We start from the raw sequence: 71,386 nt of genomic DNA on the forward strand, positions 1-71,386 counted from the left end.
ATTGCTTTGGATGAATTTTTTTTTTAAGGCGATCGTTGATCGAATCTGCGATGGAATTAGTTCTAAGGTGATATGTATTTGTATTAGAATTTTAAATTTCTTAGAAATTGTTTGTAAGTGCCGTTTGGCTATCTTTTATTAATGAAATCCTTTTTTTTTCCTGTCAAAAAAAAATAGAAAAATAAATTACAACATAAATAATGTGTTAGCACTTGTTATTTTTATTGTAAATTTGTAATACAATTTAATCCATTTGGGCTAATTATTTAAACTTTATAATAAGTTTTTTTTTTTGAAACAAAAACTTTATAATAAGTTAATGAAGTATTATTTGGAAATTTTTATGGAAAATGGCGTCTCTTCACTACTAGAAAACAGCTCATTTTCGACGGAAAAATTCCATCGGAAACACCCTGTTTTCCGTCGGAGCTGGTTGTCGGAAGAAGTTTTGTCGGAAAAACGACCTTTTCCGACGGAAATTCCGTCGGAATAGTTTTTCCGACGGAAATTCCGTCGGAATAGTTTTTCCGACGGAATTTTTTCGTCGGAAGAGGTTTTCCGGCACCTGAAAAGTCCGTCGGAAATTTCCGTGTATCCGTCGGAAAATGCTGGAAAAAAAAAAACCCACCACACCCTAACCCACAACCTTAACCCACCAGACCCACCACCTTAACCCACCTAACCCTAACCCTAACCCTAACCCACCAGACCCACCACCGTAACCCACCAAACCTAACCCACCAGACCCACCACCGTAACCCACCACCTAACCCTTAACCCACCTAACTCTAACCCACAAGAAACCACCAACCGTAACCCTAATCGAAAATTAAACCAAATCCACTAACCACCACCGACACCACCCACACCAACCCATATTCCACCCTCATACACCACCATAGACACCACTACACCAAAATTTTACCTCAAAAAATCGAAAATTAACCCCCAAAAAAATACGAAAATTAACACAACAAAATTGAAAAGTACCACACATTCATATCAAAATCAGTAGATCTACATATTTAATTAGAATTTCATAAAAAAATTAAAAAAAAAACGATAATTAAACAACAAAAATTAAAGGACATACAATTATCTAATCAAATTTATATTTAGCATTTACAATTACATAAAAAATTAACTAGATTACAATATAACCTAAACTAAAACTAGATCTAAAAAACATAAACCTTGAGAGTGGGTGACGGTGGTTGTTACGCCGTTATTGTTGGTGTTGATGTTGGTTGTCGGTCGTTGTGGTTGTCAACGGTGGTTGTGGCTGTTGTTGTTGATGGTGGTTGTGGTTGTTGTTGTTGACAGTAGCCATTGTTGTTGTTGACGGAAAGAGAAATGAAGGACGGAGAAACAAATGAGGCGAGAGAGAGAACAGAAAGAAGAAAACAGAAGAGGAAAAGGGAAAGAAGATAGAATGGGAAAGAAGATAGAAGAAAACAAAAGAGGAATAAGAAGAGGAGAGAAAAAGAGAAGAAGAGAGGACAGAGAAACGAGAGAAAGAGAGGGGAAAGAGAGGCGCAGAGAGAGAAGAGGAGAGGAGAGAGAAATGAGAAATGAAAGGGGGGAAGGGGGGTAGTTCCGTTTTTTAGGGTTTGAATTTTTTTTTTTTATTTTTTTTTAAAATATCAAAATTCTGTCGGAAATGGTTCAAATCCGTCGGAAATCTCCTACGGATTTAAATTTCGTCGGAAATTTCCGACGGAAACCCAAAATCCGTCGGAAATTTTTGACGAAATTTAAATCCATCGAAAATTTCGTTTTTTCCAACGGATTTTTGTGTCCGTCGGAAATGGACTTTTTTCTAGTAGTGCATTATAAACAGCAAACCAAACCGTATTATTACAATTTAGTTTGGTCCGGTTTGGATACTAATACGATTTGGTTTGGTTTGAAAAATTGACCAAATCGTATTTTGCGGTTTAGTTTAGTACTCAAACCACACCAACCTGGACCGTGTTCACCCCTAAAAAAAAGGGATATTCTATTTGGTGGCCTCGTGGTTTCAAAAATTCCACATGGAAGAGAAACTTTTTTTTTTGTCTCTATAGTGACCTCGTGGTTTTGCATATTTGATTATAGTGACCTTATTTAGGTTTATGGCTAACCTTTTTAGTTAAAATGGTTAACCTTTGATTTTTTTTATTAAAAAATTATTTAAATTATATTTTAAAGTAATAAAATTAAAAGAAATATATAATTTTAATTTTTGTTTTTTAAATTTAATTTTTTTTTAAATATAATTTTTTTAAAATATAATTTTTTTTAAATATAATTTTTTTTAATTTATTATTTTTAAATATAATTTAAATAATTTTTTAATAAAAAAAAAATCAAAGGTTAACCATTTTAACTAAAAAAGTTAGCCATAAACCTAAAAAAGGTCACTATAATCAAATATGCAAAACCACGAGGTCACTACAGAGACTAAAAAAAAAGTTTGTCTTCCATGTGGAATTTTTGAAACCACGAGACCGCCAAATAGAATATCCCAAAAAAAAATGACTAAATGTAAATGACACACTTAAAATAGGGCTGTCAAATTGGGGTTTTTGTGAGAATGAGGGACAGCTCAAGTGGTTAGAGCTTCCCTCCCAATCCCAACGTGGGATCGATTCTCATCACCTGCCCCTTGTGCCTCTCTAAACACCCAAAAAAATTGGGGTTTATGTTTCGGGTCGAAATTGATAATGTCAGGTTAGTGTGTGAGCTGGTGAGTGTGTTTACTTGGGTCGTATCGAATTGGTTCAAGTTACGTTGAGTTGGGTGAAGTTGAATTATTTACAAGCTTACAGCTATGGATTCGAATTGGTTTCAATTTGGATAATTTTGGTTTTAGATTTAAATGGTTTTAGATTCTGGTTATGTTTGGATCGAGTGAGTATAAGATTCGAGTCGACTTTTAACTAGTATATTGCTCTAAAAGAGAATAAAAGAAATATAATAAAAGTGTAAAACTAAGAGGGAGATTAATGACATGCATAATACTCGCTCTCTGTAACATATAGAGTTGTTAGGCTCAATAGCGTGGCTGGTTAGGTTCGGGTCAAATCATATTAATGGTTCAAGTTGGATTCAGGTAATGTTAAGTCCGTGTGTCTACTTGGACATGGGTGAAGTCGGATCATTATTTACTTCGGGTTCTAGTCGATTACAATTCGGGTCGTTTTGGTTTCAGTTAAATCAGTTTAAGGGCGGGCTTGTACTAGTTTACTTCGGGTCCGAGTTAAGTTTGGATGGGGTGAGTTTAGGGTTTGGATTGACTCTCAGCTAGTTTACTACGCGTCCGAGTCAAGTTCGACACGGATTGAGCCTTAAATACGGGTTAATTTTACGAATAATAAAAAAATTGAAAGATCATCTAAAGCTCAACCCGCTAGCATGACCCGACCCGTCCCGAAAAAAGAACAAGTTTGGACAAGCCAAAAAACACTTGTTTAGTTAAAAACCCAAATCGGGTTAAAAAAATCTCGAAAGGCCTGCTAAAGCCAACAAGTTCACCAGTTTTTGCTGGTTTGGGTACGACATTTGATGTTAAGGCTCGCCCCGGATTTTTTTTTATCATATCTAATTTGAAGTTGAATTCAGAGTTTGAGTTGATGAGGGAGAAAAAGTTAGAGGTTGTTAACTGTTAAAGAAAAGGAGAAGAAAAAAGAAAAGAAAGAAAGGAATCATGCGAATTTACGAAAAGACCTCAAATGCACCTAGCCACCTACAGAAAGGTACACCCGAAATATTGGTAATTTATCGAAAATAAAATTCGAAATCAACAATTTTATCCTAAAATTCTATCCAAATTTATTTGAAAATAAAATTCTAAACTAACTTTTTTATCCTACAAACTCTATCTAAACCTATCCAACTTTTTTTTATTAAATAAATACAATATATATTCAAATAAAACCTATGTTTAAAAATAATCTCGTCAACATGGCGCGACACTTGGCGAAAAGTTGGAACTTATATAAACCCTTTTGATAATGCAGGATATTTATACATGTATACGATATCGTATCGTTTATTTATATAATAGTGTACTTTTAGTAAAGAGATATATATGTTATTATGACTTGAAATTATTTTAACTTAAGGTAAATTATTTTAACTGAACTAAAAGTATTTTTACCAAATTAAAATTATTTTTACCGGTTAAAACTTATTTTTACTAATTCTCTATTATTTTTTTAAATAAATTAAATATATATTATAAATGGATCTTTTTTTTTTTTTGAAGAAAATTATAAATGATCTTATTTTAAAGAACTTTTTAAATCGAATTTTATGATGGAAAAGTTATAAGATATTTATTAAAAGTTATGGTTAGTTTTGTATATATGAATTATTAAAAGTATATCGATAATAAAATTATATACAACATTATTATCTTAAAAAAGCTATCCAAAATTCGCTTACCTAGCATCATATGTGTCACAATAATACGTATATGTGGTGCGACACTTGGCAAAAAATTGGAATGCCAAGTGTCGCTATCTCGTGGCTTGACTGGGAGACCGGCTATATTTATTAGTGACTAATTTGTGCCCGAGCGATGCCCAGATGGTTGATAAAATTTTAAGATAACATTTTTACTTGAATTTTAAATACCAAATTATTTGTTATGATAATGTAGGATATTTAGACATACGATATCATATGGAGTGTACTTTGTGTAAATTTGTTTGTAAATAATAAATATCTATGTTATTATTGACTTGAAATTATTCTTATTGAACTTAAGGGTTTGTTTGGTTCAATATTAGTAAAGGAAAAGAAGAGAAAGGAAGGGAAGGGAAAAGAAAGGAAAGGAAGGGAAAGGAAGGTATTTTTATTTTCCAATATTTGGTTAATAAAAAGGAAATGAAGGGAAGAGAAAGAAAATTTATAAAGGATAACTTTTATTTTTTTCTTTCCATTTGAATTCCTTCGATTTTGGGAGAAAATGAAAGCTAATAATTTGTGAAGGAACTTTCCTCCCACTTTCCTTCCTTTCCTTTGAATTCTTATGGTATTAATTTAACCAAACATGGGAACATGATTAAAACCCTTTTTTTTTTTTTTTCTTTTCCATCCAAATCCTTTCAACCAAAAAGGGCTTAAAATATTTTCACTGAACTGAAAGTATTTTACCAAACTAAAAATATTTTTGATTAAAACTTATTTTACTGATTCTCTAATATTTTTTTTTAAAAATAAATTAAATAACAATGCATTTTGTATGCGGCTAACCACACCATCTGGCATGACAAAGTAACCCCTATAAAACAGATCGAGTAACCCCTGTAATACTAACTGAGTAACCTCTAACACTGACTAAATAACCCATATCTATAACATTGATTGAGTAACCACTATAACACTGACCAAGTAACCTCTATAGCACTAACGAAGTAACTCTAATCTTGTAATAGTGGTGATACGGTTTGGCCAGCTACGTATAAAAGTTTGTGATTGAATATATTATAAATGGATCTTTTTTTAAAGAACTTTTTAATACGAACTTGATGATGAAATTAGAATTGAGTTATAGGATATTTATTAAAAGTGATGATTAGTTTTGTATAAATGAAATATTAGAATTTTATCGATAATAAAACTATATGCAACAATTTTATCTTAAAAAATCTACCAAAAATCACTTACTTAGCATCATATGTGTCACAATAATATCTATTTGTCGCCTATGTGGCTCGACACTTGGCGAAAAACTGGAATGCCAAATGTCGATATCTCATGGCCTGACTGTGAGACCGGCTTTATTTATTAGTGATATGATATGATATGATACAGTACGTGCCCCGGGTACCCATTTTAAAAAGTGAACTTATTTGTGGGCATGTTTTGTATAATTATTATAATTATAATTATCATAATAACAATAATGAAAATTATTATTATTAGTATTAATATATATATTTTTTAAAATGTTAAATAAAAAAAGAAAGTAGAAATACTACCTATTATTCTTTTTTCACATTTGTTATTATTTTCAGTTTTTGTAAGTTGCACTATATTCACTTGGTCTACTACGACCAATGTTTGTGAATTATACATAAAAAAAATATATATATATATAATTAAGATATTGTTTATCAAAGTTCTATGTTGACATAGGGCTAAATTTCAATGGGACACTAAAATAATAGTGGGAGTATAATTTTGTGAAAAGAAGAGTGCATCGGTAAAAAAATAATAAAATAAATAAAAAGTTAAAAGTAATTATTTTTTTAACATGTAAAATCAATGGATTATATTATTGGTTTAATTGGACCATTTGTAATATATGGTTGGTAAATGGGCTATGAAGGCTTTGTAAAACTCATAAAGTTCTAAGACCTTACTACCATTGATATGAATTCACTTCAAAGATTCTCTTGTATAGTACAGTTTCTGTTGTGTCCAAATTTTAGTAGCTTTTACTTCTTTAATTTCATTAACAAAATCACAAACATACACAAAAATATTACAACCGAATATGTAGAATACCTGATTCAAAAGCTTTAATGGTAAATCAGTGGTAGACTAAAAAAATTAATGATACATGGCCATATTTATGATTATAATTATGTGGTTATTCGTATAGAAGTAAAATTATATTGCTAATTGGATATTCATATTAATTATAATATGTGGTGTGTTACTATAAGTAAAATTCTATTGTCAATAAAACGACAAATTTTTTTCAAAAGAATTGCTAATTATTTTATGTATATATATATTTTTTTTAATCCTAAACAAATCCATTTAATCTAATTTGGCATCTAATCTAATGTGGTGTGTTGCTATAAGTAAAATTTTATTGTCAATAAAAAGATAATTTTTTTTCAAAAGAATTATAAATTATTTTATGTATATTGTTTTTATCCTAAACAAATCTATCAATCTAATCTAATGCGACTTCGACACCTGGCGTTTTAATCACAATAAAAACCGGAATGCCAAGTGTCGCTGTCTCGTGACCTGACTGTGAGACCGACTTTATTTATTAGTGATATATATGATATGATATGATATGATATGATAGTGTACTTTTTTTTAAAATATATTTAATTTATCAAAAAGGATTATTCAAATAGTTTTTTTTTTTGAACGGGTTATTCAAATACTATAAAATAATATATCTATGTTATTATTGACTTGAAATTATTTTTACTAACCATAACTTAATTTTATAAATTCTCTATTAATTTTTTAAATAAATTAAATATATTATAAATGGATCTTATTTTAAAGAACTTTTTAAAACGAATTTTTTGATGGAAATAGAATTGAATTATAGGATATTTATTAAATGTTATGATTAATTTTGTATATATGAAATATTAGAAGTATATCGATAATAAAACTCTATCCAATAATTTTATCTTAAAAAAGTTATCCAAAATTCGCTTAGTTAGCATCACATGTTTCACAATAAAATCTATTTAACGCTTACTTAGCGCGACACTTGGCAAAAAACTGAAATGTCAAGTGTCACTGTCTCGTGACCTGACTGCGAAATTGGCTTTATTTATTAGTGATATTTATAATATGATATGATATAACACGTCTGTACACTAAACCGTCAGTCATAACGAAAGTGTCAAATACTCACCAAATCGGAAGTCTTAACAAGTCAATATCAAATCATATCCGTTATGATATGTTTACACTTGATATATGTACAATCAAAACATAGATTTTAATCAACCCAGAAAAAACCATGGAAATGATGAACAACAAATGGGTATCAACAGTAGCAAGTATTTGGATTCAATCAACTAGTGGCACACCATCCACCTTTGGAATTTATTCTCCTGCCCTCAAATCTTCCCAAGGTTATTCCCAAACTACCCTTGACACTGTTGCCCTTTTCAAAGACTTGGGTGCCAACGTCGGCATCCTCGCCGGCGTACTTTACGCCGGCACCGCTTATCGCCGGTCGTTCTTCGGTGGTCCTAAGGTGGCTATCTTAGCCGGGGCGATCCAATGCTTTACTGGCTATTTCTTGATTTGGTTAACGGTGACCGGAATCATTTCCCGGCCACCGGTTCCCGTGGTTTGTTTTTTCTTGTTCTTGGCTGGACATGCTATGCCCTTCTTTAATACCGCGGATGTCGTTACGGCTGTTCATAATTTCCGGGATTATAGTGGCACTGCTGTTGGTATCATGAAGGTTTACATTTACTCTCTAGATTACTTTTTTTATTTTTTATTTTTTATTATACATCCAAATTTTATGTTTTGGATTGATCATATGTTTTGTTTAGTGATTTGTGGTTGATTATGTAATTGGATGTATTGTTGTATTATGATAAGTTATGGGGTTTGGCCAATTTCGGGCTATGATTGACCACTTAAAGTAAGTAATTGAAGTGTGCTTGCTACTTCAATGATGCCCTTACTTGAATCGTGCTCGTTAAAGTTTCAATCCTTCATCTTTTTATTGTTTTATAGGAATATTTAGTGTCAACTTTCTATTTTTTTGCCATGTTTGTTATATAAACTATTGAATTGTTCATGAGATTATTGAGTCGAGTTATTGCTTGCTCAAGTTTATAGTTTCTAGTCGAGTTCAAGTTGTTTGCCAGCAGTACAATTAGTACCCCTAACTTTAACTTTTCCAGTTTTCCATATTACCCTTAATGGAGAATTCCAACTTTCCAAGTGGTTTTATAATTCCTTTGCTTTGGCAAGTCATAAGGGTAGACAAAACATTCTGCTAGAAAATGTACTCTAGAGTAGTAGAGTGTGGATTTGCACGGTATTAGTGGACTTACGGCTTTAAGGCTCTATTGGATGCATGAAAAAACAGTTTCAACTGAAAATGTTAACAACAGAAGATGCAATTGAAGATTATCTTTCATTTGTTTGTTAGAGTGAAAAGGAAAACTGGAAATAAAGGAGACGGGGTGGAATGGAGGAGAGTAACTGGAAAGTAAGAAAATGAGAGATTGAGAGGGAATAAGGCATTGTGAGATTTGTGACCAAAAAAAGTCTGGTTATTGTGTTTAGCAATTCGTTAATTACAACCCTTGTGTTATGATCATCGTGAATAAACAAGCATGATAGTTAGCTCAACAGGTTTTTTTTTTTTTTTTTTTTTTTCCAAATTCCATGGTGTGCTTTAAACTTTCTATGCTTGAGAAACAAGAAGAACGTTTGCTAATTGTCTGTTTATGTAGATGCTAACTCACTGTCATCAGTTGCTTTGGGCTCTTCTTGGACTGAACATGAAAGTAAAGATATTTGTTGAGGCTTTGGGCAGGCTCTAGATGTTTATGCATTTTTCCTTTTAGCTTTGCTGGGCATTTTATCTCAAAGCAATTATCACATGGCTTAATGGTAAATTCTTTCTTTTAAAATGCTTTGAAGAGACTAATGTGAAAAAAAACTTATACTTTCGTAAACTTATATAAGACAATGATTGCAGGTTCCTCATGTAGTTAGTTAGGGGTGTGGGTGTGGGTGTGTGTGTGTGTGTGGGGGGGGGGGTGTGTGTGTGTGTGTGGGTGCGTGGGTGTGTGTGTGTGTGACAGCTGTACAAAAAAGAGGCTATCTCCTTCTAGAGCTCTTAACTAAATGCAGCAGCCTGTTCTTGTTTTTTGAGGCAACACTGATCTTGACGCAACGAAACATCACAATTTGGTCCTTTATTTTTTGAATGATGCCTGTTGGTCCTGCATGATCACCTTGCATCCATGACAAAATCCTTCGGTCCTGCACATCAATATTAACGTGGAGTAAATTTACCTTCCTAGCTTCTTTATGGCGTGATGCAGAGCTGTAAGCCCAGACTGTTCATTGCTTGTAGCCTGCAAATTGATGATTCCCTTCCAGCTTGTGCCATCTTTTCCTTCGATGTACCGATTCCTCACTCCCACTCCCTTGCAGCTTCTTCTAAGAGCTCCTGAAGTGTAAATGTTTACCACGGAGCAATCTGTGTACCCACTGATAATATCATGGACTTCTTTGTCCTGGCCATCCATATCATATCTGATCTAACCCTGAACATAAACCATGCACCTCCGTCTGATCTCCATTAGCAGCCTTTCTTCGAATTCAGCGGTTACATAATTTACTCTGTGCTGAACTTTACTCAGCGTGCCATAGGGGCTTTGGTATTGATCTTTGAAGATTCATTTGTTTCTTGCAGCCCATATGCCCTGTAAAGTGCGATGAATAGGGTATATAACTTTTGAAACTCTTTTGTCTTCACTCTCAGCATTCTGAGCCAGTTATTAATCCACTCAGACTCAGCAACTATGTAGTGTTGTAATTCAAAGGGAAGACTTCATAATAATTTGATCAGCAGTTACCTCCCAATATTTCCTAATGCAGAGTACAAAAAATTAGTCTTTCTCCAACATTCAAGTTTGTTTCTTGATCCCATGGATTTTTTTTGAAGGAAAGCACAATCTAAGTAAAGTTGTGTCATCCCATTGTATAATGCTTTTGTTAAGTTCTTCAGTAAACTAGAACTCTTGTCTGAATGATATAATATTTTATGCATGTTTTAATCTTGGTTTATTTTCTTATTTTTGGTGGACTGTGCTTTTGATTATCTTCATAAATCCAATCCATCATCAGCTTATCACTGTTTTAGTGTTATCAATCTTTATCTTTAAATAATAAAAATAAAAATGCTTTGCATTGCTGAATCTAATTAATCTAATTCATGATCCAACAGGTTTTGCTTGATGTTTTCTGGTAACCATGTTAGCAAAATGGACTACTGCCTTTGCAGTTTGCATGTAGTCTTGTAACACATGGTTTGATTTCTAAGACGGGTAGAATTTTCCATTTCAGGGATTTCTGGGTCTGAGTGCAGCGATGTTGATTCAGCTTTATCGAACCATATTCCCTGGAAATCCTGCTTCATTTCTTTTAATGGTCTCCTTGTTGTCTACAGTAAATCCATTACTGCTCATGTGGTTTGTGAAAATCTATGATGCCAATGCTGGAGATGAGAGACGACATCTTAACAACTTTTCATGGGTGGTGGTGGTAGTTTCTGCATATCTAGTGGTTGTTATTGTTTTGGAGAATGTGGTTACTGTTCAATTATTAGCTCATATCCTCATAGTTATTGTATTGCTATTCTTGCTCGCCTCACCCCTGTGGATTGCTCTCAGAGCTCAGCAGAGCTTATCCTCTGAAGGAGTCACTTACCAGGTAGACCCTGAAAAGATACATGGGAGAGAAGATGATACCTCTTATCAGAGACTGTCAGAACATGCGGAAGAAGATGCAGAAGCTAGTAATAGGCCGTCAGAGTTGGAAGGACACTTCAATTTGTTCCAAGCCATGAGGACTATGAATTTTTGGCTTCTATTTTTAGCCACAGCCTGTGCACTTGGGTCTGGGCTAGCAACATTAAACAATCTCACCCAAATTGGAGAGGCTCTTAGTTACACACCTTTAGAAACCACAACTCTTGTCTCATTGTGGAGTATTTGGAATTCTATTGGGCGGTTTGGGGGTGGATATGTATCAGATTTCATCCTTCATATGAAAAGCTGGGCAAGGCCTCTTTTCATGGCTGGTAGTTTGGGAATCATGAGTATTGGGCATTTGGTGATTGCTTCTGGTATGCCCGGGTGTCTTTATGCTGGTTCAATTTTGGTGGGCATTTGTTATGGGTCACAGCTCTCTTTGATGCCAACAATTGCTTCCGAGTTATTTGGGGTTGTAAATATGGGAACCATATTCAATACTATTACTATAGCAGGCCCTCTTGGGTCATACATTCTCTCAGTTAGGGTGGTTGGTTATATCTATGATAAAGAAACATCCAGCGAAACCAATATTTGTGTTGGTGTACATTGCTTTATGCTGTCTTTTTTCATCATGGCAGCTGTTACTTTCCTGGGATCTCTCTTTGCCGTAGTATTATCTTTGAGGACTAGAAGCTATTATGAGCACGTTATATGTAGGAGGTTTCTAAAGCCCTGAAGGCAGTAAGGAAGCTAGATGTGACCAAGAAATTGGTCTCCCTGAATGTGTGGAAAAGTTTGGTACCTGTTATTTCTCTTATAATTTTCCCGCATTTTGCACTCCATAGAAATGTATGATCCTCGGTCTCTTCTAATGGCTGATGGAAATTCTGTATTTCACCTGACACTACAGGGTTCTCAGTTCATGTAAATATGAATTACATATTTGGCACATTTTTGTACCATTTGCTTTAGACTATGAGGTAAACCATAGTCTACTGTATATTTTGTAATATGAAGCAGTAACTCACTCTATTATTATTGAAAGTTGTGACCAGAATAATGGATTTTTCATATGCTTCAGAAATTGATGGAACTTTTCGAAATCAATTCTATTCAATGGCACAGTATGGAAAAAAAATTCATGATATGGCATTGGATCGTTATTTTTCTATTTGTGTAAACTGGTGAGTAAAATTTTGGCGTCCACAATGGTTCTTCTCACTCTCTATCAAGTTTAACCACTTTCTCGACGAAGGTTGATATAATTATAATCGCCGCAAAGCTGAAATGATGTCTCAAAAAACTTACTCAAAGAGGGGAGCGAGAAGGAGAAGTCAGGTAAGTGGGTTAATTTTACTACCATATCAATTAGAGTTAAATAGGACAATTTGTTGCTTGTTACTTGGTCTCTGCAAGGTTCATACTTTGTGTAACCTCAGCAGAATTCAAAATCACCAAAAAATCACAAAAATACCAAAATGATGTCATTTCATAGACAAGAAGCAGACACCCAAGATTTCGTCCCATTTGCAGCCACCTTTCCCGGATTTTCTTTTTCTCTCCTTTGACTTTCTGCTGGTATACAATTCTTTTGACTATTTTGCTCTTTCTGTGTTAGGTGATTCTCTATTCAATAGTTTAGCATTTTTTGAGTATTTTGATACAATTGTGATCTTGTGATGCATTATTAGCCTCGTGCAATTTACCTATTTTGCATTTTAAATTCCTTCTTTTTGCTGCTGTTTCTGTCCTTTTTCAACTCTTAACTGAAGCATACGTAATATGATGATTAACCGAGATTTGTACTTTGGAGATTGGCTAAATCAAATAGAAGCAAGGTATTATTATATCTCGGTTGTATTATTGCATTGTAAAGGATTTTGAGCTTATTGTGACCAATATATTAGGCCAAAACAGCTGCCTTCCACCCCCATTGCTTGCGAAAGTGGTTATGTGACTGTTGACTGCATCCAAGATTTAAAACCATGAATGGAAGTCACATAAGACACTCATGTCTTAAATTTTTGTTATGCAAGAGACAATAGTGGATCCAAGAGTTTATTCCGATATTTTTCTCCTCAACATTATTTTTTAAGACGTGCCCAAAACACCCTTATATATTTGAATGTGGTAGTGTATAATATGTGACTAGGTGAGCTATTGTCTCACTCTACTTGTTTAATTTCTAAATTTTGTTTATGCCTAATGGAATACTAATGTCTGCCTTTAACTAATTCTGCTGTAATATGCAAGTGGGCTTCTCTTCACATGGGTCTTTTGAATTCAGATCATGTATTACCAATCTTCCTTAAATAAACTAGTAGGAATATAATATGTTACCATAAAATCAGCATTTAAATGCCTGCATTTGGTTTCCTAGATAAACAATTACATTTAATAATTTTTTTGACTCTGAAAACCGGATGAATTCAACTAGTAAGATTTTATATGGGCTGGGTTGTTTGGTTGGAATAGCTGGTATTAAATATGAATTTCTTGTAGGAGCTGAATTGAATTGTAGACGAGAGTGAAATTTAATATATTTATATTAATCATATACACCAATCATAGAAGATGATGACTTAAGATTAGAGGTTGTATGATCTGAGCAAATTAAAATTATTGAAAACCTATACAATTTTATTCTGTATAAATCATCTTAAATTAACTGTATCTTTTTAGTTTCTTCACCAATCATGAATCATGGGGGTTTCATTTTCTAGTAGAATCTTCAAGAGTTGATAGAAAGAAGGCAGTGTCTGTTAGTATCTTAGATTGTAGAGAATTGACGTTATTTGCGTGTTCTTTCTAAAAATGGGTGTTCCATTTACTACTATCAGCTTCTATCTTTTTAGTGTGCTATTTCTTGCTGATAATTTGTCATCTCATCCTCTTTGCATTGACTCGAGTGAGTCCTTTCATCCATCTTTCTTTGCTTTTCAATTGTTTCTGCATTGTGGTATCTTAATTTGATCTCATGTAGTGTGGATTTGTTTTTTTTTTTATTTTTTTTCTTCTTCTTGTTTTTAGGCTATCCTATAACTTTGAAGAACCCTTTAAAATTTTGCCCTTACAATGGGAGTTCATGCTGTGATTCCACACAGGATGTGCAACTGCAGAAGCAATTTCAGTCCATGAATGTATCTGATCCTGCCTGTGCCTTTATTGTGAAATCTATCCTTTGTGCTGTAAGGCTGTCTTCCCTTTTATTAGAAATAGTTTTTTGCCGCTTCATGCGAAGTTGAAAACGATGTAATATCTAAAATTTCTCCAAGTGATTCCTGAAGTCATGTACTTGCATAATCTGTTTAACTGTTTTGCTGCTTAATTATTTAGTGTAATTGCTCTTCCTCTTTACGGGTCTCTTGGGAAGAGTAATTCTACTTGTCTCTACTTGTTAAAATTGCATACATCTTCCACATCTTCACTGGGGTTGGTAAAAATTAAGTGTTGTATAGTACATAACTGTTATTTGTCTACTATTTAGTGGGTAGCTGAAAAAGGTTACCTGACTGAGGCTAATCGTCGAAGTAGTTATATCATGTAAGTGTTCGGCACAACTAGTTATTGAAGTAGTAAAACAAAATGAAAAATATATTCTCCTAGAAGTAACTGTTTATAGATTTTTGCAATATATTACACAAAAGCAGTTTTGGAAGCTTTTTCAGAACACTACTCCAAGTTAGTAGTTGTTTGATTTGGTTGAAACACTAAAAGCTACTGCCAAACTCACACTCCCAGAACCTGTACTTGATGGGATTTGTTTTAGGTGGTCAGGTGATTGTTGTTGTTCTTATCCAGTAAGTGTTACTTATGCATATATCTTTCTGAGGATTTCTTGGGTTTTTGGTACAGAGATGTGATCAATTTTCAGCGGAGTTGTTCAGAGTTAATAGTGTGCCTCGTTCAGTTCCTATTCTGTGCAACTCTACTTTGTCACCAACATCACCACAGTCCAGTCAAGCAGTGAGCAACTTTTGCTCAAAAGTATGGGATACATGTATGAATGTGTCAGTATTGAATTCACCATTTGCACACTCGTTACTACGTCAGGGCGGATCATCAGTAAATTCCAGTATTACCAAGATCACAGAAATGTGGCGGTCAAAAACTGATTTCTGCAATGCCATGGGTGAAGCTTCAAGTGATGGATCATTATGCTTTGGTGGAGAACCTGTTTCTTTTAATAATACTGCAGAGCCCCCAAGTAGCCCATCTGGTTTGTGCCTTGAGAAAATTGGAAATGAATCTTACCTTAGTATGGTGCCTCATCCTGATGGCTCCAACCGAGCTTTCTTCTCCAACCAAAAAGGAAAAATTTGGCTGGCAACGCTTCCACGAGAAGGTTCAGCTGGAGTAATCGAGTTTGATGAATCAAGCCCCTTTCTGGATTTAAGTGATATATTACATTTTGATGCTGAGTTTGGATTGATGAGCATAGCTACTCATCCAAGGTTCACTGAGAATAGTCGTTTCTTTGCTTCATTCAATTGTGATAAGACATTGGGGCCTGGATGTGAAGGGCGTTGTGCATGTAATTCTGATGTAAACTGCGATCCCTCAAAGCTACCACCTGATAATGGTGCGCAACCTTGCCAATATCAAAGTGTCATCGCTGAGTTTTCTGTCGGTGGTACCAATATCCAGCCATCAATGGTAAATTATGTGACCCAAACTAAGCTTTTTTGACTAATTTCGGACTTATAGTTAACCTCTTCTGTTAATTATCCAGGCAAGCTCTGTTAGCCCGGCAGAAGTCAGAAGAATATTCACCATGGGCTTGCCATTTACATCTCATCATGGTGGACAAATTCTTTTTGGTCCAGATGGGCATTTGTACTTCATGATGGGAGATGGAGGAGAAAGTGGTGATCCCTATAATTTTTCTCAGAACAAGAAATCGTTGCTTGGTAAAATCATGAGGTTTGATGTCAACAACTCCCCAAGTTAGTATTCTTTTCTTGTATTCCTATGTGATTATTCTATAAAACACATTTATTTGGTGTAATGCTATGATGTTACCATGTTTGATTCTTTAGTTTTCTAAGCAGGTTGTTTCTTGCGTAATGTTTACTCTTTGCTTGAAGTAGTGGAAAGCAAAAATAAATAAATCAAGTTTTTCCACTGTCACAGTCATTTTGTATCATGTTACTCCATATTAAGCAGTGAAGTATACAAGATTCTTCATAATTCCTGCTTTATGCCATTCTTGCTCCTCGGGTCTGGAGTGATTTTCTCTTCTAAACTTCTCTTATCTAATGCTGATTTTAAAATCTTTTCTCCTTATGTTCAATAAGCTATCAGAATTATCACTGAAGTTACTACATGATCCTTAAATTAATAGAACATATGCTAAAGCCAGTTGCTTAGTGTCAGAGGCGTATTATTACAGTTTAGTAGTTCACTTGCTCTTGTTGTCCACATTGGTATCTTAGGAGTAACACAGATATAATTAGCCCTCCATCTTTGATGCTGAAATTTCCTTCCATTTGTGTACCCCAAAGATAGTATGCTTATTTCAACTGTTCAAGTCATCATGTGTTCATATATGAAATGTCGTGTGAAATTTGTGATGCGGTTGATATGATGCTTCAAATACAAAAATAAAATGAAAAAAAAAATCAAAATATATAAAACCCAATAAGAAACACTGAAGTTAGCAAGCTTGTATTTTGGGTTATTATGGATATTAGGGGTGCAGTACCAGGGTAGACTGTTTTACGGATGTATTAATGTCTATTTCATAGGTTATATTTTGTGCAGCATCGATTTTCAGTGTACAAATTATAGGGTGCTTGATGTAATTAAAACTAAGGCTTTAGCCTGTTAATATAAGTCTTTTATTTTGTGTTAAAAAAGAAGTTAGCAAGCTTGTATGGTTACTACTCTGCAATGAGGTTATTTCACTTTCTCATATTCAATTCCTTTTGCCTACTTATGTAACTTATCTTGTTTATCCAGGTGCTGCAGAAATGAGTATAGAGGGTTTATGGGGAAACTACACTATTCCGAAAGACAACCCATATGTCAACGATAGTCAGTCGCAACCTGAAATATGGGCGTCTGGATTAAGGAATCCTTGGCGATGCAGCTTTGATGCTGAAAGGCCTTCATACTTTATGTGCGCTGATGTTGGACAGGTTTTGATCTTTCTCTTTGTTAATCACTATTTACTGGCTTTCTGAACACCTGTGTAGCGCATTTCTGTCTGTATTGTCTTATTTGACCCCTACATAAAAGTATAAAATTTGGCTGAAGTCTTATGCTTGCTCCTCAATTCTCATGAAAAATTTATACGATACACCACCTAATGCTTTTATTCACCATCAGAATATTTTTGCTACAGGACAAGTTTGAAGAAGTGAACATAATCACAAAGGGTGGAAACTATGGTTGGCGAGTTTATGAAGGCCCCTACAGTTATACTCCTCTAACATCACCCGGAGGAAATACGTCTTTGAACTCTATAAACCCTATTTTCCCTGTGATGGGTTACAACCATTCCACTGTGAGTTCAAAAGAGGGATCAGCATCAATTACTGGAGGTTATTTTTATAGGTCTAAAACTGATCCTTGTATGTCTGGCAGGTGAGTGTTCTTCAGCTAGCTTTTTCTAGGTAATAATGCTTTACAAATGAAAGTTGAGTCTACATTACATCTGTATTGTAAAAACACTGTCTATTTTGCCTTCCAAGTTCACCAGTGGTAAATGAATCGTTCAGATTTGGTACTGCGTAAGACATAAACAAACTATCTGGTGAATTTTAGGTACTTATATGCTGATTTATATGGAGATGCTATGTGGGAAGGCTCTGAATATCCCAAAAACAGTGGGAACTTCACCTCTAGATTACTTTCCTATAGCTGTGCTGCAGACTCTCCTATAAAGTGTAGCTCTGTCCCAGGAAGTTCAACACCGGCCCTGGGTTACATTTTCTCATTCGGGGAAGACCTGAATAAAGATGTTTATGTCCTGACTAGCAGTGGTGTTTACCGAGTTGTTCGTCCAAGTCGTTGTAAGTATGCCTGCTCCGAAGAAAACACCACAGATGTTGCTGCCCTTTCACCTGCTCCATCGCCGTCTCCTTCACACTCACAAGCCACCCAGTTGAGCAAACACCTATGCATGAGTTTAATGATTTATTTGTCCTCCTTGGTCCTTTTTATGATGAATTGCCTAGATATGTGAACAGTTTGTACATAAATTTTATTTTTCCAAATTGGAAAGATTATTATAATTAGTAGAAGAAATTAAGTCCTTTTATTTTTTATTTTATTTTTTATTTTTATTTTTTATGGAAGAAATTAAGTTGATTTTATCAATCCAATTGCATTTTTTTTTTGTTTATTTTACCAATCTAGCATAGCACTCTTCCTCATTTGTTTCTCATTTCATGTCATCATCAACTTATAATAATAATAAAAAAAAAAGTATCCATACAAGATTCGAACATGTAACCTTCAATAAAAACACGACTACGGAAGTAGTGAACCAACGCATAGCTCAAGCCCAAATACTAGTTTTCATCGTCAAAACTTAGAAATCTTCCCTTATATTCACGTATTTTACCCTTAGAGCATCTCCAATGGTAAGCTAATTGTTAAATTAATTTTGTCATGCAACATATGATCTCAAACTAACCCTCTTTGTAGCTATTTAGTGCCCCAATGGTTAGCTACTAGCTTGCTAATTATATAAGCTTGACTTTCTCAATTAGTTTTATAAATTTAATTAATTTAATATATTAATCCCTAAAAATTTAATTAATTTAATATATTAATCTCTAAAAAAATTGAAAATTAGCTTAATTAGCTTAGGCAACAAGCTAATTTGCTTGGGCAAGCTAATTGTATTATTTAGCTTTAATGGTCAATAGTAGCTAGAAACTTTTGAAAATTGCAAGCAAATCTCTGGCTACAACCATTGGATTTACTCTTAGTGTTCAAGTTTAAATTGACAAAGGAGTAGTCACTAATTGACATATATCCTCATCTTACTTCTTCTTTAAAGCTCCTACCTCCCTTTACATTTGTAATCTTAACAACAATCCTATAGGATTTTTTTAAGGAAAATGTGAGATAATAGCCAATTTTTGGATTGGATATCCGTAATCCGATATCTGAAATCTTGATATATGGATCGGATACTTGTTATCTGATATTCGAAATCCGAAATATTTCAGACATTTTTCGGATATCACATATTCGAAAATCCGAATTTGATATTCGAAATTATTTGACCGGATATCCGATTCGATACTATCCTACATTATCAGATCGGATCTTTGGATAAATTTACTCATCCTTACCGACCCCTATCCACCACCCACTTAAATATCCATCCTCGCCTAATACTCAATCTACTCGTCTCACCACTTACTTTGCCCGTCCTTAAATCCACCTCACATATCAAACTAAATTTTAATTTCAACACATATAATTCAATAAAAATAATTACATAATACATTAATATAGTCGGATTATATTGGCTTCTATTCCTCGATTTTATTTCATTATGTATTTCAAGAATAATTTTGCAATATAAAATAACTAGTAAACTTTAAATATGGTAGATTCATAGTGCGGTGGATATGGAGATGAGGTTCGATTTTTATCTTCCTCTCCATTTCATCATCCACCGTCACTTAATTGGGTGGATGTAACATGCAAGACTAGTTTCAACTAAAACTCGTTCCATTAACATCTCTATAATTAACATCATGATAACTTTATGATTCAATATTCTAATACGATGTATGAGTATTTCATATATGCATAACCAATTTTAACCATGAATGAAGAAAAAGTGTGAGAAAAAGAAAGAAAAGGAAAATCGAAGAAACAAGAAAGAAAAGAGACCGTGGAAATAAGGCAAAACCTCTCCCTCTATTTCCATGCTCCTTGTCATATGCTCCTTTGAAGACTACCTTTTTTTACCCAGTTGCCCTAATTACCCAAACCCTTCTATTTTTCCCCTTTTTTCCATAAACAAAAACTCTAGCACAAAAAATCCATAAAAATTCAGTGAACACAACAAAAAAAACCCAAAAAAACTCCAACTAAACCCCCCATTTTTAAAACTACCCAGAAAAACTGGGGTTAAGCTTAACATCAAAATTGCCAAATACCCACAAAAATTAATCCAATTTATTATTTGGGTTTCTAAATTTCTTCCATTTTTCTCCCTGTTTTCTTGATTTTTCTGGGGTTGAAGAGATTTACAGAGAAGAGTGGTATGATGTAATGAATGTTGGATTATTCATATTTTCTGGGGTTATTTTACCTTCTCTTGTATTTTTCTAAGTACCCAAAAACTTGGGCTTAATTTCATTGTATTTCTTCAATGCAAAGCTATGATCTTTTGCCAAATCCCACCTTAATTAGCCCTAACCCTCACCTTCTTGATCCTCCTGCTATGGAGGACGCCGTATCGTCCCCGATCCACCGATCTTTGGGTGAACCGGAGACTAATGGGGATATCCCAAAGCCTGAAACCAACAATCACCCCGAAGCCAAAGCCGAAACCGAAACCGAAACCGAAACCGAAACTGAAGCCGGAACTGTAACGCAAGAGGGTAGTAACCCAATTGAGGATGAAAGCAAGAAAGAGCTGGGTGGTAATGATGCTGTTAATAAGAGCAATAGCAAAAATGGAAAGAAGGATAGCAATAATAATAGTAATAATAATGTAATAGTTAGGAGAGAAAGGCCAACTCGAGCTTGCACGGCTCGGCCGGCCAAGTATGTGGACCCTCCGGTGATTGAGCGGCGGGCGAGGCCGCCGAAGAGGGAGAGAGTTGAGAAGGTGGTGGTGGAGGAGGAGGTACTGGAAGAGGAAGATGATGATTTGCCAAAGGAGCATTGTAGTAAGGTTGTAACTTCATTGGTGAATCCACCTACCCCGGAGCAAATGCCGCGGTGGCAATTGAGGTCCATGTGGGAATTGGCTTCAATACTCAATTTTCTCCATGTCAGTTAAGATATAAAAGAAATGGAATCTTGTTATTTAATTTTGGTTTCTTTGTTGTTTTTTTGAGCTTAATTGAGGTGTTTTTGTCTTGTGGATTGTAGTTGTTTAGGGCAGTTTTGAACATTAATGCTGAATTTAGTGCTGAGGAGTTGGAGTCTGCATTGCTTACTCCCAATAGTACATTGAGTGATATACATATCCCACTGTTGAAGGTTGGTCCATTGCTTTCTCATCTATTTTGAGTGTGGAAATTATTTTAGCTTTTGCTATGTTTGTTTGATGGTGGAAGTATTAGTTGTTTGCTTGTTTGATTGAAAATTTGAAACTGGTTAGTGTTTACTGACAATGCATGTGTACTTACTATGATATTTCTTACATAGAAAGGAAATTTGTGTCTATCTGAAGAGGATTGCTATACCGCAAATGTGTAATTTTGATATCGGAGGGCTGGTTATTGCCTGTATGCACTAGCTTGAATTGATATTTTAAGTCCTAGGATTCCAATGATTTAAAGTTGCGTTTGAAATTGTCATTAGTTGTATTAAATCTCTTTACCGTAGTTTGAAGGCTTTTGATGTTCAGGTCTGAGACTTCGTTGGTAATATTGTGAAAGAGATTGCTGTATGATCAGGTTGTTAATTGTGCTTTGAGACCTGAGATATACACATATTATAGCTTGTATCTATGTTCTAGTCTGTCTTTATGAGGGTAGTGTAGCAGAACTCTAGAAGCTTGTGCTAGTTATACTTTTGGTGAATGAGACCGCTAGCTGATTAGATTTTTTAATCTTGCTTTGAAACCTTAGATATACAGGAAGTGTTAGTTTGTATCTTTGTTCTAGTATGTCTTTATGAGGTAGCATAGTAGAACTCTAGAAGCTTGTATTTAGTTATATTTTGCTGCAAGGAAAAGGGTTAAGCTCATTTGCTTCACGATTGAATTAGGATGAATCCATTTTCCACCCTGGTTTGAGCCCCAACTCTCCAAGATTGTGCCGCAGATGATCATGATTCTGAAATGTCTTTGCAAAGAAATGGTGTTTAATGTGATTTATTTACTACATATTTATCTTGGTGTAGAGAGTCACAAGGGAAAATGATGTAGGCGGGATTTGATCCTAGGTCTTGGTTATCCCCCAAACTTGACCAAATAAGCTAGTTGACATCTACATGGTACTTTATGTTTGCATATGCAATTTTACTCTATGTTACTGATATCTACCATCCATTCATTCTTGTAAGTTTCTTTCAATGTATGCCATATCGCCTAGGAACCTGAAGTGGTGGGGTGGATTGGCATTTTTCTACCTTGCTCGCTCATTGACTTTGGTCAATATGATCCTTCTAATGAGCATGTGAGTGTAACAGAGCCTCCATTGTGGATTCGTAGGCACGTAGTAAGAGTATGCCTCATATTTTTAGGGTATGTAGAATCATGTGAGAGTGTAGTTGTGGTATCTTTGTTCAATTAATGTCTGAAATATTAAGCCTGTGTCGTGGACATTGGGATAGTTAGCCTACTGCCACCTTTTCTTTCTTGTTAACTTCTGTCAATTATGAGCTTATTGTAGAGTATGAGAGTAAATAGGTAATATCAGTTATATGGTGGGATGAGAACTTTGGGGGGGGGGGGGGGAGCTTTGATTTAATATATACATTGCAAAATTGAACTGTAAATTGTATTTTTTTTTTTTTTTGTATTAGGTTTCTGATTAATGAAATGATGCTGTATGTATACATTGTTTGGGCTTGCTGATGAATGTGACTGAACTCGCTAAGCTCAAAAAAGAAGAGAGGAGGATTTTGTTTATTATGACTACGTGATTATTAATTTTTTATTTAGGCTGGCAAGGTATGGTGCTCAATTTGGTGGAATTTTGTAATTGGTGAAAAGCTAAAGCTTTCGGGTATCTGTTTTTGTGCTCATGGATAAAATGTAGGGTTGTTCAAAGAAATTGAGAAATTATTCCTTTTAAGGTATTTCGGCAACACAGTACCCTTTACTAGGTTTGTAAACAAGTGTATTAATTTAAAGCTGAATATTTTTATCCTTTAGACTCTGCTTGAATATAGGAATGATCTATTGATATAGCTGAATTTTTCAACGAGTAAAGATAGGACTGAGCCATGACCTATTGGTTGGTAAGTAAGGTTGCTTGTGGGTAAAGTAGTGAACAAGAATTATACTTGGCTGGATGCCTAGTAGTTGACTTAATTTCCATGTAGAGAAACTCCATTTTTCTAAAGTAAATGTTTGAGATATAATAGGGAGAGCAGTTGGTCAGTAATTGCGTTGGATTGTGAGATAGTATATAATTAAGTGTGGGTGGTGGTTGTTTTTGTGATCTCATGGAATGATCTGTTGAAATGGTCTTTTATATGTTTATGTACCTTTTGTATTAGCATAGTAGCCCTATTCAAAAGCAGTAGCTCTTTCTGAAGTAGTTGTTTGGTTAGATGTTTCAGATTATAATCATTTGTAGCTGTTGATCTAATACATGATGTAATTATAGGAGTTGTCTTTGTGCATGGGATTTTAGTGAGAAATTCCTTTTCCGTTGGGGGCATCATAGGTTATCATCTTTTATTTTGATAATTCTATTGTTGCACAGATAAAAAAAAAAAAGGATAATTTTTTTTGTCCTTGAATACTTTGAATGTGCTGAGACGGTTGTCTAGTGAGCTTACTTAGCTTAATACATCTTGGGTCTTGAGGAAATTCTTTCTGTTTTGCTTATGTTTTTTGCATTTTGCCCTCTCATATATTGTTATTGTACTTTAGACTTTACTGGTGATGGTAAACCTTCACCTCACCTACTCGACATTGTAACCCTTTTTTTCTTGGTCTTAGCAAACCTCTTGTCTATTCTCCTAGAGTATTAGATTTAGGATTATGACCATAGTTGATTCCCGAATTGATTATTGGTTTAATGTGGTCTTATTGTGTACTGTTGTTCATTGAATTACTCTGCCTTTTCTCTAAGTGATCTAAAAATATTTCTTGATGCTGATAGGCGATTCCTCCAGTTACTCGAATGGCTTGTGGACGTGAAACTTGGGTGACCGTGCTATGCAGAAAGTTGCGAGACTGGTGGCATTGGGTAATTGTCATGCTTAGTTATTTTTTATGGACAGATATGCTGCCACATTGCCCCTTCTGATGGATTGCCTTAATCTTATTTGAATTTGTATTTGTTTGAAGGTTGCTGAAGGAGAGTTACCTATAGTTGCTAATCATGGGTGAGTGTCTGATTGCCTTTTGAGCTCTCTAGTTTTTGGTTATTATGTCTTTAATGTGCTTGCTGTGTCAATCTGTAGGGCTGAGATTGAAATGTACAAGACCCTTGATCCAGCAGTGCGTGTGATGATCCTGAAAGCCCTGTGTGACATTCGAGTAGAGGTATCACTATCATCTAATCACAAGCCTTCTTTATGCTTATATATGGAATCGACTTGCACAAACTTCATCTGATATCTATTAAAATTCATGCCCATCGTCTGGAGGATTTTGTGTTTAGCAATATTTCTCATTGTACCAAGAGGCATGTTATGACCGCTAATGTCACAATTAATTTTTGGTCAGTTTAATATTTCTCATTGTACCAAGAGGCATGTTATGACCGCTAATATCACAATTAATATTTGCTCAGTTTAGAGACAATAATCAAGAGAAGCTCACCATGGTATCTTTGGTGTGACTAAAAAATATTGTGATCTATTTGTTTGTGTTGAATTTGTGTCCGTCCAGTCCATGACCCCTATATACTTACATTTATTTGTTTTGCTTGTAATCTGCAGCAAGATGATATCAGGAGTTATATTGATAATTCGCTCAAACATGGAGCTCAGCTTTCTGCGTTTCGGAAAGAGCGAATTGGCGGTGATTCACATGGAACTTCGTTTTGGTATTACATCTGATCACTTATCCAAGTTTCTGAATGTCTTTCATGCTGCAAACTAATAAGATGATTTTGTTTATTGTCATTTGTATACGAGTACTTGTGATTTTGCACTGTTTTTAAGAAATCAAGGTTTGTGTCACTTTGCAGGTATGAAGATGATGAATTTGTTGGCCATAGGCTATATCGGGAGATCAGGAAAGTTGAAAGGAAGGTTGAGATGAAGAAGGGAAAGACTAAGGGCTCTAATGTCCTTCCTTGCACAACTTACGAGTGGGAAACAGTGGCAACTAATCTGGATGAATTCCTTGATGTTTCTGTAAGCTGTTGAAATGACTGTTTTTTGCTATATTTTCATCATTCCTTTTCTCATGAAGGATACATCCACGTTGTTTTGTTTAATACTCCTGTCACAACCAATATAGACATTGATAAATGCACCATTTTTTCTGGAAACGGTTATAGTTAATGTGCAACCCAAATAAACAATTATTTCCCACTTCACTGCAATCTTCAGAATCGCAGTTTGGTCACATCAGTACTAGTCTTTTAATGCTACGTATGAGTAAATGAGAGATAATATTATGGCCTGCATATGCTCATGTTTACCATTCCTGTGTGAATAATCTTTTGAAAGATGAACCCCCTTTTTTCATTTTCTTGTTCTTCATTTCTCCTTTTTGTTAGAACTGTGCCTTTGCTGCCCGTCTATTGGAAGAACTTTGTTTTTATTGCTTCCAGAGCTGTAGGATTTCCCACATTGCTTTCATACCTTTAAAAATATATCTTTTCATCGGTTCATTCTGCGATGAAATATAACAACTGATATAGCTAGTTGTTTCTAATTAATAGTGCTAGTTGACAGCATTAATTTCATGTTAGTATAAACTTGCTATCTTTCCTTGTACATTCTTCCTTAATCTATTGGTGTTGGAGTTTTGAGAGATGCTTAATTGTCAACGCATAGAAGGTTCAATTAGTCTAAGAAGGAAGTAGCTTCCTTTTTTTAAAAATAAAATAAAATTATATCATCATTATATTTGACCAAAATAGGGGTTGATGTGATGAAGGGAGTTAAGCAAATAGTTCAATGCTATGTGCATTGTGCAACAAATGAGTTTGCACGGACTCCTAGGCAAAATTTCCTTGTGAGTGTTGAATGGAGAGAGAAAGATGGAGTTGCATGTGATGAGGAGAGAAAGAAATAACAACTTTAAAAGGCAAGAAAAAACATTTGTTGCACATAGTGTGTACTGTGTAGCAATGGTTTTTAGTAAATTTTGCACATAATATAAAACGGAGGTAGTATTTGAAATCGGATTTATGGGTTAACTCAAAAAGGACACATGTAAAGAATCTTTAAGGAATGGAGTGAGTATGTTCAGATTGGTATGTGATGTTGCATGGATATGGTTAGTGTTAGTTTGAATTGAGATTGGGCTATACACTGTAATAATTTTCTTTATTTATAGTGTTGGGTTAATGATATTAGTCCTCATATGTCTTAAGAAAAAGAAAAAAAATCCAAAATTGTTGAAGCATACTCGTTTATTGCACCCTCCTACTGGTGGGGAGAAATGAGAGAAATATTAGAAAAAGACTCGCAGAAAAGAAATGGGTTGACGAAAGAAGTTTAGAATCTAAAGAGAGAAAGTATCTTAAAAGTGTGCCTACTTAGTGTGTGAAGTGATTTGGGTTTGATGTGAAGCTGAGCATTTCATTCTGTAGGAACCTTTGAAATACTTCAGTGTTTGTAAAATGCATCACATGTCTAAATTGTTTTAAATTCTCATCTGTTTGTTTTTGTTAGTCATGTTATGCCTTTTGTACAGTGTCAGTGCACACATTTAAGCTTATATATTCAGATACATATTGTTAATTATTTTTAAAAGCTTATGTTAATACATCGAGCTAAATCTAAAAAGATCCCAGCATGCGGATGTTTTTTCTTATGTATTTATCTAGAGGGTATCAAATTTCATTGGCATTGGAATTTATGACGATTGCAATCATGAGTACTGTTAATCTTGTTTGATTCAAGCCTTTCAATGTAGAAGATGATGTGTCTTAATAGAGTCAAATGATTTATGTGTAGGAAATTTTCTTGTTTGAAGATCCCATTGAACGACTATAGTAAATAAATAATGTTTGAAGTAAATTATTCCTGTAATCCTTTTTACTTTCTGTCCCATACAACCATACCACACTTAATCTTTTATAATTCAAAATGTCCCAAAATATATACTTCCTCCGTTCTTTTTCAATTGCAACGTTGGGGTTTTCATGTTATATAAGCTTTTTTGATTGCAACGTTAAGGAAGTATCTATGTATATATATAAGCTTGACAACATTCTTAATCCCTGGATCTGACCCAAATGCAAAGTTCATATATCGGAGGGAGTATTTGAACTTTTTGAAGATGTAACTGTTTAAATGAGCAAAGTTTCCAACGAAGAAGAAAATATGTAATTACTTTTAGCAACTAAATTACTAAAGGAAAGCGAACAAGGTATGGGAGATGAAGGAAGTAATAAGAATAAGGGAAATAAAGAAGTAGAAAGGTTTGAGCAGTAGGGCTAAGTAATGCACAGTTCTACAACTAGGTAATAAAGGTGCATTGGGTTCTAGAAACACACACCTGACTTGTACTAATAATTCTATATGTGAAGGGTTAGTGATTAAAAACAGTGGTATTAAGCTACAACCATGAGCAAACTATGCTGCTGGATTTTCCTTGTATGAGAAGATGCATATGTTAGTTAAGATGTATATTTTTGTTTAGTATGAGAGGGAAAGCAGAGAAATGTTGAATGAGAAGAAAAATAAAAACAAGAGAGAATGAAGTGTTGGGTGAGAGGACAAAATAAGGTGAAACAAATACGTCAAGCTGTAGTTTCTGATGAATATTAAGATTTCTTTCTCAATTACAAGTCATTAACTCTAACTGGTAACCTTTGATCTTCTGTAGAATGACACCTTAAGGCGTGCGCACCTACTTGATGGCATTAAATTCTTTATGGCTTCAAAGGGAGGACCCATGTGCCACGTCCTCTTAGAATTGGAGCCCTTGTATAGGATCAGCCTTCATAAGATATAATAACTACTATCTGACTATCTGTAGATTAATAATTGTTTTTTTTTTTATTACTCTGTATTTCATTGAGGAGAGATGACCTTTCAAGTTATAAACTTCTGTGAGATTGGTCTGATACAGCTGATCCTTGAGTTGTATGCTGCCTTCTTTCTGTTGGAATTTTTTTTTTTTTTTTTTTTTTGCTAGAAATTGAATTTTCATTTGATTGTAAAGTGTCACTGGATTTTGGCTGGGATTTGTCATCAAATTTTATGAAAAAGCTAATGTTCATGTGTTTGTCTGCAGGAGAAGCTCTTCTCAAGCACGAACAGAACAGAAGCTTCACTTGGAAAGAAATTAAAAAATGATATGCTTCCTGAGATTGAGAAGATTTACAGGGTAAAGCTGTTTTGAACTGTTTCTTCTTTACTAATACTTAGTTCCACAGTTGCCTCCAGCTTTGGAGATTAATTTTCACTTTCATGAGTGGAAAATTTGTACTAATTTCTTCAGAATAGCCTGATATGCTTATGTTCTCTTGCCTTGTTTGCTGCTCTCTCTCTCTCTCTCTCTCTCTCTCAACAGAGAAAAGAAAAATTGCTGAAAAAGCAGCAACGCCAAGCTCTTCTTCTGGATAATTTTGTCATGGATGGGCTTGCTGGTGGCCGCTCCCTTCGTGACAGGAAACCTGTCACTTATACATTTGGTAAGAACTTTTAAATTCTCCTGGATGCATTTGCACCTTGACGCTTTCACCTACTGTACAATAATTTATTTATAAGCCTTTTACCATTGTAATTGGTAAGGTGTACAAGAGTGCCAGGGACTTACATTACTAGTGGCTGTAAACATACAATTATTAGGATTGCCTTAATGTTATAAGAAATTGAGAAGTACAGTTATTTTCTTCATGCCCAGACACCAAATTAGTTGTTTGTTGGGACTTGGGAAGGGGAGGAGGGTGGGTGGGTTGAGAATGAGAAATATTGAAATATATACTTCGTCCGTTTCAAAAAAATAAAATAAAATTGCCATACTTAGACTAAATATGTGAGAGCTTTTTGGGCAGAGAGTTGCAATTTTTATGAAACGGGGGAAGTAACAATCTATGGAAGGTTTAAAGTTCCAGCATTTGGTTGTAGGACATGATATTGAAATCACCCTATTTTTCCCAAAGATATTGTCGTAATTTGACTGAGGATCAACTTTATATTTTTGACTATATATTTTCTTATAGTGATTTGATTAACTATTAAATTGAAATGGCCTTTGCAACCTAAGCTAAGAAAGTACAGGTTTTATACGCTCTACTATTTGTGTATGCAAACAATTTAGTTGCCCATTTTGCAAATAATGGTGTGAACAGATTTATGTTATCGAGGAGTGGTGAGGCGATTATAGTTGGCTCTAGATAGCTTGCCATTATTTCTAATAGACTCCACCTTGTTACCACTTTGTAGTAATAGAGCTTGTTATCTGATCGTGGATCTTTGATTTTATAGTTTACCTAACCTTGGTGCTTGCTATTGAGTGGTTTTATTATACTCTTATGCAGATGATTTCGATCGTTCAATTAATGAAGCTATCAAGACTACCAAGTATGGAAATTTATTTGGACATAGTCTATACATATATACTTCGTATTATATATTTATGTGCTGTCTTATCCTCACTAATTCAATCTCCTTTTGCTTCTTTGAATATAGGCGCAAACAGCCATCTCCAGAACCTGGTGTTAAAAGGGAGGTTATCAAACCTGAACCTTCCGCCAACGGTAGATGGAATGGTTCTTCACACTCCTCTCTGCATGTGTCATTTAGTCCCCCATCTCCAGCTGATTATGATGAAATGGATGTAGACCACAATTCTGAACCATTGGATCGAGGGTTAGATTCTTTACACTCTAGTTTTTCTTTTTTTATTCACTGCAATGGTAGGGTTTTCTGACAACTGTAATTTGTTGTGATATTTAGTAATCGGAGGAGACAAAGACCTCAGAGATATTCAGAGAAAGATTATGTTGAAGGAATTTCAGACAATGAGGAGGGATACTTAGATAGTGATGACGATATAGTTGGGGAAGCTGTTTATGATGAGGCATATATGCAACAGCGTAAACATAAGAAGAGAATAACTAGCAGCTCTGAAGGTGAGGGAGATGAGGAATACCAATGGAGTGAGGAAAATGGAGAAGATGAGGTGGAAGAAGAGGAAGAAGACTTGCTGAGCAATAGTGATGATAGTGACCGACCAAGAGATAGGTTTAAGAAACCTGAGGGTCGGACTCGAAGAGGAACTAAAATAAGGTCAGTTGATGACCTAGACTCGGGTTTGAGGCGTAGTAAACGGGCTACGAGGAACCGTATTGATTACCGGAAGTACGAGCTATCTGATTCTGAAACTGAGACATCCACAAAAAACAGGAAGGTAAATCATGATAGAGCTGGTTATCCGAATTACTCGACGGAAAGTCAGGACTCTGATGAGGATGATCATGAGGAAGAGCAGCTGGAAAGAGGAGTTAGTGAGTCCACTCCCATGGTTGTTGAGAAAAGTGAGAACGAGCCCTTGCCTAAGCCTGAAAGTCCAAAGCAAGTTGATCCTGACAGGATTGAAGCAAGGGGGTTTCTTGACCTTAATGAACTGGCGCCTGGTCCCGGTTTTGATGATGGACCCAGTGCATTAGTGAAGGATGATGATCAGAAAGGTGAGTGATTTCTTTTTTAAAGAGAGGGATGTCTCAGTTTTTCCTTGTCTTTATTTCCCATCTTGGGTGGTTAGTTGTATCATATACGGAAATTACGAGTTTACAGTCTAGCCCACAAAGGTCCACGAAGGATATTCAGTTCTACGTTCACTGTTGGCGGATTTTGTTCTGTGGGATACTCGAGGGATTCCTGTTGTGCAATATTACTCTGGATTTTCCACAAGGGAGCAACACAATGCGGAGGAATGGTAGATTTATTAGTCATTTATCGGAGTTGGTACATCTACAGGGTTTGAGAGAGATGGGCAAAATTGTCGAGAGTTTGTTCAGTGTACAATGGCTTAACCCAACCGGTAACCAAGTTTCCTAGATTAAGAGCCCTGTTCTTAAATTTTTGTTGACTGGGACGACGAAAGTATCTATTATGTAGTAGTATGTAGTTGGGTTGACTGGGTTGGTTGATAAATTGTCTTAAAAGGGAGCTGGGAATACCTTGTTGTAATTCGATTCTCCTCCCACTTAAGGGCTTATTCTGCTGCTTCTTTGTAACTTTATTACGATACTTGTAATTCTTTGCCCTGTTGCTCCCTTTATAACATGCACATATGCTGGAATTCCCTCACTTGCTTCGAGCTTGTTATCCTCGTCTTAACACAGGTTTTTTGGTAAACGAAATGAAGCGAGCAAGCCAGCTAATAACCTGTTGAAGACGCACTTTGTGTAATTTATTCTTTATTTGAGAGGATTAATTTTCAAGTCGGAAAATTTGAAGTTAATTTAGAACTCCAATTTTGTATGTTAGTCCCATTGTCTATGATTGAACAAGGCTTTTAAAACCATAAGGCAGAAAAAGTCTGATACGAGTAATTACCAATAACTGATATTTGCCATCTTCTACTACATATCGATTTCACTAAAATACCTTCAAAATGAAAACAACAAATCCCTAACTGTAGGGAATAGGGATGACACAAGATGACATGACCTAACGTAATAACTTGATATGAGATTGATATAAAATAATCATGTTTGGCTCATGAATTCTTGACCCCTTAATGAAATTGATACGAACTCTTTACAAAATTAGACAAGTTAGGTTTGAGTTGAATACTTCAACCCAAAACTACCCCTAAATAGGTAAAAACTGATCTCGACGAGCATAACATGTACTATATCAATATACCAAATATTAAGTGTTATAGAGTGTATTTTCAACCTATTTACATGGACATGAGTCTGTCACATAACGACTTATTTGACAACCCTAAATATGTGGCATATAAAAGTTTAAACTGCCTACACCAACATATGAGCGAGTAAAGTTTGTATCTCGAGCTTGAAAAAGTTTGAATCTTGTTGAAAACCCTATGATCCAAAACAATGGCAAAGCATGAACAAACCCCTTGCAAAGTGGGTAAACACGAGTTCAGCAATTGCATCCCTCATGTTTTTTACGTCAATTCTACGAAACTACGCACCCTATCAACTTCGCCTATATTGTCTCGCTATGCACGCCAACTGTTCGACGTATTGTCCCCTTACATTCATCTTTACATTGATGAGTTTTCCAACAAAGTTAACCTTTACAAGAATGATGATTTTACTTCTATACAAGCTTATTTAGCCGAAAACGGGTCTAAAAATGCTAAAAGACTCCGGCTACCATATCTTTTCGGCGAAAAACGTATCCTCTGCATGGATGTTGATAAAGAAATGACTGATAATTTTGATGGTATCACAGTTTGGTGGAAGTTCCGATCACGAAAAAAGACGTCGAAGAAGGGGAAATACTATGAGCTTATTTTTCATAAGAAGCATAGAGAGTTAATAACTGGGAAGTATTTGGATCATGTGATTAAGGAAGGAAAAAATATTATAGAAAAAAATAGGACAAGAAAACTTTATTTGAACAAAGTTGGACAGTCTTATAACCCTGAATCTTTATGGAATGCTGTTGAGTTTAACCATCCTGCAACTTTTGATACATTGGCTTTGGACCCTGAAAAGAAAAGGGAGATTATTGCTGATCGAAGTTTAGGGATAGTGAGTCTTTTTACTCGAGGATTGGGAAGGCGTGGAAGCGGGGTTACTTGCTTTACGGTCCTCCAGGGACCGGAAAGTCTACAATGATAGCTGCAATGGCCAACTTGTTAGAGTATGATGTGTATGATCTTGAGCTAACCGCAGTTGAGGAAGCTTTTGATTAACACGACGAGTAGGTCTATAATTGCTATTGAGGACATTGATTGCTCGGTTGATCTAACTGGTAAGAGGGAGGAGAGTTCTAAGACCGGCAGTGTTAAGAGTGCAGGAACGTTGAGTCAGGGTAGGAACAGAGGTTCCTCTGTTACTCTTTCAGGGCTGCTCAATTTTGTTGATGTGATATGTTCATCTCTTGGTGGGGAGAGGATAATAGTGTTTACTACGAATTCTGTGGCGAAGTTGGATTCAGCCTTGATAAGGGAAGGAAGGATGGACAAGCATATAAAGCTATCTTATTGTGGATTTGAAGGATTCAAAGTACTTGCCAAGAACTATTTGTTGATTGAGGAACACTCTAAGTTTGACGCGATTAAAGATCTGTTGGAAGTAACTAAAATTACACCTGCTGATGTTGGTGAGAGTTTATTGCCTAAGTTCCCTGATGATGTTGATACATGTTTGGATAATCTCATTCGGTCGAAAAGGCGAAGGTAGATCAGGATGCTAAGAAGGCAGCCTTGGAGAAAAGGAGAATGGAGAAAAAGGCTAAGGAGGAAGCAGAGGCTGCTGCTGCACAACTACAGGAAGTGAAGGAGACAACTAACACAAAGATTGAAGAAGCTTGTTAAGTTAATGGGATTTGATAGGAAAATTAGGAAGCTAGATATCACTCCACTAAGTTAAAAGTCTAAGTTAAGAGAAGATTGAAAGCAGCTAGCCACGAATTTTTTTTTTTTTTTTTTTTTTAAGTCTTTATGCTAAATAATGAGTTATCTATTTACTTTATTTATTAAATTAAAGCTAATATGGGGCACTCTTGAGCTTAGAAAAATCCCTCGTCAATTTATGTGATATATTATGATCAAAGTTTATCCATCATATTTGACTTTAAAAAGTCAAACGGCTAATAATTTGGGATGAAAAGATTATCAAGACAAAAATAATGTGAGTATCAAATATCTTTACTTAGTATCAAATATTGTTTAAAATTCTTAAATCAAATTATTCATATATAGATAATCCTAAACCTAATGAAATACGATGTGAAGTAAAAAAACCTATAAATATATAGGATTACTCTCACGCAATTTCTCCAAACAATAGTTGATTTCCATCAGTTATATTACTCTTCCATTGCTTTGCTTCACCTTAAACAACATTAAAAAAAAAAAAAAAAAAACAATTGCTTTTTTCTCAAAAAATAGTAGTAACTGAGTTTGAAGATCGATCTTGAACCAAAACATATTCTTCCCTATAATATGAACATGATGGAGTCATGTTTTCTCAATGGTAACATTATTACGTATGATAGTCATTATCAAGATCATGAACTCGTCTATCCCTACAACCTAACCATGGCGGAATGTTTAGGTAGTTTATACTTTTATGCTTCTCGTGTTGATGAGTATGATGGTGGTCACTGTAATGATGATGGTCATTATTATCAAGATCATGAACTCGTTTATCCTTACAACCTACATGTTGGTTATGATGACTATTATCAAGATCATGAACTCGTCTATCCTTACAACCAAACCATGGCGGAATGTTTAGGTAGTTTATATTTCGATGTTTCTGGTGCTGATGAATATAATGACGATGGTCATTATTATCAAGATCATGAACTCGTCTATCCTTACAACCTACATGTTGGTTATGATGACTATTATCAAGATCATGAACTCGTCTATCCTTACAATCAAACCATGGCAGGTAGTTTATATTTTGATGTTTCTCGTGTTGATGATGATTACTACAATGATCAACATAAAGAAGTCGTAAAGAAAGAGGAAGAACAAAAGGGTAAGGTGGTTAATAAAAGTGGTGGCCTAGAAATTCAAGAAATATCGTGTAATGACGTCGACGGAGATGAAGATGAAGATGATGAAGAGTTTTGGTATGGATGCAAGATTCACAAGTTTAAAAGAGGAAAAACCAGATCATCAATGATGGAAAAAAAGATAAAGAAATGGTGCTCTAAACTCTAGAGGAAAACCTAATAATTAACTAGAGAAATTAGAAACCCTTGCAATTAAACGCATAGTACGTACATACTATTACAAGATTTACAAATAGCAATGTCATAAGAACTCGCATAAAAGTACTAGATTTTTAACACATATACTTAAAGTGATGTTAGAAAAATTGTGTTCAATGATGCTTCAATCAAAAGTTACATTTAAGTATTTGAATTAGATCCGTTGAGTTTTACGAAGTAGACTTTAATTCCGTTATAAAAGTATGAATTTTTTTCAACTTTTAAACCACAATGGACTCAAATTCTGGCAAAAAAGTACCAGTATAAAAAGTTATGATTGAAATAAAAAAATAATAATAAAAAAAAAAGAAATATAACCGTAAAAAGTTATTATTACTAGTAAGCACAAAAATATTACTTTTTTTTTTTTTTTTTTTTTTGGCGGCAATAGTACCAATTCTTAAATGAATCTGTTTCACTAATTTATTGTGAACCACTAACATTAGAGACACAATGGTTGTTTTCTTAATTAAAAAAAAAAGTTACTACATTTAAATAAAGGTTGTTTTGTTGAAATAAAAGTCATTGTGGTATTATAAATTAAAGGCTATAAGAGAGGGTTTTTTTTTTTTTTTTAATGAAATTTTTTATATACGGGCCAATATGAATGATGAAGGTCGCTATATTAAAATTAGGGTCACTATGTTCAATATAACGCCAGTTACGTGCGAATTAACGTCAGGTCCACGCAAATTTTTTTCATGGCAGTAGTGTTTTGTACTTTGTATTATTATTACTTGTACTTCATTATTATTATTATTATTATTATTATTATTATTATATCTCAAAAACAGACAAACTTATATTTTTCGCTCTCTCGAAATAACGAGCCTTTTCTCTCTACCATCGTAGGGTTTTGTTGTCGTGCTCCGACGGCCGCTTGGGGGTGTTTGTTCTCTGTTTGTACTCTGTTTTGACTGCCATGGCTGACGAAATAGCTGCGAGATATGCGAATTTACGAATTGAAGAGGATGAAGGTGGCATTATTAACCTTGGTGCAATCAATTCGTCGATTGAGACAGATAAATTTCACCTAATGCTGATCGGAAGGATTGTTACTGATAGACCATATAACGTTGATGCGTAAAGGACCACAATGACCAAAGTCTGGGCGTTAACAGACAAAGTCGTGATTAGGGTTTTGGCCCCAAACCTCTATGCTTTTCAGTTCTTTTACTGGAGGGATAAGGAGAAGGTTTTGCGGGGCCGTCCGTGGTGTTTTGACAACATGTTAATTGTAATGAAGGAGGTGGAGGGTAATGAGCAACCTTAACAAGTGTCTCTTTATCACTCCCCTTTTTGGGTTCGTGTGAAGCATCTCCCATTTAATTGTAGGTCTGATGAGGATGTGAAGGAATTGGTGGCAAATTAGGGGGAAGTGCTTGAGTTTGAAGAAGATATTTTGGGGCTTGATCGATTCCGGCAAGTTCGAGTAATGATCGATGTGACCAAGCCTCTTCGCAGGTTCCAGCGTATTCTTGATAAGAGTGGGAATGAAGTTATTGTTGAATTTAATTTGCCTATAAAAGGCTCCCTTTCTTTTGTTTTGTGTGCGGTATTATTGGGCACTCGGAACGTGACTGCTGTGTGGTGTCCGAGGATTCTAAGAAGAACAGGCTTGGTTAGGGGAGGTGGCTCAGAGCGTCACCGAGAAAGGGAAAACTTAAAAAAGTGGAGGAAGTGGAGGTTGTCCTGTCTTCATGCAAACAGCTCTTCGTGACAAAGGAGGCGCAATCTAGCTCTGACTTAGAAAAGGAGAGTGATGATATTTTGAAGGAGTTGGAGGGTGCGCCCCAGTTGGGAATTATGATGGATCGTGTGGGAGAGAAGGGGGCTGAGGATGAGGGTTCGAATGTGCTATGTACTAATGAGAGTCAAAAGGGTGAGAATAAAGAGGTGGAGAAGCAGGGGAAAAAAGTGTAGGTTTGATGCTTTTGAAGGAGAGAGGTGCGTGTGGGGTAAGAGATAATGGGGTAAATAATACTTCTGTTATTTGGAGTGAGGTGGGGGGACAAGTGGAATAATGGGATGTAGGGACTTATTGGGGGATTTGTTATTGGGTGTGGGGTTAATGAGGGTAAAGACGGGGGCAAGAAGAAAGTGAGGAAAAGGGTGGGGAAAGAAAAAGACTCCACTATTAGTAGTATGGAAACTGATATTGATGGTGATCTTGGTAAGAGGGTGGCTGGTAGGGTTGATGGTGTGGAACTTGGGGGTAATGAAAAGAAGAAAATGATTTGCATGACCGATAGTGATGGATTGCGGGTGGTGGAGGCTGTTATTGAGCAGCCCCGCCGAGCTCAATGAGTATCCTAAGCCTTAACTGTAGAGGTCTGGGCAACTCTTCTGCAGTTAATAATCTTCAGAATTTGGTCCGGAGAGAGGCCCCGTCTCCTTTGTTTCTGATGGAGATGAAATTGAGTAGTGGTGAGATGTTGAAAATTCGGTCTAAGTTAGTAGGGTATGAAGGGATTGCAGTGGATAGTAGTGGTAGGTCTGGGGGTTGGCTTTATTCTGGCTCAAGGAGTTGGAGATTGACTTATGTTCCATGCCGATTCACCATATTGATGTTGTTGTGAGGAAAGGGTTGGGCTCTAGGGCGTGGCGTCTTACGGGTTTTTATAGATGGCCAGAGGTTCATAATAGGCATCTTTCATGGAAGTTGCTCTCTGAATTGGCGAATGGTGATGTGGGTGAGTAGGTTTGCATTGGGGATTTTAATGAAATTCTATTAGAGGGGGGAAGAAAGGTGGAAGGGATAGAGCGGTTTGGCAAATGGAAAACTTTAAAGGGTGGTCGATCTTTGCAATTTGTGTGAGGTCCCTTTCTCGGGATATGAATTTACTTATGACAATGGGCAAAGTGATAATGATAATATTCAGTGTCGTCTTGATAGGGCACTTGCAATGCAGAGTTGGCTAGACTTGTTTCCGAAGGCTAAGTTAGTGCATTTGGAACGTGAATGGTCGGATCATGCCCCTATTAAACTTATGCTTGATGAAGGTGTAGATTTAGAGAGTAAGAGGAAGGACAAAATTTTTAGATTCGAGCAAATATGGACGAAAGATGAAGGTTGTGAGGGGGTTGTTCAAGATGCTTGGTTGGTGGGGAGAGCGACTTTAGAGGGTAAGCTTACGGTGTGTGCTGAGCTGCTACAATCGTGGAGTGATAAAACCTTAGGGAAGATTTTCAAGGAGATTAGAAAAATGAGAAGAAGGCTGGGAAGTTTGAACAAGGAAGGAAGGTCAGCAGCCCGTGTCAAAGAAAGGAGGAGAGTAGTCAAGGAAATTTCGGACCTAATTCATTATGAAGAGCTATGTTGGAGACAAAGGTCAAGAAATTTATGGCTACAGGCTGGGGACCACAATTCTTCTTATTTTCATAGAAAAGCTTTGTAGAGAAGAACAAAAAATCACATTTCGCACCTTATAGATGAAGATGGGGTACGTTATGCTGATCGGGAGGGCATGAATAAGGTTGCGGTGAGCTACTTTGAGAAGTTGTTTACCACGTCAAGTCCTTCGAATTATGATGCAGCGTTGGTTGGCATTAAAAGGAGGGTTACGGAGGATATGAACGCAAATCTTTGTGCTCTGTAATCGGCGGAGGAGGTGTTTGTAGCCTTGAAGCAAATGCACCCTCTCAAGGCCCCTAGTCCCGATGGTATGTGTCCCTTATTTTTCCAAACTTATTGGCATATTGTTGGTTTAGCTGTGACTTCCCTAGTGCTTAGTGTGCTTAATGGTGAGATGATCCCGGAGAATATTAATAAGACTTTCATTGTGTTAATCCCGAAAAAGAAAGAACCGGATAAAATTACAGAGTTTAGACTGATTAGTTAATGCAATGTTGTGTACAAACTTATTACAAAAGTGCTAGCTAATCGGTTAAAGTTGTTCCTTTCTGATATTACTTCAGTAAACCAGAGTGCGCTTATTCCTGGGAGATTGATTACTGAACATCCTGGTTGCTTTTGAGCTTTTTCGTTATATGAAAAATTCGTCCAGTGAGTGTGGTTCGTTGGCTCTGAAGCTCGATATGGAGAAAGCTTATGACAAGGTGGAGTGGGGTTTCCTGGAAGCTGTTATGATAAGATGGGGTTTGCAGAATAGTGGGTTAACAAAGTGATGCATTGTGTGTCATCAGTTTCTTTCTCTGTCCTTATAAATAGGGCACCTTCAAGGGAGTTTACTCGATCCGTCTCGGGGTTTACGGCAAGGTGATCCTCTATCTCCGTATTTGTTTATTTTGTGTGCTGAGGCTTTGTCAGGGTTGATTAATAAAGTAGTGGAGAGTAATCGGTTGCATGGTATAAGAGTAGCTTCGTCAGCTCCTTCCGTGTCTCATTTATTTTTTACCGATGATAGTAATATCTTTTCAAGGGCGAATGTGGATGAAGTTAATACGATTAAAGATGTCCTTAGGGTGTATGAGGAGGCCTCGAGTCAGATGGTGAACCTTGGAAAGACTACAATGTCGTTTAGTAGAGGTGTAGAGGAGGGTAGGCAGAGAGAGCTATCAGATTTAGTGGGAGTGTCTATGGTAGATATACATGATAAATATTTGGGGTTGCCGACTGTTGTGGGAAGGTCAAAGAGGGTTCTGACGAAGGGTGTAAGGGAGAAGTTGTGGAAGAGACTTCAAGGTTGGAAAGGGGGAATTCTTTCTAAGGCGGGTCGGGAGGTATTGATTAAGGCAGTGGCCCAATCTATCCCTACTTATGCGATGAGTGTGTTCAAATTTCCCTCCTCCTTTTGTGATGAGTTGTGTTCGATGGTGGCTAATTTTTAGTGGGGACAGAAAAAGGGTGAGCGAAAGATTCATTGGATAGCTTGGAATAAGCTATATAAGCCAAAGGCAAAGGGAGGGTTGGGGTTTCGGGATTTCAAATATTTTAATGCAGCCCTTCTAGGTAAGCAGGCTTGGTGCCTTTTGCAAGTTCCAGACAGCTTGGTTGCGAGAATTTTTAAAGCTCGATATTACCCTAATGGCGATTTCCTTAATTCGGAGTTAGGGATCGGAGTGTGCCGAGCTATACTTGGAGGGGGATTTGGGGGTGAAATGGGTGGTGAAGTGTGGTTTGCGTTGGCGAGTTGGGGATGGGCTGAACATTTCCGTATGGAAGAGTCCCTGGATTCCAGGAACTCAAACTAGAATGGTAATATCACCGAGAGGAAATTGGCCAGAGGACTTGCGGGTTTGTGGTTTAATTCACCTCACTTCGGCTTCCTGGAATGTGCCCCTAATTAATGCTATATTTCTTCCCTTTGAGAAAGATCGTATTTTAAGTATTTCGATCAGCTTTCGACTTCCAGATGATTTGGCGTGTTGGAATTTACATAAGAGCGGTGATTATACGGTAAAGTCGGCTTATCATGCTATTTTTTGGGATTCGATGGACGAAGGAGCTGCTACCTCTTCTTCTCAGTCGACCATATGGAGCAAGATTTGACATGTCAATATTTTGCCTCAAATTAAATTGTTTTTTTGGAGAGCTTGTTACGGAGCTCTTCCTACGTCGACGGGTTTGAGTAAAAAACTACCGGGGAGGAATCATATCTGCACACTATGCGAAGTTGATGAAGAATTGGAGCTACATTGTTTGCGTGATTGTGTTATTGCTAGGCTCATTTGGGAAGAGAGCGGTTTTGATTGTGATATGAGGGGAATGTTCTATAGCTTTGGTGATTTTGCACTTACTTGCTTAGAGAGGCTGCCCAGTAAAGATCATGGTCTTTTTATGGCGATGTGTTGGTCAATTTGGACTGCCTAAAACAAGTGGTTGTTCGCAGGTAAGGCTTGTGATGCAAAGGATTCAGTGGAGTATGTGATGAAACTAATGGCTGAGCTGAAAACGGAGGAGCAGAGTACTAAGTAAGGGGTAGAACACGCCATAGATGAAGGCCGCCACGCGAGAATTGGGTGAAACTAAATGTTAAAGGTGGAGCTGCTGAGGATAGAGGTGCTTCGGTAGGGGCTGTTGTTCGTGACTACAATGGGGAGGCTAAACTGGCGATGGCTTGGAGGTTGGAGGATCGTTGGCCACCTGATGTGGCTGAGGCTATGGCGGTACTGTTGGGACTCAAGGCTGCAACTGAGTTCGGGTATCGTCGTGTTTTGGTGGAGAGTGATTGCCTGAGCTTAATCAACGCAATCTCATCACGTGAAAGAGGGAATAGCTCCCTGTACATTGTCTTAGATGATATTTTTTATGTTGCTAGTTCTTTTGTTGATGTTTCTTGGAATTTTGTTCATAGAGATGGGAATAAAGTGGCTCATGAGCTTGCTCATTGTATGCCGTGGGGTGCGGGTAGGTATGTTTGGTTGTCGGACTTTCCGATTAGCATTGTACCTTTGTTGGAGTTTGACATTTCTATGAATGAAAGCTAGTTCCCCTCTAGGGTTTTGTTTTAAAAAAAAAAAAAAAAAAGTCATACAACCAACACAAAATTAGTAGGAAGCCGAGATACAATCTGGGCCCCCACTCCTCTAGCTATAGCAAAACCTATCTTAGTAAAAATATGAGTCAGCAGCATGCGCCCCAATGTCCTGAGTCGTCGAGAACTTTTGAATCCGCTTCAACAACGCAACAACCTCTTTCTCTAATTCCCCAAGTGAAGAAAAAGAGAAGGGGAGGAAACCATATCCAATTGACTGACAACTAGATTCGTACTTAACCTGCTTGCGATGTGCTGCATCAGACACAACCCGTCTAGGAACGAAGTCAAATAGCCCAGACCGTGTCAAAGGAGAAGACTCTGTCAAGTCAACACATACATCGCGACCACAATCCCAGGAATAAAGTAACACATCTGCAGGTCTGAGGGCCACGTCGTTCCCTCTAGACAACCCAATGTCAACCTCCTTCCTTGCTAAAATCCTAGATCGATAACAAACATCAACAAGAGGGTATCTCGAACAATATTATGCCAATGTTTAATGCCCACGATACCAGCACACGACACGCGTGATCACCGAAAATATCCCCAGTAAAAACCCTTGATCAAGTAGAGCACAACGCCGTGATAGAGAACAATGGAACACCCAACCGATAGCTAGCACAATACACATTGGTAATTCTTAGCGTTCATCGTCGGATTATTATTATTGTTGTTGTTGTTGTTAATTTCACAAATTCTCCAAAAAAGGTGGGTGTACATTAATTTATTGTAAGACGGGTTAAAGTTATCTTTAATATTTAAAGTTACTCTTTATACTACGGAGTATTAAAGTTATTATCGCCGGAGTGCAGAGGTTGTTCCCATCATTGAAGTCCGAGTGTGGGACTGAGCCTTCCGAATGAGAAAGACAATAAAGTGCTTTGTTTATTTCTAATAATAAATTTTATCTTACAAAAAACTTATAATGTATTAGATTAATCATATTAGTCTTTATACTACGTAGTATGTAATAATGAATCTATAAGAAAGTTATCCTTTAAGGGTTAAAGATACCATAAAAATAGTTAAAGTTATCTTCAAATTAACCGTCTGAAATTATCGTACACTCGCCTTAGGCCCTATTCACTTCACCTTAAAAAAATAATATTCAGTAAAAATCGGTAAACTTAGGCCCTGTTCACTTCACCTTAAAAAAATAATATTAATTAAAAATAATTTCAATTCAGTAAAAATAAGTTCAGTTCAGTAAAAATAATTTCAGTTCGGTAAAATTCAGTAACTTTAAATAAGAACTATAATAGAAAATTAGTAAATATAATTTCAGTTCAGCAAAATAATTTTTGCTCAGTAAAATTAATTTCATTTCAGTAAAAATAATTTAAGTTCAACAAAAATAATTTAAATTCAGCAAAAATAATTTCAGTTCAGTATAAATATAAGTTCAATTCAGTAAAAATAAGGTGAAGCGAACAAGGCCTTACAGAAGAAATATAATAGAAAATCAGTAAAAATAATTTAAGTTCAACAAAAATAATTTCAGTTCAGCAAAAATAAGGTGAAGTGAACGAGGCCTTACATAAGACCTATTATATTAATGTTTAATTACAATAAAGTGATATTATTGTAAGGCCTCGTTCACTTCACCTTATTTTTGCTGAACTGAAATTATTTTTATTGAACTGAAATTATATTTGCTGAACTTAAATTATTATTACTGAACTGAAATTATTTTTAATGAACTGAAATTATTTTTACTGATTCTCTGTTATATTTCTTCTTTAATGTTACTGATTTTTACTGAACTCAAATTATTTTTACTGAACTGAACTTATTTTTGTGAAACTGAAATTATTTTTACAAAATATTTTTTTTTTTAAGGTGAATTGAATAGGGCCTAAGACATAAAAAAATTATTTCCTACAACTAGAGGTGTCCACCGTGCGAGTCGTGCGAGCTGGGTTAGGGTTAGGTGGGTCGCGGGTTGGGGTTTCATGACACACGACACGACACATGCATGTAGGGTAGGGTGGGTCGGGTCGTGGGTTGGGTCAGAGAAGTTGGACACACCAGGGTTAGGTTCGTGGGTTAGACGGGTCGTGGGTGGGTCGAGTTGGGTTCGTGGGTTAGGGTAGGTCGAGGTGGGTTAGTGGGTTAGGGTGGGTCGAAGGGTGGGTTAGGGTGGGTTGAAGGGTAGGTTAGTGGGTTTGGGTTGAGCTGGGTTCGTGTGTTAGGGTCGGGTGGGTTCGTGGGTTAGGGTCGTGTGGGCCAAATGGTTAAATGGGTTGTGTGGTGTTTTAATTTTTACAAAATTAACAATTTGATGGCTTGCTCAGTTGCTCTTAATTAAGATGCCTATGTATCCTTATATCATAAAATAAGGAATCAAAGCCAACGTAGTTCTTATATTGTACTTCTTTTGGAATTTGAGGGGAGGGGGGGCTTGGACCTATCTTTAGAAAACTAAAATTTAATTTTGCAATTAAATTGTAATTTTCAAAACATAAGTTTCCTACGTATCCCGAAAGAATCAAAGCCCACGTAGTTCTTAGTGTACTTGATTTAGACTTTTCTAGCCACCCATGTTTGTTGCATCATCATCCCCGGAAGCTGCATCATCCGTTGACGACTCCAATATCATCACAGGATCATCTTCATCGTCTTCGTCTTCCTTTAAACCTTAAGTTCTTCTTTCAGCTTGATCCCAATCTTTCTTACAAACACAAGTTTGAATGCTTTCCGGAGTTAAGTGAGATCTTTTTTAATCTAACACTCTTCTACCTGCACTAAAAGCAAACTTGGAAGCAACGGATGAAGCGGGAACTGCAAGTATATCTTTTGCAATTCTCGCCAATATAAGAAAACTTTTTTGATGTTCTTGTCACCATTTTATAATTTGAAAGTTGTTGTTGGTCTCATGTTGATATGACAAATAATCATTAATACAAATAATCATTAATAGCAAGTGTTGAAGAAGATGATGATGAGAATGATGTAGATGCTTTGTGTTTTTTTTTTTTCATAACTTTATCAAGAAAACCAAATCTAGAATCGGAAGTGCTAGTAGTAGTTGGTGTTGCTAAATCAAAACCATAAATAGATGCATAATGATCATAACGGTCTCCCAAAACAGATTTGCATTTGTTAATATATTCACTAACATCATAATCGATACTTAAACTTGTATAACAAAATTCTAAAAGATTTTCCAAACCTTCAGCTTTGACACTGGGGTCAAGTATAGCAGCAATTCCATAAATAATTGGAAATTCACTAAAATAAGTATGCCACTTATGTTTCATGCTATCAAGAACGGGACGAAGTCCATCAATCTTCATATGCTCTTCGATGGTGTGAATAACTTTAACACACTCAATTTAACACACTCAATTATGACTAAATGAATGTTAGGCTCATAAATATAAGAGAAAATATGAGTTGCATTATTAAAAGCATTTAAAACATCACGAACAAAAGAAGCATTAGTCCAATGACTTTCAGTTATTAACTCAGTAAGATCAACACGAATCTCATTGTAAAGTTGGGTCAAAATGTCACGATACTTTATAGCATCATTTAACAAATTGAAAGTAGAATTCCAACGGGTAGGGGTATTGATAGACCATTGTCTTTTCTTAAGACCTCTCGCTTTACACATAGCTATGTACTTTCTTCTAACTGACTGAGTAATCCAAATCCATTTTATAACTGTTCTAACTGGGTTTAGCAATGGTTGCAACTCAGTGAGACCCTCTTGAACAAATAAATTCAAAAGATGAGCACAACATCTAACATGCAAGAGATTATCACCCAACAACAAATGCAACTTGGAGTCATTTTTCAAATAGTTAATACACTTTGTGATTGCAGTTGCATTATCAAGAGATAAAGAAAAAACTTTATTATTCAAGTGAAATTCTTTTAAACAATCCAAAATACGAACTTTGATGTTAAAACCGGTATGCCTTTCTTCCATAGCTTGCAACATAGTATACATTTTTTAATAAACCAATCATCATCCACCCAATGAACAGTAATGAAAAGAAAAGGTTCGCCAAAACTAGAAGTCCATGTATCACTTGTAAAACTAACACGACTATCAAAAGTACAAAATAATTCAATCAAACCACTCCTATACTTATAATAAGAAGTTTGTGTATAACGTCTTAGGGTATTTCAGGGGACACGAGTAAATGCAGGTTGTAATACAACTTTATTAAAATGCTAAATGTTTGCATTTTCACTGTAACTAAAAGGGTATTCAATAGCAATAACTAAAGTACTCATTTCATCAATCATTCTATCTTTATTATAAATGAAAGGTGTACCTCCGTCGGGTAAATGGTTCATGTATCCACCCAATTGTGTTTGGACGGGCAACCCACTTCCCGAAGGACGGGGGCCATTTTCGAACAAGTCGTGTTTATTTTGCAAATGCCGACTCAAGGTTGCGGTTCCATCTCCCGTTTTCCAACTACGGAGTATATGACTTGACATTTGCACCTAGCGCCTTGCAAACTAGGCATGTACACGTGAACTTCTTTAGTTGACCGGGTTGCCATCCCGGGGGTGTGACGTCAACTCGTTCAAAATGTTTCCACACCCAAGAAAATTTTGCTCGACCTCTACTTTCACCGCCACCACCTTTCATAAATCAAATTATTGAAATTAATTTTTAAACGCTATTCATGAAAATAAGCTTTTAAATTTTAAATATTTTAATTATAATTATTTAAACACATTTTTCATGGTAATTATAAATCATAGAAAATTGAAAACTAAACTAAATTTATAATTATTAATAATAGTATTTTTTTTTTAAATATTCATAATAATAAAAATTAAATTAGAAATTACCTTGAGATGAAGGTTGAGATGTTGGTTGTGATGTTGGTTGCGATGGAGGTGGCATAGTTGAACTCGATGTATGGTGGGAGAAATGTTGTGGTGGAGATGTTTGAATATTTTGTCCATCTCCTAAACCATAATCTCCATATTCATTGACAAATTGGTTTAAATTTTCCGTATTAATTTCATACGAAAAATTTGCACCACCACTCCTTTGGCCACCACTTCGACCACCACTTTGACTCCTTCCCATTCCTCCTCTTGAGCCCTTTTTTTTCTTTTTTTTTTTTAATGATTACTAATTATAATATGGAGAAGAACTTTTTTTTTTTAATTTTTTTTTTTAGAATCTAAAGAATATTAATAATAATATTAAGGAGATTTTTTTTAACAAAAATAAAACTCTATATAACACTAAATAACACTTGAGAATTTGAGAACAATTAAGAATTTTTGAGTAAGAGAGAAAGAAAGCTTGAGTTGTGTGAAAATTTGAGTGAAATGGAATTGGTATTTATAGGAAAAATTGAGGGGATGATCATACAATACAAAAAACTAGCCAGTACACTCAAAAAACTAAATGTTACTAACAATTAAAAGTAGCTGTTAACTTTGTTCATCAAATTCATAAAAAAAAAAAGTAGCCGTTAGTTTTGAAAAAATATTTGGAATATGGCTGTTAGGCTAGGCGGGTTGGGTGGGTCGTGCGTGCGGGTAGGCTGAGTCGTGAGTGAGCCATGCGGGTTAGGCGTGCAAGGTGGGTTGGGTTGTGCGAGGTGGGTCGGGTTAGGTGGGTTCATGGTCTAGTTGTGTCGAATTAAATGGGTCAAAACGGGTTGTGCGACTTGGGTCGAATCAAACGGGTTAAAACGAGCTGGGTTGAAATGGGTTATGTCAAAAATTTTGGACCCACGACACAACTCGGGTTAAATCCGGACTATGCCTGGTTGGTACCGGATCGGACCCACATGACCCACCAGCCGTATGGGTTAGGGTGGGCTGGGTCCAACCCGGCCCACTGGCTACCTCTAGCTACAATTAAAAATTAACGGAGGTAAATATTATTTTTATTGAGTTGTTGCACATGAAAAAATATACGAACTACAAAGTACTCCCTCTGTCCCTATTTTTTTGCCCCATTTGACTGTGCACGGTTTTCAAGACCCGTATTAAAATGTCTATATCTTTATTTTCATACACGTAAAAATTATAAAAACGTGATATTAATAAGATATACAATGAGACGAATCTAACAAGACCACTCATGATTATATTATCTTTTATACATTAACGGTAATTTATGATCAAAATTTTTTAAAATTTGACCCTAAAAATGATAATGGGGCAAAAATAAAGGAACGGAGGAATAGTCCATAATCTCATCACATCTCAAACAATAAAAGTGGAAAATTGAGTAAACCCTAAGACCCTTTTACAACGCAGCCGTCCCCTTAGTTTTTCTAAAGCTCATTCGACGGCGGTGTGAGCTTTTCTCCTTCAGATCCCCCCTTCATCTTTTCCAGGTTTTTCTCTCTCCTCCCCTTTTTCTTATTTTCATCATCTTTTACTGCTTTTGTAAATTCCAGAATATGGGGTTTTTATGTACGGATTACAAGATTATCATCAGTTTGATTGTATATAATTGATGATTTTGTTCTTATAGCTTTTGTTTCTGTAGATTTTATGATGAAAGTTTGTATCTTTCTGTTCAGATTGAGGTTTTTTGATATAAAAATGCTGAATTGAATTTTTTTTTTGAATGGATTCATGTTGTAATTGTTTAAATTTGTGTAAAGGGTTTAAGAATTATGGTATATAATTACCGTTAATTGCTTCAATTTGGTTTTTTAAATTGCATTGTACCTTTTGAGTTGAATTTCTGAATTTAAGTTTTTTTTTCCCTTTTTTTAATCTATGCTGAAAAGGGATTTTTAGCAATTGATCTCATACTATATAGCTATATGATTAAGTTTTTGTGTTGATCTTTGTAATTTAGAGTATTATCAAGAAAAAAAAAATTGTGGGTGAGAAAGGTAGCAAATCAATTCAGTGATCGATGAATTGGTGTGCAGCGATCTTGAACCCAGATAAAGGTTTGTAGTGGAGTTGTGGGAAATTAAGAAATTCAGTCGGTAGCAAATCAATTCAGTGATCGATGAATTGGTTGTGCAGCGATCATGAACCCAGATTAAGGTTTGTAAGGAGTTATGGGAAATTAGGAAATTCAGTCGGTAGCAAATTGATTCAGTGATTGATGAATTGGTTGTGCGGCGATCGTGAACCCAGATTAAGGTTTTTGTGGAGCTGTGGGAAATTATTTTAACTTTAATTCTATTCCAGGGGGATATAATCTTGCCGTTTTTTGCCAATTAAAGTTCTTGTTAACCGAACTAATGATAGCACCAAAGGAGCAATCCCCTATATTAGGAAGATCTTTGTTGGCCAATTATTTCCTTTGTGGATTATGTTTGTTATGGACTCGTAACGCTCGTTTGCTGTTTATATGAAGTCACCTAGGACACCAACCGTTTTCGATACTGGATTGATTTGTTACCAAATGTATTGGACTTTCTATTTAATGGTTGTTTAACTACTAGAGTTGGAGATTCTGCTGGTCATAATTATGATAGTTCATGAGAGTATGTGATCATTGTGATTATATGTAGCTTAGGTTCATCTGTTGTAAAACTTAACATTTAGCTTAGGTTCATCTGTTGTAAAACTTAACATTTAGAAATTGTTTGAAATTCTTAGTCAATTCACTAATTAGTAGTTTCACTTGTAATTCTAATGTTTTGGCTTTCTGACCTATCTATATATTTTACTATCAATCAATCAAAGCCTTAATCCCATAAGTGGGGTCGGCTATATGAATCAAAGTCTTATATTTTACTATCTTGAGAAATAATACAAAGTATTTACTTTATAGTTCCCCATGTAATTGGTACCTGGTACGAGTGGTTTCATATTACTGACTGAGGGAGGCTTGTTTGTGCAGGTGAATATACCCAAAATTCTGGTTTAAGATGTCAGACAGCCATGAGACTGACAAGAATATTGAAATATGGAAGATCAAAAAGCTGATCAAGGCACTGGAAGCTGCCAGGGGCAATGGAACAAGCATGATCTCCCTCATCATGCCTCCGCGTGATCAAGTTGCTAGGGTTACAAAGATGTTGGGTGATGAGTATGGAACTGCTTCCAATATCAAGAGTAGGGTGAATCGTCAATCTGTGCTAGCAGCTATTACATCTGCACAACAGAGATTGAAGCTGTACAACAAGGTTCCTCCTAATGGGCTTGTTCTATACACCGGAACCATTGTAACTGATGATGGTAAAGAAAAGAAAGTAACCATTGATTTTGAGCCTTTCAGGCCAATAAATGCTTCCCTGTATCTGTGTGACAACAAATTCCATACAGAGGCATTGAATGAACTACTTGAGTCTGATGATAAATTTGGCTTTATAGTCATGGATGGTAATGGTACCTTATTCGGGACTCTGAGTGGGAATACCAGGGAGGTGCTTCACAAATTTACCGTTGATCTCCCAAAGAAACACGGCAGAGGAGGACAATCTGCATTACGTTTTGCTCGTCTTCGAATGGAGAAGCGGCATAACTATGTGAGGAAGACTGCAGAACTCGCCACTCAGTTTTTCATTAATCCTGCTACAAGCCAGCCTAATGTTTCAGGACTTATACTTGCTGGATCAGCCGACTTTAAAACTGAGCTCAGTCAATCTGACATGTTCGATCCTCGCCTTCAGGCAAAGATTCTAAATGTTGTAGATGTTTCTTATGGCGGTGAGAATGGTTTTAACCAGGCAATAGAGCTGTCTGCTGAAATCCTTGCTAATGTGAAGTTTATTCAGGAGAAGAAGTTGATAGGAAAGTACTTTGAGGAGATCAGTCAGGATACAGGTAAGTATGTTTTTGGTGTTGAAGATACGCTCAAGGCTTTGGAAATGGGGGCTGTTGAGATTCTCATTGTCTGGGAAAATCTTGATATCAATAGATACTCGCTGAAAAATGCCTCAACTGGTGAACTTATTGTAAAGCATTTGAACAAGGAGCAAGAGGCTGACCAGAGCAATTTCCGGGACTCAGAAACTAATGCTGAGTTGGAGGTGCAGGAAAAAACTTCTTTGCTGGAATGGTTTGCTAATGAGTACAAGAACTTTGGATGCTCCCTCGAATTTGTCACTAACAAATCCCAAGAGGGATCACAATTTTGCAGGGGATTTGGTGGCATTGGAGGAATCCTCCGCTACCAACTCGATATGAGATCGTTTGATGAACTTTCTGATGATGGGGAAACCTATGGAGATTCGGATTAATCAATCATCAGCTTGGCATTCCCATGCCCAACAACTTGAGCACCAACCAGACCTAAGTAGTGCATAAGTTCATCGCAGTTAAGTTGTTGCTCAGGTTGTCCTCTGAGGATTTCTACAGAGTTGTTCCATTTAAGGTTTAATTAATCAATTTCAACATATTTCATATAACGTTGTGTGTAATACCTTTCTCGAGATCCCTTTAGAATCTAGAATTTCTTGTGCTCCGAGAATACACCATTGTGTCTAGAAGTTGACCATACCTGAAGTGATTTTGATTGAGATGTTGAATGAATCATATTGTTGTTTGATATCATAGAATTCATTGCATGAGGTAATGGTATAAAGATGTTTTTTTTTTTTTGCTTAGGATCTCCTTGTTTCTTCTGAGCTTTGTTGATTGAGGTAGTGAAACAGTTATCCTAGATTTGTTTGGTCAAGGGGCTGATTCGCCCTTTGTTTTAAACATTTCTATGCTAGTGTTTTGGCAAAAGATTCAAACTTTGAAGCTGTATGCTTTAAGTATAGAAAGGTTTCTTCTGTATTCCCTCACAATAGTCAATAACTTTCAACATAGTGCCATATTTACTTTTGTATGGATCATTTTTGAGTAAAATTTGTGTAACGTATGTTAATTTTATTTTTGGATGTGAAAATAAGCCAAAAAATGCTTATATTTGCTTGTATGGAGTTCGGCTCAATTGGTTTAGAGCAATTATACTTATACTGCTGACAGTTTGTTGGTTTAATCCTTATTGGCCCTTCTATCTAAAAAGGGTGCGATCAAAGTTTGTGTTGTTCGGAGTAATTTCTAGCTTCACCATTCTCTCACAATCCTATTTCTTTCTTTTAGTTAGCATTCGTAGAATGGTAGTTGACTATTATCACAGAGAGTAGAGAACATTGAACCAAACTACAATTTCAAGAACATATAATTTTGAAAATACAAATATGTTTTTATTTACGTCTAGAATACATTATTTGCATACTCATAGCTTTGAAAAATCATTGTACCCACAGTTAAAGGTACCGAGTTGTGTCTTCTTGAGCTCAAATTCATGTATACCAATAGTCTAGCGTTATTTGCTATTCCGTTCTTTTCCCATGTTCAATGGAAATGGGGATCCATAGCCAACAATACTTGGGTTTTCAAGCTGGCATTTTATTGTAAGGATGTTGGTCTTTTTGTACTCTTTGTAACGTTGGAGCTAATAAAGCTCCTTTTCGTAATTCCTTAGTTTGTAATCTTTTATTCCGTTATTGTACTCTCTTCGTTCATTTTTAGTTTTTCTATCCGAGTACTTGTAATTTACGCGGTCTCTATAGAATTTTGATCATTAACATTTTTAATATCATATTTGTAATAATATTAAAAGAACGAAGTAAGTATTATGAAAATACATATTCAAACAAATTATAATTTTTTTTATATATATAAGTTACAAAATACGGTCAAAATTTTTAAAGTTTGATTAAAAAAAAAAAAAAAAACCCCAAATAGAGTATAAGATACGTAGTATATGCTAAGGACTCAACCAAAGGTTGAAGCTTATAGTTAAAGCCCGGGATTGGTTTATATACTCTATCACGTCCCTCACATGAGAGCACTAAAAAGTTAAGCTGATTGTTAAAGTCCGGAATTGGTTGATATACTCTATCAATATATCATATATATGACATATATGCATCAGCAATCAAAGCGAAATTTGTTGTTGGATATACAAGTTATTCTTTGATTTAAGCTATGGAGTATGGTAAATTCATCTGATTTAGCATGGTCTGATTAGATTTTCAAACTTGACCAAATTTTAACCTTATATATACACTATTCTATAAGATAATAATTATCAAATGTTGTTAGATTTTTATTAATATGCATTTTCAAAAAAATATCAAAATTGTCACATAGTATTCAGTACCAAATTAACTATATTTAACGATAAATAAACGCAAAAAGAAAAAAAATAATAATTAAGATCTGTCTAATTTATTTCTTAAATAACCAAATTATCAACTTAAGTAAGTTGAAACATAGCCTTACTCGGTTAACAATGATGATGTTGATGTTATCATATAAGGCTCTAATGCATTCTTAATCTTCCCTGAATAGGCTGCCCTAAACATTTGAACAAATTCGGCATATTTTACACTTTCAGCATTAATCAATGCTTTCGCAGGCTCCACATAGTCCACAATGCAGTCTTTCTTTGGCTCTATAAAGAAGGCAGCAGTCATCCGAGTTTCATCTTTGTTCGTTACTGCTCGATGCTCCACACTATGCAGCTTACCATTACTAACCATCTGAAGCAAAATTGCAAATGAAACATGAGAAATTTGGCAGAAATTTGACAGGAAATTGTTAGTACAGCAGTAAGAAGTTTTGAGGAAACATCAATATATATACCTGTAATTGGTATCCAATGTTAATAACAAATGCATCAGGAATTGCCTCAAAGCCGATCCATTGGCCATCCTTCAACGTTTGAAGCCCCGCGACAGTTCCTTGGAGAAGTATGGTAATGAGTCCTGTATCACAGTGCGGCTTGAGTCCCAAGGTTAAACTAGGATCAGGGCATGGAGGATACCGATGAATGCTCATATGTTGTTCTTGACTCAATTCATTCGCAAAATATCCTACTCCAAGCCCTAGTCCTTCACTTATGAGCTCCAGAATTCTTGTTCCCATCTCTTTAACTTCAGTTACATACTTCCCCACAACCTCCCTGAAATACTATATGTTATACTTGGTACATTTTTTACAAGCATACTCATAAATTTTATGCAATGTTCGGAAAAAAACCTGTATTTGGTTGGCTTTTGAGGCCAAGAATGGATGCATTCTTCCAGAGGAGAGCGCAAGTGTCGTAAACTGTGCCTCCAAGCATGAATGTCTTCGTCATCATACATGACATTGCTTGTGTAATATATGCATTTCTGACTTATATCAGATGAACATAATTTCAATTTTTCCTCTGTAGGAAGATCAAAGGAGTCTTGATAAGCAGTTCTCGCGTCATCAATTACTGTCTGCGGAACTCCATGGTTAATCACCTGTCATACACAAAGCAAATCAACCAGAATGAACATAATAGCAATGAGCTTATTTCATACCATGACATCAGTAAAAGTACTCTATGTAACAACTAATAAGTTACGTGCCAACGTCTGTTAATATGTTAAAGAGGGTAAAGCAAGGACACAGCAGTTCAGTCTTTTAGAGGGGAATGGGTGTGTGCAAGCAGCTGTATATTGTGAACCTGAAAGAATCCGAACTCCTGGCTAGCCTCTATAATCTTTTGAATTGTTTCTTTGCGATCAAGCCCTACCGCCTTTCCAAGATCAATGACCGGAATATTCTTGGAAACGGGAACGTGCTCCCCGGGTCTCATTTCAGTTGAAAATACATAATTTTCAGGCAGCATCTTACCATCAGACCAAGTAGAAACAACTTGTCCATCTTTTGTTATGATCTGCAAAAAAAATTTACCCTTAGTGTAAATTAAAAAAAAAAAAAAAAAAAAAAAAAAAAAGGTTTCTTGAAAATCATAACTACTTGTAGCATCTATTTGAAATTTTGAAGTGTTAGGAAAAACATACTAATGCACAGAATTATAGAAAACTAATACTTCTTGCTCAAAATAAAAATGATAAGTCGCATTTTAATGTTTCAAAAAGGAGACATGATAATATAAAGTTATAACGGCTATCTATACGGGGCATTTGGTATGAGGGATAAGGATAAGAGGATAGGATAAAGATAAGGATATAATAAAGTGTTATCCTTTGTTTGGTATAAGTTAGGGTTAAGAGTTGGATAAGTAACAAAGTTACTAATGTACCCTTACTAAATTTATCCTTCTTTTTTACTTAATAAGGGTAATATGTCCTTTCCATTATTATTCCTATCCCTCCACCCTTATACCAACCCCCTAGGTATAAGTGGGGTTTTTGTCCCCTCCCTCTCTCTCTCTCTCTCTAATCTCTCTCCCTAAAAATTAAGCAAACATAGGAATTCTAATATCCCTTTCTCCACAATATTTATCCCTCTCCTTTTATCCCCTAAAAAAACATGTTAAGGATTAAAAAGTGGAATAATAAATAAAATAAAAACGTTGATCACACTGATTGATGCGTGATTTTGTGATAAATTCCTAAATAATACCCTCAAAAACTATTGATAATATTAGCAAAACATAAGCCGGTAGTATTAGCAACTACCAAGTGCAAATCACATTGAGAAACCTAATCCAACTACTTAATTGTGCCCATGACATCTTAAACATGATATTAAGGACATATTTGGAGTAAGGGGAATGAACGAAATTATGATTTAATGAGAAATATGATGTGAAAATGTGAAATAAATAAATAATGGTACAACCCACACTATGGATGGTTAAATATCATTCAAACGGGGTATATGGGTACCCCCCCCCCCCCCTAACTCTTTCTAGCTAGAGAAATTACCTCTAAAATATAATCCCAAACAAAGGTTGATCTTCTAGTTTTGGGTTATGAGATATATGAGATGCAAAGTATGATATAGGTTTTATGATATATGGAGTAATTATAATGGAAATTTTATGGGAAACTATGCTATATCACACTTTAAATTATATGAGCTTTTTTCTTAATTGTCTATCTTAAGATGAAGCATAAATTTCAACCTTACAAATTTTCCTTATGTATATAGAAATTGGACATAAGAATATAATTCACATAAATCATGCAGTTTTCCGCATTTGAGGTTGATTTCAGGGCTTTATCTTGCTTTCTTTCGTTATGGACACCAATTTCATGCCCAAAAAAACCAAACACCTTATATGGGAGTGTAGAAGCTCATAAACAAGCTAGGCATTGTGGATTCCAGTTTATCATTTGTCCTCTCAAAGCTCTTTTTTTCAAAAGAAATGTTAAATTCATGCTCTTTGCTTTAACATGCTCCTTTGATAAATTGACGTGTGGTTTATAAAAGTAATAGTTGGAGATCATGAAATGAGTTGTTTAATGTAAAGTTAGTCAATTTACTTTACAAAAGATTTTATTTTATTTTATTTTTTTTTTTAAAAAAAAAAAAAAAGAATATGTGAAAACTGAGAACTTATTGGACCATGAGGGGTATGGTAAATATAATTAATAATAGAAATCCCTTGCATTTATGGTAGTTTTAAATTATTTTAAAACGAAAAGTGTGTCACTTGTTCTGAAATTGAGGGGGTGAAAATATTGTACACACATGTTATATGAATTATGTCTTACTCGTTACTCTTTATGAGGAAGCTATTTTGATTTTTCAAATGTGGAAAAAGACCATATACAAAGCATGCACAAAGAGCATGAGTTTTACAAGACACGAAAAGCATGAGCTTTACAAGACTCGAAGAGCATGTGACCTTCAAGTTTAAAATACATTCACTAACCAATATGCCACTTTTAATCAATAATGGTATTTGCTGAGATGTTCAATTTGTTAGTCAAGTAAAGGCACGAGCCCATACCTTTTTATTTAAGGGTGGATCCACAACTTAATTTAGATGGAGTAACTAACTTGATTCGTAAATTCTTAAAAGTCTTGGGTTTAAACGTATACTCCATGTTTGGGTCCAATTTAGTCCAATTAGGCCTGGTCACTGAATGATCCAATTAAAAGCCCAAGGTTAAGGTTCAACTCTCCAAATGTGCTAAAGTCAAAAATCAACATCCTCAAAGCCATGTCAAGGTCAGTCAACGGCCCAATCAGCTTGGCCCAGCCCAACTGACTTCCGGGCCCAATCCGCCTCCTTCATTAGCCAAGGTATAAAAGCCAACAATTTGGTCAATTCTTGGTAAGACAATAAAGCCTCAAGCAACTAAACTCTTGCACAGCTTTCTCTCTCTAATATACTGACTTAAGCATCGGAGGGGCCTTCCTCGGCGTCCCCCCCGAGGCTAGTTTACGTGTATTTGTTGTGCAGGAAACCCTCGGCTCCTGCGTCGTTCGGACCGAGACCAAGTTCCCTCAAGATAAAAGGATCTTCCGAGATTCGATTGTTTTCATCCGAAACAATTTGGCGCCGTCTGTGGGGAACGCTACTAAATTTCGCGTCAGTCATCAAACACTCCGGCAGTCGCCATGACTAAGAGTGGAAAGAGTTCCAAGAAGGCTAAGAAGGGAGGAGGCCAGATTACGGTGAGGGAACGCCAGCCGGTTTATCCCTCCCCGGAGCAAGCCTCTTCCGAATCGGAGGCCCCCATTTCTCCGGAAAGGGAAGCCTCAAGAGGTCCTAGCCTCCAGGAGGAGAACACCTCGCACCACACTCGGCAGCCGGGGCCATCCCCGAGACCGAGTGGCTCAGGTGCGAGGAACTCCCCGCCGCGCCATAGCGTGCAATCCAGGTCACATCCGCGGGAGACTCCTCCCTCCGGACCCTCCACCGAGGAAGTGGCCAGAGCAGTGGCCATCTGCATGGAGTTCCTTAAAGCTCAAGGGGCTCCAATCCAGATGCCTGATGATCACCAGCCGAGAAACCTGAAAAGGAGGATCGGTCAGGATGATGGTGGACAAGTTCCACCACATAGAGAGCTCGGCCAGAGGTGGCGAGGGGACACCCGAAACTCCAGTAAGGAGAGGAGGAGGAACCCTCAACCCTCTGACCACTCCGAAGCTCAGAATTCCATGGGGCCCTCCAAGGACCCGGAATTCGCCCGCCAAAGCGTTCACGAACGCTTGGGTTCGAGGGAGGTGAGTGTGCATAGCCGCCTCACCTTCCCAGAGGATACCGGACCCCACCCAACCTTGTCTCAGCCGGGGACGAAAACCACTTCCACCTCTGAGAGAGGAGGGAGCGAGGTCCCTGAGGCTGGGTACAAGGGGAAGGCGGTCATGGTTCCATCGAACTCGCCCTTCCAGAAGTGGATTCTGGAAGAGCATGTGCCAACGGTCAAAATCCCGGCACATATTACTTACGATGGTACCTCAGATCCTAAGGATCACATTGCCTCTTACGAGGGGCACATGTATCTGAACCCGAGGTCTGAGGCTACCTGGTGTAAATACTTTCCTACGACCCTCAAAGGTGTTGCCCAATCCTGGATCACCAAAGGGCTCAAGGAAGGCTCCATAACCGGTTGGAACGACCTCTCCAACAAGTTCAAGAGCAAATTCTCTACGGCCAACCGCCGAGAGAAGACCACTGCAGAGCTAATGAGTCTGCAGCAGGCGGAGGACGAGAGCCTCCGCGACTATCTGACTCGCTTCAGCAACGAGTCATCCGGAATCACAAGCCTGGATCAAGGCCTGGCCGTGTTCGCGCTACGGAACGGCCTCCAAGCTGGAAAGTTCCTGGACTTCATGGTCATGCATCCCCCGCAGACCCTGGAGGAAGCCTTGGAAGCATCGGATAGGTTCATCCGAGCCGAGGAGTGGAACAGATCCAGGTCTCAGTCTCGTCCGAGAATTGAGAAGCCGAAAGGGCAGCAGCCCGAAGTCTCGGCGCAGAGGAAAGGGAAGGCTAAGGCCTCAGAACCGTCCTCTGCTGCCGAGCCGAAGAAGGAAAGACACTTTCCCTACACGGGAAGGTACGATTCATACACTCCACTCTCCCTTCCCCGTGCTAAGATTTTCAGCACGACGAAGGACGAGGGGAGATTCAAAAAACCTCGTCCGTTGCCTCCCTGGCATCAGACGAGGGGAAAGGACCAGTGGTGCGAGTTCCATGACTCACCCGGACATCGCACCGAGGACTGCGTCCAGCTGAAGGACCAGATTGAGGATCTGGTCCGCAAGGGGTACCTGAGCCAATACCTCGCGGACAGGCGCGAGGAGAAAAAAGCTGAAAAAGATTCTCGGCAGGACCTCAACTTCGCTCGGAAGAAGGATAAGGGACCTCAGGGCAAGGAGTCCCTCGACATCCTAGTTATTTCCGGGGGAATCTCGCGAGGCACAGCCAAACGCCAACTGAGGGGTCTAACCCATCAGATTCATCAGGCTGAGCTTCGGCAGTCCCAGTCACCGGCGCCGAACATCCTGTTCACAGCCGAAGACTGTGAGGGGGTGGTATACCCCCACGATGACCCACTAGTAATCATTCTGGGCATCGCCAACCGCAACGTCTGGCGGACCCTCGTCGACGGCGGTAGCGGGGCGAACATCCTCTTCCGAGGAGCGTTCGACCAGCTGAGGATGGGAGCCGAGCACCTGGCCCCCGCACCCTACCCGGTGTCTGGATTCAACGGCTCTTCCTCGTATCCTGACGGGAAGATTACACTTCCTGTCACCATCGGCGAAGGCCGAGCAGCTAGGAATATCATGGCCGAATTTTTGGTCGTAGATGCTCCATCTGCATACAACGTGATCATGGGGAGACCCCTCATTCACGGCATTCAAGGAGTCGTCTCCACGTATCATCAAATCATGATATACGTTTCAGACGAGGGACGCTCCGAGAAAATAAAGGGCAGTCAAAAAGAAGCCCGCCGATGCAATCACCTCAAGCCATCCACGTCTCGCCGAGGCGACCGTGGCGATGGGGAGGAAAAGCACCGGGACCGAAACGCCAAAAAGCCGAGAGGCTCAGACGTTTCGGCTAATGAAGCCCCAGACAACGAGAAATCTGATGGGGGCCAAAAGGCTGACTCCGCCTCAGAGCCGAACGACTCTGATGGCCAGCCGCGGTCAGGAAAGTCTGCTAATATTGATAGCAGGCCGGAATTCGAGGAATCCAACTCTAAGAGCATGGAGACGGATGACCTGACCGAGTCAATAGAACTGACCGTAGGAGATCCGAACAGATGTGTTAGCATCGGGTCGTCACTGGAGCCAAACACCCGTGCGGCACTCGTCCAACTCCTACGGGCCAGTGGAGACGTGTTCGCCTTCTCAGCCGCAGAAATGCCCGGGATTGATCCGGACTTCGTCTCCCATAGGCTTAATGTCGACCCCTCCAGTCGACCCATTAAGCAGAAAAAGCGGAACTACTCCGCCGAAAAGAACCAGAACATCGCAGCTGAGGTCGATAAGCTCCTAGATGCTGGGTTCATTGAACCCTGTCAGTATCCGGAGTGGCTGGCCAATGTTGTAATGGTTCAGAAGGCAAATGGTAACTGGAGGATGTGCGTTGACTTCACGGACCTGAATAGGGCATGTCCCAAGGACTCCTATCCGCTGCCGAGGATCGACCAACTGGTCGACTCGACAAGCGGGCATGCTCTGCTCAGTTTCATGGACGCATTCTCGGGATACCATCAGATCTTCATGCACCCCGAGGACCGAGCTAAAACAGCGTTCATAACAAGTTCCGGGTTGTACAATTACAGAATGATGCCCTTCGGATTGAAAAATGCGGGGGCAACATATCAGAGGTTGGTTGATCAGGTTTTCGCCGAGCAAAAAGGCCGAAACATGGAGGTTTATGTTGACGACTCAATCGTCAAAAGCATAAAAGAAAAAGATCATGTCACGGACCTAGCCGAAACCTTCGCCACCCTCAGAAAATACAAAATGAAGCTGAATCCGAAGAAATGTGTCTTCGGCGTGAAGTCAGGCAAGTTCCTCGGCTTCATGGTCAGCAAGAGGGGGATTGATGCAAACCCCGCCAAAGTACAAGCTGCTTTAGACCTCCCCGAGCCGAAGACAAAAAGGGATATTCAGCGTCTAGCCGGGAGAATGGCTGCCTTGTCCAGGTTCATCTCACGAGCCTCAGACAAAGGGCTCCCTTTCTTCAAGGCGCTGAAGCTCCAAAATTCAAAAGGCATTGAATGGGGAGACGAACAAAAGTCAGCCTTTCAGCAGCTCCGTGAACACCTGGCTCAACTCCCAACACTGGCAAGGCCAGTCGTAGGAGACATCCTATACTTATACGTGGCGGTCAGTCCAGCCACGGTAAGCGCGGTGCTGCTAAGGGAAGAAGAAAAAGTTCAACAGCCGATCTATTTCGTCAGCCACACCCTGACGGATGCCGAGACGCGCTACCCATTGTTAGAAAAAGTGGCTTATGCAGTGGTGGTGGCTGCTCGGAAGTTGCGACCCTATTTTGATTCTCATCAAATAGCGGTTCTAACTGATCAGCCGTTAGAGAAAGTCCTCGGCAAGGTTGAAAAATCCGGTAGACTAGCAAAGTGGGCTTTCGAGCTCACCGAGTTCAGTATCGGTTATCAGCCGAGAACAGCCATCAAGGCGCAAGCCTTGGCAGACTTCTTGGCCGAGTGCTCCTATCAGGAGACTCTGGATGCAAGGAGGAAAATCTGGACCGTCTTCACGGATGGGTCCTCCACCGTGAACGGTTCGGGGGCAGGGGTCGTCATTACCTCTCCCGAAGGCAAAACCTTCGAGTATGCACTAAAATTTTCATTCAAAGCCTCTAACAACGAGGCCGAATATGAAGCAGCCATTGCTGGCTTAGACCTGTGCATATCGTTGGAAGCCGAGCATGTCTACCTCAAGACAGATTCTCAGCTGGTCGCCAATCAGATCCGGGGGGAGTATGAGGCTAAAGAGCCTTCAATGGCAGCTTACCTCACAAGGATCAAATCGACAATTGCGAAGCTGAGATCTTTCGAAGTAGAGCTGATCCCAAGGGGTCAAAATGCTCAAGCGGACGCACTCTCCAAACTTGCAAGCTCAACTCTGACTGAGTTAAGCCGTTCTGTCTATGTGGAGGTGCGCCGAGAAAAGAGTGTAGCCGAAGCAATATCAATCTGCTGCGCTGCACTCGAGCCGAGCTGGATGGATGACATCCTGGCTTATAAACTCAGGGACGAGCTCCTCGAGGATAGGAATTCGGCCTCCAAGATAAAGCGGATCAGTTCACGATTCCTCGTCTTCGGCGGCCAACTCCTCAGAAAATCCTTCTCCGCTCCATTGTTGAAATGCGTGGGTCCAACGGATGCCGACTATATTCTCCGAGAGATTCACCTCGGCATCTGCGGAAACCACATAGGAGGGAGAACCTTAGCCCACAAAGCTCTCAGGGCAGGGTATTTTTGGCCTACAATGATCTCGGATGCAAAGAACATGGTCAGAAAATGCGAGAAATGCCAAAAATTTGCACCGGTAATCCATCGGCCATGCCTAGATCTCCAGCCAATTCTTAATCCTCTTCCATTTGCACAATGGGGGTTGGATATTCTGGGACCCTTTCCCGAGGCCCCATACAAAAGAAAGTGGCTGATAGTCGGAATCGACTATTTCAGCAAATGGATTGAAGCGGAAGCTGCTTCAAGCATATCTGAGCAAACTGTCAGACAGTTCATCTGGCAGAACATAATAACTCGGTTCGGCATCCCAAAAGTTTTTGTGTTCGACCACGGCAGACAGTTTGACAACCTGCCCTTGCGCCGATACACTGATCAATTCGGGATAAAATTGGCTTACTCCGCGGTTTGCCACCCTCAGAGTAATGGCCAAGCCGAAGCCGCAAATAAACAGATCCTTAACGCTCTCAGAAAAAGAGTAGAGGATCAAAAGTCCAAGTGGGTAGAGGAACTTCCGGGAACCCTCTGGTCACTCCGGACAACCGAGAAGGAGGCAACGGGGCATTCACCTTTTCAGCTGGTGTATGGATCCGAAGCAGTGCTTCCAGTGGAAGTGGGCTCAGAAAGCCTACGAGTGAATCTCTTCTCAGCCGAGGAAAATGAGCAGCTCATGAAAGAGTCCCTCGACTTCCTTGACGAGATTAGAGATCTAGCCCGAGAAAGGATGGCTGCACACAAGCTCAGAATGAGCAAGTCCTACAACCGAAGAGTCTATCAACGACCTCTCAGAGTTGGGGATTTAGTTTTGAGGAATGCTGCAGCTGTTCAAAAAAGTCGCATTCATGGCAAACTCTCAGCATCTTGGGAGGGACCTTATGAAATTTATCAAGAGCTTCAGCCCGGTACCTTCAGACTCAAACAAATGGATGGCACCGAGCTGAAAAACCATTGGAATGCCGATGTGCTCAAAAAATACTATGTGTAAATCCTTCGGATAGTACAATCTATGTAAGTACACTGATTTTGTTTATAAAAAGGCCATCGAGCCAGTATTCATTCAGATTGCGTGTATTCTTTAAGTCTTTATGCTTTCTACGGTTTTTCAAAAATTCAAGGTTTCATTCGGCGCTGTCCGGGGTATTGCATAATGATGCCTTGTACCTCGGCAAGCCGTAAAACCTGCCAAAAAAAGATACAAGCCCGAAGTATTGCATAGTGATGCCTTGTACTTCGGAGAATCTGTTCCTTTGGGCAAAAAGGCCATAGACTTATCCGAAACATAGCCTAAAAAATAGGAACTGATAAAGCCCCGAAGTATTGCATAGTGATGCCTTGTACTTCGGATGAATCAGTTCCGGGTGGTAGTTGCAACTCTGAAGTATTGCATGATGATGCCTCGTACTTCAGATAAACTGCTGCCCCGGCATGGTGTTTCGGATAGTTGTTCCCTTGGATGAATTGAAGAAAGTGTCACAAGAGTACCATCTCTAGAGTGAAAACTCTCAGGTGGGAAATCAGTACTTTAAAAACAGATGTAGAAAATAAAGCAAAGTGTTCAAAGATCCTCGGCTTAGCCGAGAAAAATTATCAGCCATTCCAGAATTCAGAAGACCTCATCTTCAGATTTCTGGGGGGGCAGAGGGAAATAGAGAAATGGCACAACTGATCTAATACCCTTCAGCTCAGCCGAAGTTTGATACTTATGTCAGTTTTTTCACAAGTTGAAAACATCCGAGTACAAACGGCAAAAAGAAGTCTCAGCAGAAATGATTCTCGCTAGCCGAAGTTCTGCACTTAGCAAATATTTGAAAGATCATTCAAAGAAAGCAGTAAAGTGCGAAGACTGGTAAAGCGAAGAAAAAAAAAATACACAAGAAAGCTGAGAAAGTGAACTTCTTTGAAATAAAAATGTTGAATTACAAAAATAGTCGGCAGCCGCCCACAAGCGGAAAGTAACAGCTGCCGAAATACGTACAGGCAAAATAAAAATATAATAAGCTGTTGTACGATAAGGCAAGCTGAAGCAAAAAAAACAAAAGGCGAAAATTCAGAAAGCGGCAAGTCTAAAGTTGAGCGCATGATGAACCGCAAGATTCTGAAGACGACTGCCCGAGTTCCTATGCTTCAGCCTGAGGATCAGACTGATCAGCTTCATTGGGCCCAATGGTGGTCTCAGCTCCAGCAGCAGAAGAAGCAGGCTTTGCACTCTGCCGAGCCTCCCTTTCCCTCTGCTCAGCCTCCAACTCCATCCTCTCAGCTTCTTCCTCGGCTTCCTCAGCCTTAAGGATTTCAGCTTCGATTGGAGTGGCATACTTCATGTGAGGGTCTTCGGGATCTTGGACCCATTCAGCACATTTGGACCAGTCCAGCTTCGGCTCAGCATGAAGGCAGACCCTTCGGCACACTCTGAACCCGTTTCTAAAACCCATTTCATACTCTTCTTGGGTATAGATACGGACTTTGAGTAGAGCCTCAGCATCGGCCAACTTCTTCTTCGTCTCCTCCAAGTCTTCCTCGGATCTCTTCAGCTCATCGACGAGCTTGGAGGAGGAGCCTTTCAGCTCGGTAAACTCTTGCTGAACCTGGGAAGCCTCGGCCTGAACTTGGACCATTTCTTCCTTCTTGGCAGTGAGCTGATCCTCAGCCTCTTGTAGCTTAGCTCTTTGAGCTTCAGCAGCAGCAGCAGCCCTTGAGAGTTGGACATCCCTAGCTTGGAGCATCTCTTCAGCAGCCATTCTGCTGGCTTCAAGAGATTCTAGCTGATGCTGCACTTCAGCCTGTGCAGCAGCTCCTTCTTGGATTCGGCTCTCGATAGCAGCCTTGAACTTGGAGATGTCCACCCCCAGGTGCTCTTGGAGGAATTTTTCCCCTTCCATCAGTGGGGGAAAAACTTCCTTCTCCATAGCGTCGCAGAAGGTCTGGAGGGCTTCAGCAGCCTTTTTCTCGTACTCCTCAGCCTTCTGCTGCTTCTCTTCAGCTGCTGCCTGCTTCAGCTTAGCAAGCTTTAGCTCTTCCTCGGCTACCCTTTGATCGTGCTCGGCAGCGTCCACCCTATCTTGTAGGGAATCTATCAGCTCTACAGTGAGAGTCTGATTGTGCACGAACTGAAAACAGGGGCACAAGTTAAAAAAGTAAAAAATAATAGCTGAAAGGTTGAGTTCAGAAAGAAATCAAGGCAAGGAGAATTACCTGCATCATCAGCAGTTGGTTGGACCTGGCAGGGTCAGGAACTGATCTGCTGGATTCGCCCATCCCAGCAGTGGCCTTCAGCGACCAAATCCTTGCCCTATCTACTTCGGACAGGCCAGCAAAATCGCCGAAGTAGGCTGCAGCACCTTCTCGGTTCTGACCCCATATGAGGTCCCAGATGTGGTCTGGGACTGGAATTCGGGGGGCCGAGAAACCCATTTCTCCAGACTGCAGCGTCTGGAAGGAAGGGAAGGATGACGATGGAGCCTCTTTAGCTTTGGGTGGCTCAACGTCCTCCTCCTTCTCAGAAGAGTCAATTATTGTGACCTCTTCTTCTTCAGGTGTGAGGACGAAGGCCCCAACCTCTCTGGCAATGTCCGCCGTGAAACCCTCAGCACTGGGCATCACGGCGTCTCCATCCTTGTCCTCGGCGGCACTCTCTCGAGCTTCTTCCAGAACCTCTCCCTTAGGTTTGGGAGTTCTCTGATCCACCTCCATCTCGGGGGGTGGCGGAGAGGCCCTTGGGGGTGATTGAGGCGGTGGCCGGGGAACCCTCGGCGATCCATTGCCTTCCTCGGGTTCCCTTATTTCAACGCCGATGGTCATCGGCCTCCGCTGAAAGTCATGCGGGCCGATGATGGCCATTCTTCGGCGCCTCTTCTGAAGCGGCTGCTCGTCCATACCCGAGTCTGAAGACTCTTCTTGTACTTGGTCTTCGGGACGAACAGGGGCTTTCCCTTCCCTGTGTCTGCTGCTCTCTTCAGACTGTAAAGGGCAGGCAGGGGGAAGAATGTGAGTAAAAAAAAAAAAAAAAAGAAAGACAAAGTTAAGTCTAAAGGCTCACCGAGGTCTTCAGCAAAGCCTCGTCTTCTTCAGCTGCCCTAGCCGCAGCTTCTTCAGCAACTCTGGAGGACCCTTCTCCACCTTCACAAGCTTCAATAACCCGTGCAACCTCTTCGGCTGTACGGGCAGCTTCAGCTTCTTCTTCCAGCAGCTGAAACAAGGGATCTCTCTTCTTCCACCAAGGCTTCTGCCTCTGATACAGAGCAACAGCCTCAATTTGGAAGTGGGAAGAGTCTAGGTGAACCTCTCGGCGCCTTGGTTCAGTGATAGGGGGAGCCCGATCAGTTACGACTCGTTCTCGGTTGACGCCAAGGCGAGCGTAATCAATGCCGACGTTGGTCTCGTCCCGTTCTGAAAAAGAAAAGGGGAGAAGTCAATTCAGTTAGTTCGGCACATCACAAGAAAGCAAAATGAAAGAAGAAAAGAGATAATTAAAAGGCCTCGGCCCCAGCCGAAGAAGATTACCATCCCTAAACTTTCGGCTGAGGCCGACAGCTGCCAGCATATTCTCTTGGAAAACATAGTGCGTATCGGGGAGCCAAGTCTCCGGGATATGCTGCATTCGGCCGCTGCCTCCCCGGTTCGGCAGCTTGCCGAAGATGTTCTGCTGATTAAGGTTCGGGTCTGGCCCGCTATCTTCGGGAGGACCTAAACTTCCCATATCAGGATCCGGCTCGGCAAGATACCGGGGAGCGCTGAAAACGTAAGGGTGGCTCGGCTCCGTGGGTGCCCTAACCCAAATCCATTGACCTCTCCAGTCCTTGTCTGAAGAGTCGTTCGGCCACATGGTTAGGAACGGGGGCCGAGACTCAATCCGATACCACCCAGAGCCATGGCATCCGTGCCCACTTTGAATGTTTGGCACTAGCCGATGGAGCCTTTTGAAGCAATGCAGGTTCGGCACGTACCTGAAGAATTTGCAGACCCATAAGTACGTCATTACCCTTCGGATGCTGGTGGGGGTCAGCTGGCACAGGGAAATGTTGTAATGGATCAGCAAGTCTCGGACGAATACGTCCAAAGGGAACCTCAGCCCGTACTGGAGTTGTCTTGTGTACACCCCCACATACCCCGGGGGTGGACGGTGGATTCTATCGGAGGCCGTGGGCATTCGGCACCAATACCCATCGGCTTCAAGGATGCCGTAATGCAACTCAATTTGCTCGGCAAACCGGTACTGATCAGCATTCTCCACCCACCATGAGTAGGGGCGGTTCTTTATCATGGCCGAAGCTACTTCGGCATCCTCCCACTCTGAAAACCCTGGGAGGATATCCCAAAGGACAGCGGGAACTTCATCATCCCGTCCTGAAGCGCTCACCCCCTCAGCCCTCTGAGGAGGAGCCGAAGAAATGGGAGTCGCCCTAACCCCTTCAGCAGGGTCAGACTCTGTCCTTCGTCCATTCCAGGTCCCAATCCTGTCCCTGGGATCGGGGATTAGCCTTGCTCTTCTTGGAGCACGGGCTCCACCTCTAACTCCCCTCACCATTGACGAATTTCGAAGGAAAAAGTCGAAAAAGGGGAAAGAGTGCAAAGTCGAAGAAAAATGAAATAAAATCAAAGGAATTTACCTTGATCTGAAGCAAAAGTCGCCGATTTACGAATTGGTAGTGACAAGTCTCAGCTTCTAAGCTTAATGCTCGGGGAATTTGCGAAGTTTTGATGCGGGCTCTTGAGCGTTCTTGAGAATTCTGGGTTTGTGTTGATGAATGAGTGGGGAGAGAAGACGCGCCTCTATTTATATCTCCAGAAATGGGAATTCAAGGAGTCTGCGTTTCAATTTCTCTCAAGCACCCCACTAAGTAACCGTTAAACACACGACCTTGCAGTTAAATCGCCCACTACCCGTCCAACTTCCGCAATTATCCACATTAACTGTTGTTATCTCATTAATCATGGGTTAATTATGGTTTAAATTCACATTTTTGGATTAACAAATCATTCACTTCCCTCCTTTTCTGATTAAATCAAACCCGACCCGTCATCCTTCCAAATCGGGTCTGGGGGGCAAGTTGTTTGGGTCCAATTTAGTCCAATTGGGCCTGGTCACTGAATGATCCAATTAAAAGCCCAAGGTTAAGGTTCAACTCTCCAAATGTGCTAAAGTCAAAAATCAACATCCTCAAAGCCATGTCAAGGTCAGTCAACGGCCCAATCAGCTTGGCCCAGCCCAACTGACTTCCGGGCCCAATCCGCCTCCTTCATTAGCCAAGGTATAAAAGCCAACAATTTGGTCAATTCTTGGTAAGACAATAAAGCCTCAAGCAACTAAACTCTTGCACAGCTTTCTCTCTCTAATATACTGACTTAAGCATCGGAGGGGCCTTCCTCGGCGTCCCCCCCGAGGCTAGTTTACGTGTATTTGTTGTGCAGGAAACCCTCGGCTCCTGCGTCGTTCGGACCGAGACCAAGTTCCCTCAAGATAAAAGGATCTTCCGAGATTCGATTGTTTTCATCCGAAACACTCCATAATTGAATCATGACACTCTCCACCATTATTTGTGTCAGATCTAGATAAACCACTTATAAGAAGAATTACAGCAATTGAAAATCAAATTTAACACTTCACGTTTTCCCTTCAAATTCATGAAATGACTAAACCATGGTATGGTTCCTTAAAACTATAAATGTTTGTTTAATTTTATGTTACTATTACTTTTTTTTTTGACGAATATGTTACTACTACTTTCTTTCACCTCAAATAAACCAAAAACAATGACCAATTATATTTTGGTAATTTCATGCTCTCTTGTATATTTCTCCTAAAATACAGTCTTTCAAAAGAATACTATGTAATAACGGACCACTATATGTGGGAAAAAAATATCAGACTTATAACAAATCATGCACATAATGTGACAAAATGCAATCGTAAAGTACACTCCTAAAAGTTAGTGCTCTATACAACAAGCATGCATAATAACATCAACATACAAACTAGAATAGACAAAGTAGAAACATGAACCAGAGGTGCAAATCTTGAAGAATAAGACTCAGTACTTCAGTGGTCAGGAATGGCTGCAAATCGATAGCCGGCAGCACCTCTCCACGAGTAATATGCAATCCGAGTCTCATAGAAGCCTGCCATAACAATTTGAAAAAGGATGATATTATAATTTGCTAAAACAGAACCACATAAGAGAAAATTAAAATGAGATAGTCTCAACATTCCTAACCATGAACATACAAATGCCGAGAAAAACAGAATTCATATCTCAAAAGACCAGTGCACATGTTTCTACACTAAAACTATGCAAGAAGAAGAATCTCTTCTGATGCTATAGCGCTGTTAAATTTTAGACAGTAAACACAAAAATCCATCAGCTGTGAGCCAAAAGTTATTTCTAAATAAGGCATTCTTGAGCCATTTCCTAGAACTTGAGTGCCTGCAATAGTTCTCACTCCCTGTTCTTACTCTGTATGTTTTGAAAGAATACATGGGCCAAGCAGGGTTTTGGGCAAGCTCCTTCACTCCCAAATTTTTTCAAAAGTCATGCAGATACTTCAAACCTTTTTTAGATTTATCTTCAGGCTAGCTAATGCTAATACAATCCCTCCTCCCCTCAAGATCAAATGAGGAAAAATAACACCAGAAACAAGACTAGGAAAAAAAAAAATTAAGAAACACGTCAATGGAAACAATTCCTGCTGCAGCCAAGGTGCTAATATATGAGGAATATATGAACTAGACAACCATGGCATAAGCTCAAGGGTCACTCATCAAAATTCTTTATACCGTTAAGCCTATGATATTCAAGGACCTTTCAGAACACTGCTAGTCAACTATAGCACTTGTTACTTGCCTAGATATCAACAAATAGAGATCATACAAGGCAGAAGATCAATCATGTGGTAGCAGAAGACTGAAGGAGTTTCAACAGAATATGTGCTGTTAATGACAATTTATGTTTGAACAAATCAATCAGAATGGTCAAAAGGTATTAATTAGCCAAATATTGCAAGCTTAATGAAGAAGTTTGTTTTAATTAAGGGTGAAATACTCTTTGAGTTCTGGAAGCTGGAGCACATATTTCTGAAAGAAACATATGCTGCCCACAAGGCAAAGCCTATAGATCTTTCTCATCCTTCCTTCTGCAGTGATCTGTCAGCAATGACTCGTTAGCAGAAAGCAAGCGGTGTGAAGCCATAAGCTACTACTGCCTCTATGAAATGTAACAAGCACACTCATTATTTCATTAAAGGGGACTGGAGAATAATTTTCCCAGAATGCCAAAAGTGGCAGTGTTTAACAGATAGGATAACTGCTGCTGGCTACTCATCAGTAGATACATAGCAGAGAAGATAATATTGTGTAATAAAACAAGGCAACTAAATCTGTCCACTAGGAGGGAGCCTATTTTTAAAAGATAACTAATACAGTATATTGAAGAGCTTTTATACACTATATAGAATATAGACTCATTCAAATGATATAAGGCTGATTTAAATGAGTAGGGTTAATTTAAAAGATTGCAGAGCAAGTGCACACTGCAGAGAACATTTGGTTCATTAAACAAGTCAAAAAAATCAAGCAGTACAATCGCCAAAGAAATTATTCAAGGAACAAACTTCAAGAGGAAAGCCACTATCAAAAGTTTCAAGAGCAGCTGCTTAATGTAATAAATGTACTATAATCACTTGGTTTTCTCTGATGATAGATCCAAGTTACACAGTAGCAAGTTAATCAAGATACATCCAAATTTAGTGTTAATAACCATTATCAACTTAATGAAGCTAGCCTAAATTTGCAAGTCAGTTATAACCACAAAATCATCATCCAAATGCTTCCACAAAGCAATCACTCTAAACAGGGTAAGTGGCAATTCAGATCAACGGAGCCATACCCAATATAAACAGAGAAGCAGTTTCCGGTTCAATAGTTTTGCAGGTAAATTACTGACCCAGGATTTATTGTTGCAGCAATCACAGCCACTAGCAGGCAATCTTAAAAGACCTTTCTGAAGGGAAACTTCTGGAAGATACTAACTGGCTAGAAGAGTAAGCAACATCCATCAAATAAAAACATTCAAACTAGAAATCAATAGCATTGGCTACTGTTTTACTAATGCTATAAATTAGGACTTATAGTCTTATAGAATATGTTCTTATGTTTTCTTTAATTCTGGATTTCTTAAAAAAAAATAAGAATCACGTGTGGAGTCCAATAACAGTAGATGAATCAAGCAGAAAAAGCAAACTTAAGTTTTAAGATTGATGAAGAACAAGAGTGATATTATCTAGTCCAAAAGAGTTCTGTGAGCATTATCACTATTATCTACTTATTTCAACCTTGAAGCTTAGTATGATAGTTCCACTATGAAGGTTCTTTAGATAAATCATATCCTTGACTCCTTGAGCAAGAAAGACATCACTCCTCAAAATCAATTTGTTCTTAAGGTGGATAAATTGTAGAAGACGTTAAATAGCTATTGTCTTAGCCTTGATGTGTCAATTCTGCATCTAATTTATCTTTCTTTTTTCTTAGATTTCTCAATGAACATAGTAAGCTCTGGTCCTTTCATCTTTTTGAGTTCAAATCCAAATGAAGGGGGCTTATGTTGTTTTCTTCACTTAGGTAAGCTAGCTTTGCCAGAATTTAAACAAAGACGAGTGAGATTTGTTCTCTTCACTCAGGCTGTCAAATTTCTATCATATCATATCTTCAAATCATAGACTTCCTTGTTTGAAGGAAAACGTCAAACAGAACAACAGAAGCCTGCTA

General features: G+C 38.1%; 5 protein-coding genes and 1 pseudogene across 7 annotated transcripts in view; 5 read left to right on the forward strand and 1 right to left on the reverse strand.

The window, feature by feature from the left end:
* Positions 1 to 7,576: 7,576 nt before the first annotated feature.
* Positions 7,577 to 12,281, forward strand: LOC110726530 (protein NUCLEAR FUSION DEFECTIVE 4-like). The gene is made up of 2 exons (XM_021906012.1): positions 7,577 to 8,167; positions 10,801 to 12,281. The coding sequence occupies exons 1-2, from the start codon at positions 7,715 to 7,717 to the stop codon at positions 11,944 to 11,946; spliced, it is 1,599 nt and encodes a 532-aa protein (XP_021761704.1). The 5' UTR covers positions 7,577 to 7,714; the 3' UTR covers positions 11,947 to 12,281.
* Positions 12,282 to 13,680: 1,399 nt separating this feature from the next.
* Positions 13,681 to 18,766, forward strand: LOC110726532 (HIPL1 protein). Its single transcript, XM_021906013.1, has 7 exons — positions 13,681 to 14,118; positions 14,241 to 14,398; positions 15,066 to 15,866; positions 15,943 to 16,156; positions 17,172 to 17,350; positions 17,557 to 17,798; positions 17,979 to 18,766. The coding sequence occupies exons 1-7, from the start codon at positions 14,025 to 14,027 to the stop codon at positions 18,397 to 18,399; spliced, it is 2,109 nt and encodes a 702-aa protein (XP_021761705.1). The 5' UTR covers positions 13,681 to 14,024; the 3' UTR covers positions 18,400 to 18,766.
* A 1,204-nt stretch (positions 18,767 to 19,970) lies between these two features.
* LOC110726533 (DDT domain-containing protein DDR4-like) lies at positions 19,971 to 31,481 on the forward strand. The gene is made up of 12 exons (XM_021906014.1): positions 19,971 to 21,180; positions 21,282 to 21,392; positions 24,194 to 24,280; positions 24,382 to 24,419; positions 24,498 to 24,579; positions 24,978 to 25,084; positions 25,229 to 25,397; positions 28,459 to 28,551; positions 28,738 to 28,858; positions 29,708 to 29,750; positions 29,859 to 30,038; positions 30,126 to 31,481. The coding sequence occupies exons 1-12, from the start codon at positions 20,554 to 20,556 to the stop codon at positions 30,865 to 30,867; spliced, it is 2,400 nt and encodes a 799-aa protein (XP_021761706.1). The 5' UTR covers positions 19,971 to 20,553; the 3' UTR covers positions 30,868 to 31,481.
* A 758-nt stretch (positions 31,482 to 32,239) lies between these two features.
* Positions 32,240 to 34,487, forward strand: LOC110726580 (annotated as a pseudogene).
* Positions 34,488 to 47,730: 13,243 nt separating this feature from the next.
* LOC110726534 (eukaryotic peptide chain release factor subunit 1-3) lies at positions 47,731 to 51,051 on the forward strand. The gene is made up of 2 exons (XM_021906015.1): positions 47,731 to 47,868; positions 49,344 to 51,051. The coding sequence occupies exon 2, from the start codon at positions 49,372 to 49,374 to the stop codon at positions 50,683 to 50,685; it is 1,314 nt and encodes a 437-aa protein (XP_021761707.1). The 5' UTR covers positions 47,731 to 47,868; positions 49,344 to 49,371; the 3' UTR covers positions 50,686 to 51,051.
* Positions 51,052 to 52,543: 1,492 nt separating this feature from the next.
* The window catches only part of LOC110726535 (protein DOWNY MILDEW RESISTANCE 6-like), a 21,877-nt gene continuing 3,034 nt past the window's right edge, over positions 52,544 to 71,386 (reverse strand). The window contains exons 2-6 of one of the 3 annotated variants that reach the window (XM_021906017.1): positions 68,665 to 68,745; positions 53,940 to 54,152; positions 53,483 to 53,733; positions 53,087 to 53,405; positions 52,544 to 52,983 (exon numbers count right to left, since the gene is read on the reverse strand). In XM_021906017.1, coding sequence (XP_021761709.1) covers positions 52,720 to 52,983; positions 53,087 to 53,405; positions 53,483 to 53,733; positions 53,940 to 54,152; positions 68,665 to 68,745 — 1,128 coding nt within the window. In that variant the 3' untranslated portion in view covers positions 52,544 to 52,719. Of the gene's footprint in view, positions 52,984 to 53,086; positions 53,406 to 53,482; positions 53,734 to 53,939; positions 54,153 to 68,366; positions 68,746 to 71,386 lie in introns of those variants that run through there. The other 2 variants (XM_021906019.1, XM_021906018.1) reach the window with 2 other exon arrangements.

Source organism: Chenopodium quinoa, unplaced genomic scaffold, assembly GCF_001683475.1.
Source record: "Chenopodium quinoa cultivar QQ74 unplaced genomic scaffold, ASM168347v1, whole genome shotgun sequence".
In the NCBI taxonomy this organism is placed as follows: domain Eukaryota; kingdom Viridiplantae; phylum Streptophyta; class Magnoliopsida; order Caryophyllales; family Amaranthaceae; genus Chenopodium; species Chenopodium quinoa.

Bases quoted from the DNA above. Each gene is read 5' to 3' on its own strand.
- LOC110726530 (XM_021906012.1), top strand. From the start codon at position 7,715: ATGGAAATGATGAACAACAAATGGGTATCAACAGTAGCAAGTATTTGG. The intron at 8,168-10,800 runs GTTTACATTTAC...TTTCCATTTCAG, and splicing joins CTGCTGTTGGTATCATGAAG to GGATTTCTGGGTCTGAGTGC.
- LOC110726532 (XM_021906013.1), top strand. From the start codon at position 14,025: ATGGGTGTTCCATTTACTACTATCAGCTTCTATCTTTTTAGTGTGCTA. The intron at 15,867-15,942 runs GTAAATTATGTG...TTAATTATCCAG, and splicing joins CCAATATCCAGCCATCAATG to GCAAGCTCTGTTAGCCCGGC. The intron at 17,799-17,978 runs GTGAGTGTTCTT...GGTGAATTTTAG, and splicing joins GATCCTTGTATGTCTGGCAG to GTACTTATATGCTGATTTAT.
- LOC110726534 (XM_021906015.1), top strand. From the start codon at position 49,372: ATGTCAGACAGCCATGAGACTGACAAGAATATTGAAATATGGAAGATC.
- LOC110726533 (XM_021906014.1), top strand. From the start codon at position 20,554: ATGCAAAGCTATGATCTTTTGCCAAATCCCACCTTAATTAGCCCTAAC. The intron at 25,085-25,228 runs GTATTACATCTG...GTCACTTTGCAG, and splicing joins TCACATGGAACTTCGTTTTG to GTATGAAGATGATGAATTTG. The intron at 28,552-28,737 runs GTAAAGCTGTTT...CTCTCTCAACAG, and splicing joins AGATTGAGAAGATTTACAGG to AGAAAAGAAAAATTGCTGAA.